This window comes from Podarcis raffonei, chromosome 3, assembly GCF_027172205.1.
Source record: "Podarcis raffonei isolate rPodRaf1 chromosome 3, rPodRaf1.pri, whole genome shotgun sequence".
In the NCBI taxonomy this organism is placed as follows: Eukaryota; Metazoa; Chordata; class Lepidosauria; order Squamata; family Lacertidae; genus Podarcis; species Podarcis raffonei.
In genome coordinates this window covers 61,131,722-61,203,810 of record NC_070604.1, presented here as the reverse complement: position 1 = coordinate 61,203,810, position 72,089 = coordinate 61,131,722, and the positions used below count along the sequence as shown (strand labels likewise).

Here is a 72,089-nt window from a genome sequence, read left to right as displayed (position 1 = left end):
AGAGAGAGAGAGAGAGTATTCCAAAAGAGACGTATTTTTAAGTCCTATAAATCAGGTCTGTGGTGGTGGGAAGAATCTAGGCTGGGAGCGGGAGAAAAGTCCCCCCCCCTTTTTTCCCCTTTTTTCCTCCCCTCTTCTTTTTTCCGATGGTGAAAAATACAGCGCCTTTTTTGTGCGCTGAAGTGCGCCAGCTTTTTCAGACAGGAGGAATGCGGAGTGTCAAGGGGTCAGGATCAATCCGGTGTGAGTTGATGAGGCAGGAAGGTGGAGAAGAATGTCAGGAATGTCGCTGTTTGTGTAGGACTCCATTCAGCCGATTGGCGCGTCCCGGGCGCCGGGAGTGTATAAAAAGCGCCGGGCCGCCTGCTTGAGACTCAGACCGAACCACCTTCCTCTCCTCCCAAGACGGAGAACAAGACAGGCCAGCGGACTCCGCACCAAAGGAAGGCGCTTTCCCACGAAGGCTGCACCCAGCGAAGCCAGATCGGACAGCAGCGACCCTCTCTCGCCCCAAGGCAGGGAGATTTAGCGAGCCCTCGCCCGGACCAGGAGCCCCTCCGCTTCCGCGCAGCTTTTGCCGTCGTCTCTCTCGCCCTGAACATGCTGGCAAGGATGGGACTCCTTCGCAGCTTCGCCTTGGCGCTCGTCGTCGCCCTCTGGAGCCGGGTAAGTCTCCCTGCACTCGGCGTCGACGGGGGCCAAGCTTGGCTTGGCGGGATCAGGGGCGCTGGGTGGCTGGCTGGCTGCGGAGCCGAGACCTCTTCTTGGCTCCCCGTCTCTCCGCCTGCTCCGTCCGATCCTGACCCCTCTGCCCCCCCTCCGTGTCCCCCCAGGACGTGGCCGGCCAAGACTGCAGCGGGCAGTGCCAGTGCGACTCCGCGCCCCCCGAGTGCCCGCCCGGCGTCAGCCTGGTGCAAGACGGCTGCGGGTGCTGCCGGGTGTGCGCCAAGCAGCTGGGCGAGCTGTGCACCGAGAGAGACCCCTGCGACCCTCACAAAGGGCTCTTCTGCGACTTCGGCTCCCCGGCCAACCGGAAGATCGGCGTCTGCACCGGTGAGTACCCGGAGTTTTGCCTCTAGGGGGAAGCGGCGAGCAGGGTTGAAGCAGAGAAGGTCCAGAGAGGAATCCCTTCTAGTGCCTGGAAAAGTGACCCCATTCCAGTTTTTTGTTTCCTAAGATACTTTCTCTTCCTTCAGTCAGCCTTAAAACAAAAAGCACCCTTTGTGTATGGAAGAGATTGGTGCAAGTGATTGGTCGGGGGGGGGGGCATTCTGTCTCCTCTAGCAAGCAAGAGAAAGCTTCCCCTGTTGAATTTCTGCCTGTCGCGCAGCTGTTAAAGGCATCAGAGCCCCAGTGTGCACAAAGGTGGCAGATCCAAGGACAGGAGTCGATCCTTGCATGCCCCAAATGTGGTTAGCTCAGTCGCTTTCTTTATGTGTAGGCAGAGCTGCTGAAATCTAGGCTCCTTGGTCACTCTAGGATTGTTGTTTTTAATGAATGGCTCCTCTTTTCTGTTTGCAGCAAGGGACGGCGCCCCCTGTGTCTTTGGAGGCATGGTTTACAGGAGCGGAGAGTCTTTCCAGAGCAGCTGCAAATACCGATGCACTTGCCTGGACGGGGCTGTGGGCTGTGTGCCTCTCTGCAGCATGGGTGTTCGCCTGCCCAGCCCCGACTGCCCTTACCCACGAACCGTGAAGCTGCCAGGCAAATGCTGCGAGGAATGGGTGTGTGATGAGCCCAAAGACAAAGAACAGACTGCAGTTGGACCTGCTCTCGCTGGTAGGTTTGCTCTCTCAATGCCCCTCTTCATGTTGATAGCCTACACAGGGCACTTTCTGGAGTTTGGTTGCCTTAACCATGCTGTGATCTCCATCAATGGATTCTGTGCCTTCTGAATGAGCTCTTAGTGCTAGAATCTAACCCTTTCTGCTATTCTTTTTCCAGCTTATAGACTGGAAGACACTTACGGACCTGACCCATCCATGATGCGTGCCAACTGCCTGGTCCAGACCACTGAATGGAGTGCCTGCTCCAAGACTTGTGGAATGGGCATCTCCACCAGAGTCACCAATGACAATGCCCACTGCAGACTGGAGAAGCAAAGCAGGCTTTGCATGGTGAGGCCATGTGAAGCAGACCTGGAGGAGAGCATCAAGGTAAATAGGAGTCCACTTTGCTAGAGCACTTCTACATAGTGACTGTTAAGATCCACTTGGTGGCTATGAACAAGGGATTGTATCCACCAGTGGTTTGGCCTTAATGGAACATGCTTTCACTCAAATTCTCTTCCCCCACCCAATTACAGCAGTTCTCTGCATTGTGTCCCATTCTGTTTCAACCAGCTTCTAAGAAAGAGGAGGCAGGGGGATTAAGTGGGCTAGAGAGCTTAGTGAATATCAGGTGCCCTGCCTTCTCTCTAAGGCAAAGCCATCATTGGATACAACACTAGGGGGAATGCATTGTACAGGGCTGTTGTTGTTCCTTGAGTTGACCTTAATAAATGTGAGTGAAACTTTCAAGAGAACTAGGCATGAACAATCTGAAATATGTGGATGGAAATGCCACTGAAGTAAGCAAGACTCCATTTATACCTACTAGGCATAATCCAGCCAGATTTAAGATCCTTAGGTATCATTGACTTCATTGTGTGTTTACTTAGCTCTACCAGTGGGACAAACAAAGTGCTTACACTGGTTGGATTGTACCAAGTGAGATGTATGCAGGCTAAATTTGCTGCATTTAGGCCTCACTTAAATCAGTGGGGCAAGTAAGCCACAACTCATGGCTTCATCTCAACTGAGTCTGGTTCCACCATAATACATTTAAGATTGGACAGTTATAAAATAAATAACTCATAGAGATAAACTAAGATATTTGATAATGTGTATGGGAGCCTTGTGTAGCTGATATGTAAACATATGAATTCTCTCTTCCTCTCTCAACAGAAGGGAAAGAAGTGCATTCGTACTCCCAAGTTCTCCAAGCCTATCAAGTTTGAGCTGTCTGGCTGCACCAGCGTGAAGACCTACCGGGCCAAGTTCTGTGGCGTCTGCACCGATGGTCGATGCTGCACCCCTCACAGAACAGCCACCCTCCCTGTGGAATTCAAGTGTCCCGATGGGGAGGTCATGAAGAAGAGGATGATGTTTATCAAGACCTGTGCGTGTCACTACAACTGCCCTGGAGACAACGACATCTTTGAGTCGGTCTACTCCAGGAAGATGTATGGAGACATGGCATAAAGCCCAAAAAGAGACTTTGAAAAACTTGACGGTCAACTTGAACTTAATAATTTGCATCTCATTTTGTAAAACGTGATTCGATAGCACAAGGTATTTAAATGTCTGCTTTTCGGGGGGAAACAAAAAGCAGAATGTTCTATGTGATTTCAGACAAAACTGTCTATTGACCCCAAACATTGGTTTGAAGGAAAAATAGTAATAATAAGAAGGACAGTGAGGAACGACAATGAAGTTGTGCCTCAGAACAGAGTATATGGGGGTGGTGTATAGGGATTACTTAAGGGGACATGTGCCATCTCATGCAGCCTTTTCATGGTGTGTTAGCATGTCTTCCACCAAATAGTGCAATCAGAAAGGACGCTTAGCAAGGCTACTGTCACAGGTTTCCGTGATGGTAGGTGCTGGACTGGAAATTCTCACCCAGCAAGGTGCTAAGTAATTGTGTTCTGTTAGAACAGCAATAATTTTGCTTTGAAGTTCTGATTCAAATGGTTTGTTCAGAATGAATCGGAATTAGACTGGACAGCTTGTGGCAATGAATTTGCCTGCCACAAGCTAGATTTTTTTTAATTAATATTGTAATATTACGATCTTGTAAATACTGGTGTGTGTGTGTGTGTGTGTGTGTGTACATATATATATATATATTGTACAGTTATCTAAGTTAATTTAAAGTTTTATTCCCTTTTGTGTTAATGCTTTGATACATCAGTGTTAGCCTCATCTTTTTTTTTTACAATTCAAGGCTTTATCATTCAAATACAATCCAATGCATTCATTTAACACATGAAATAGATTCTCTTTGGGAAGTTCAGTTAGTGAGGTCGGGTGTTGCAGTGAAACGAAGTGATGCTTCGCTGAACAAGATGCACCAGCAGAGCCCTTGCGAAGCTCATCATCAAATCAAGGACAAGGAGAGGGAAATCGGATTCTCTCTGCCTTAATGAACGTACATGGACTGTAGGGAAAAGAGTGGCTTATTTGTTAGCTGACCAATCTTTCCACCTGGGAACAGTTTTGTTACCTGTTGAGAAGTGTGACCAAAAGTTACATGTCTGCACCTTTCTAGTTGGAAAAAAAATAAAGTATTTTATTTTTTATATAAATCGACTTGTGCTTCTCATGATTTTGTTGGGTCGGGCAGTTGCTGGACATGGCAGCAGCTCAGTAATATTTACACTCTGGACCAGCAGTGCTCCATGAAAAGCAGGGGCAGTAGTCCTTTCCTCACCTCTTCTCACCTGCATTGTTTCATCTTACCATGGGATGGGGTAGGTGGCAGGGAGATTGCCTCTGCCACAGCATTGGCATCCATGCAAAAATCTGCTGTTCCTGCCAGTGTGTTTGCACTGCAACGACCTACCCACCACTTCCCACCTCCCTCCCAGTAAAGCACGGTAACGCTGGTAGCGGGAAGTCAGGTAAATGCCCCCAGTCCTCCACACTAACTGCTCTGGGCTGGGCTTACACATGTCCCTCTACTTTTTTGGATGGTTATGTGAATGACTTTCCAGTGTGGCAAGCCAGCTGTGCTTCATTTGAGGGCCCTTCTTTTTCTGCTGAGTGGGGTCCTGGACTTCTGCCCTAAAGTCCTGCCCTGATAGCACTGTGGCCTACACTCCAATGGGAGGTATTCCTTGATGTATCTAACCTGTTGGCGGGGTGCAATTAGTTCTGCACACTGGAATGAATGGAAGGCTTAAGCAGGAGAACGAGCTGGGAGACTAATTGCCCATAGACAAGCTGGCAAGAACAATATTGTGTATAGCCTTGTTACTGGACATAGATCATAGAATTGTAGAGTTGGAAGGGATTCCCAGCAATGCAGGAATCTCAGCTAAAGCATCCAGATGTCAGCTGGCCAATACTGCTGAACATGTAACATCTAAACAGGTTTTCAGTCCTCAAAAACTAACATATGGACATTTTGTCAGCCCTGCTTTTAGAAAGAAAAACACACACACTATCCTGAAACTTCCGTGTGGTGCTAAGTCACTAGTCGCATGATACCAAATTGCTTTCTATGTTATTTTTGTCTTAATAATTCAGTCTGTGAAGGAGCATAAAAAAATACATGCAAGACTTGAATTTCATTCAGTGGCAAAACTTAGATTTAAGCCAATATGTAACCCTACGCAAGTTTACTTAGAGGCAGAATCCTGCAGTGGTTCAATGGGACTTAGCCCCAAGCATGCATGCACAGGATTGCAGCCTCAAATTTGCAATCTGCTTCTCATTGACACTAGCCAATCCAGTTTACACTCTAGGTTTCCCTGCAGCAAGTTTCCTAAGGTTTGAGCCAGCAAAGTCTCATAAATCTCATCAAAGTCAGTTCTCTGGAGTCAGTTTCTTCCAACCAGCCCTCCTACCTCCCATTCATTTTGATCAATTGGAAGACCTTCTTTCTTGCCTGAAAATAAATGAAGGGGTTGCACTCTGCCTCACTGCCAATCCAACTGTATTATGTACAACTCCCTTAAGGAGTGGAATGTTTTTGGCCAGCTCTGCATGATCATTGGAATGGTGGGAACTCCTTGCTATAGCGGACATGCTCCAAGGAGCAAATATAGGGAAGAACAGTATCCCACTAAAATTATTGAAGTAGTGCTTTAGTAGTCCAGAGATAGTACCTTTCCACTGCAGAGTGGATGGAGATTAGGACGAGAATGATCCCATAAGTCAATGAACACTGTCTGTAAATTGCTAATTATTCAGTCCTTCAACTGATTGTGGAAGGCTGGTTTTTACATTGCTGTGGCTGGAGTAAATATCTGCATAGGAAATGCCCCTAGTTTTAAAGGAAGGAAGTCTCTTAACAGTCCCATCTAAAAATAATAGCAACACTGTCATCACCTGCAGGACACACATTGCCCTATAATTATTCCAGTCTGCACCGCAGGTGTTTTGAGATATCTGTGGCTTGCAGAGATTAGATAAAATCTAAGGATTAAATTAGATCTCATGAAAAGACCCATACAACAGTTCATTGTGAAGCTTGTTGTTACCACCTTGTCTATCTTCATTTCCTTTGTTTATGGGGCGACATGGCTTGACCCTACTGATGTCTTTACTGTTTCTGTAGGAAAGAGAGGAAAAAATAATTCTCTACTTCTCCAGTCTTGTGTGTTGCTGCCCTGAAAATTCAAAAGCAAAAAGGCAAAAATCAAGTTGGAATTAGCCCAATGCTTACTCACACAAAAGAACTTCCACATGTCCCAAATTCACCAAGGATCCTTCCAGCACAATTTGTTGCTGCCTATGACATGTTCCCACTTTCTTTTCAGATGGCAAAGAATTAGATGTGATGCATATTTCTTTGTGTACATCTCCAGAACATCTCCCTCTCACATCTGTCTCCTCTATTGCCTCTTTGACTCATGTCTGCCATGTGCTCATAAAACAGGAGGGCTTGGCCCTGTATTGAGACAATCTAGAGATTATGAAACATAGTTTTATGAATAACTTACTGAAATAAACTTTTAACCACACAGATTCATAGCAATTTGTGTTTTTTAAAAAAAGATATTTATTGAAGTTTTACAAAAAACAGAGAATTACAGAATAAAAAGAAGACAGGAAAAGAAAAAGAAGAAAAATACAAAAATACATAGAAAAAAAGATACAAAATACATTAAAAAAATAATAAAATAATAAAATATCAATTTTTTCATATCTTAAATTTCCTTTGCTTATTTCCCTGACCTCCTCACACCTCCCTTTTTTGTATTCCCGTTCACATGGTTAGTTCAGCAAATCCTTACCCTCTTTCATTTATCTTAACTCTGTATCTCAACACATTATAACTATATGTTTTCATCCGTTATCAATCCATTTTTACATATTCTTATTATCCTTGTTGCTAAGGCCACTTAATTTCAATCCAGCATCATTTTAACATTCATTAATTTTACAATGTTTCTGCAAATAGTCTTTAACATACCATAGCTCATTTGGTAGAGCCATCACAGTTCTATTATCGAGGAAATATTTGTCCTACCAGAAACTAAAAACAAAACAAAACTCCGAACCCATGAGTTTTATTTATTTCTCCCTTCCACCTCCAAATTTTCATCCAAGCATTCAGGGCTACATCCAGGAGGTTATTCCATGTACCGTATTTTTCGCCCCATAGGATGCACCGGCCCATAAGGCGCATCTAGTTTTTTGGGGGGGGAAATAAAAGGGGGAAAATTATTTTTCCCCCCAGGTGCGGGGCTGGGGCAGGGGAAGCCCGAGCTTCCCCCGACCCCAGCCCCCAGAACAGGCAGCTCTCCGCAAGCCGTGGGAGCCCAGCGCCGGGCTCCCATGGCTTGCGGAGAGCTGTGCGAAGCTTGAAGCCTGGGCGCGCTGAGCTCAGTGTGCCCAGGCTTGGCATGCAGGCAACTCTCCGCAAGCTGTGGGAGCCCAGCACCAGGCTCCCACGGCTTGCGGAGAGCTGCACAAAGCCTGGAGAGCGAGAGGAGTCGGTGCGCACCAACCCCTCTTGCTCTCCAGGCTTCAGCAAAAGCCTGCATTCGCCCCATAGGACGCACACACATTTCCCCTTCATTTTTGGAGGGGGAAAAGTGCGTCCTATAGGGCGAAAAATATGGTAAATAGGGTATGCTAGAGCCTTTCGCATAGAAATTGATTTAGACTTTGTAAGAAATGTAGTGTCAGCCTGGCCCCAAATTCACAGCAGGTGCTGTGGACCCACCTGTTTGAGGACAATCCCATAAAGAAAATATAGTGATATTTCTTAGGAAGAAGAAGAAGAAGAAGAAGAAGAAGAAGAAGAGGAAGAAGAAGAAGAAGAAGACGACTTCTGTGAGAGAACATGACAGGTGGAAAAGTCACCTAGTGATACCATATCTGAGGCAGGGAATGTGAATTCAATTCATCTCCTCTTCATGTCCATACTACTATATCCAATGCATCACTTTGGCTCTCTGTCTCTATCTAGGGATGGTGACTGTAGAATCATTCAACTGTGGTGCAAAGGGTTGGCCAAGACGGAGACATTATTGGGGTTCATATATGTTTTTTGTTTGTTAGCTTGTTTGTTTGTTTGTTTGTTTGTTTTCACTACTGTCTCTGACTGGGCAGTGATGGGCCTCACTGCTTTCTTTGCAGGGGCAGAAGTTGCAGGAGAGAGAGAAGGAATGAAGCCTTTCTATTTAACTCCACACCACCTGCTGGCGTTGACAATTTCTCATCCAAACTCAGACATTAATCTACTGTGATTGTTTGGCAGTTAATCTGCTGTGATTCATGAAGTGATGTTACTTTCCTGGCTGGATGTGTGAGTTACACAAGGGGAGGTGTTGGCTATTCCACGAAACCCAGCTAGAATAATCTTTGTCTATAAATGTGTCACGCTTGACAGTGCCAGGAGCAATCATGTTGATTTCTCCAAGTTTTTACTTCAGTATCCATTGTGATGCAGATGTGATCAATAGAGAGAAGCATTTTTGTAAGGACTCAAGTACTTGAGAGCCTGGGTAGTACCAGTAGCAGCTGGAGTGGTGGTGTGAAGCCCCCCTCCCATCAGCATCAGTACTGAAGTTTGCACAAATCAGGGTCAGCTAGGCAGGGCAATAGCAAAGTTGTGGCTGTGCAAGAAGCACTGGATTGGTTTTGCCCATGTATCCATGCAACCCTTCTTAGAAGAGCTTGCAGCCTGGATGAATTATATAGAAATGATCACTTTACACCTGGAGTTCAAAGGCTTTATTCATGAAGGAGCAGATTATCTTGAAAGAAACTATTTATGGGATGAGTAGAGATGAAAGAGAGAAATAGCAGACATCTTGGGCGAATGTTAACAATGCATTATAAAAATGTGACACCAGAGGGCGCTGCATTGAACGCCATATAACGTTTTTTAAAAAATAGCCTTTAATAGCATTTTTACAGATCAGTGTAAATTCAGCCCTTGTATCAGCATATCAGGAGAGAGAAAACAAAATGGTTCAGCTTTGAGGGGCGGAGTTAACTTAAACAGAGAGACTACAAACAAGGGCTGGCTACATTGCTAGACAAACAGTGCCTTTGTGTGCTTTAAAGAAACATTAACTAGATGCTCAAGAGAATTAAATGTATTTGTTTTTCTCCAACAACCCTGACCTCAACCCCAGCCTGCCCAATCCACGTAAGCTGCAGTGATGCTTTGTCAGGAGGGTGATTTCATGGCTCAGACCCACAATGCCAGTTGCTGTGTGGTGCTGTGGTTAGTGTGTTGGAGACAAAGTGGGGAGACGTAGGTTCAAAAATCCCCAGTCAATCAGAAACTTCCTATGTGAAATGGGACCAGTCACTATCTCTAAGCCTAAGCTACCTCACAAGGTTGAAATAAGGATAGAATGGGGGGTGCAATAGGGAGGTACGTCACCTTGGAGGTAGGGCATAAATGTATCAAATAATTAGTGTTGTCCAGCTCTTATGCTTCCATATTTGCTGCTGTCAATGCTAGTGATATTATAATAGTCCAAAGGCATGAATTAAGGAATGAACCACAATCCATAGCCACTTAGAAATAAATAAGTCTCTTGAATAGAATCCATTTGTCTGACTCATGAAGAAGCTGGAGCCACTTCAGAAAATTTGCTTCTTCCTTTTTAGTGCTTTTTCTAGAAAGAGCAAACCCCAGTTAGGTAATTTGCATTCTTTCTTAATACTGTAAGTCCTTTCCCAAACACACAGTGCTATAAAAAAAGCACTTTTGCTATCAATATAATGAAAGGCATAAAACCAACAAGGTGAACAACATCACCCTAGCCCTGAACCCACAACAAAATGCTGCCTTTTGAATCTTATACATTTAGGGCATGATCGTTGCCCTAATTAGAAAATGGGCTGGGTGTGGCATTAACTCAATAGATTATCCTATGTTTTATGTTCTTAACATATGGAAACAGTTACCAATAAGTCCATCCAGCCAACTGGGAAGAAAAAGCAATGTAAGACTGTACCCAAAAAACAAGAGGAACCTGAGAACAGAAAGAGCTCAGTTAATATTTTCTTAACTTCATTTTCCCATCTCCCACCCACCCCCCTTTAAAAACAAAAAACAAAAACCCTTCTGGATTTCCCCTACATGTCCATAAATGGAAGTTACCAAAATGCCACATTTTCAGACTGACTTGAAACAGGAAATGCCAAAGATGTCTTAAGATAACCTGTTCTGTAACCACAATAAGGCTGCAACCCTAACCTCAGTTGCCTGGAAGTAAGTCCCACTGAATTCAATAGGACTGACTTCTGATTAGATGTGGTTCAACTTGCACTGTACAGTGGTACCTTGGGTTAAGAACTTAATTCGTTCTGGTGGTCCGTTTTTAACCTGAAACTGTTCTTAACCTGAAGCACCACTTTAGCTACTGGGGCCTCCCACTGCCGCCACGCCCCTGCTGCACTATTTCTGTTCTCATCCTGATGCAAAGTTCTTAACCTGAGGTACTATTTCTGGGTTAGCGGAGTCTGTAACCTGAAGCGTCTGTAACCTGAAGCATCTGTAACCCGAGGTACCATTGTAATGACTTGTTCCAAAGCACACTTACAAGGGAGTCAGTACTGAATATAGTGAGTCTCACTTTTGAATAACATGATTAGGACTGCACTGTTTTGTTTTTTGTTTTTTAATTGCACTGTATTTAGATACGTTCAAAGGTTTTGCAAATTGAGGTGATACTCATGCAAAAGTAGAACATAAATATAAATATTAAACAATACATTTAAATTTGTCAAAAACAGGGATACTATTGGAGCATTTGTTGGTGGATATCCCTAGCCTGATGGGGAGTTACACATTTCTGATTTCCTGACCTCTTCCAGCAGCAGGCTTCTCCCCACATGTGAGGGATATGCTTGGGGAGAAACAAAATGTTTTGCCACCTGAGGCCACCAAGCTACCAATCTTCCTCTTGCCTGTTCACTTCTGATTCCTCCACAACCCGCCTCATCTGGGGCTATCTTGCCCCTGTACTGCTCTGAGTATCATAGAGTCTTTGCTCAGACTGAGGCACTGTGGGTAAGGTGACCTTGGAAAGTGCTCAGGTCACCAACACTTTGGCATTGACAATTCTCCAGGGCCACCTCGCCCACATTGCCTCTATTTCACCCACATTGCCCTCCCTCAGACTGAGGTGCAGGTGAGTGGCCTAGGCAGACCTTTAGGAGCATCAGCAACGGACAAGCGGTGGCAGCACTCCTATAGTCCACTAGGCTGGGAGTGGTGGCTGACAAGGCCCTTGACTACCACCTTAGCAACTATAATTGTCAGGCCAGCAAAAACAGCATTGGGAGGTGGTTGGCTCAGATGTGGGCAAGGACTGTAGTCCTGAGGCAGGAGCAGATGAGCCGGGGAGGCACTGATCTGCCAGCCCATAAAATCCACCGCCTGAGGCAAATGACTTGCTAACGGGTAGAACAATCCAGGATATGCTAATATCTCCCCCTCCCATGGGCACAGTGAACATGCAGTGAGGTCTGTGACAGATCCAAGTTATCCAGGTCAAGATTTCAGAATACCACTGCCACACATTTAGTATACATCAGAGGGTGGGTAAAGAAAGAGAAATTCCCATGAGAAATATGCATTCACCGTGAAACTTCACACCATTCGAGAAGTAGGCCAGAAGTGAATAAAGATAGATTGTGTAGATGTCCTCTGCTTCATCGATCATAAAGCTGACATCTATAATTTTAGCATATGTAATGCCAATGCAGGCATGTTGACATCTGCAGCCAACGGTTCTTACCCCATAAATTTATGTCTATTATTAGATCTGTTTCTCCAAGTTGTATCAGTTTCCTTTTATTTTATTTTCTTGGACCAATATTGCAGCAACTGCTCATACCAACTATGGTAAATCTATTTATACTCTGGGGAAGGGCACCGTTCTTAACTGAAGCATAAATAGTGACACATAAGCTTCTGGTGAAGGAAGGCCCATCAACACAGAGAAGGAGGCTTCCACCGTGAATCTTCCTTCTGCCCTGCATGCCTCTTCTCAAATGTCCCCAAGGCTTTTTCCCAGCCGGAACTTGCCAGAACTCAGTTCTGTAGCCTATCAGGTGGGCACCATTGGCATTCTAAGAGAACTTCCCACTGGTGGGGCTAGCGCTGCATCCACAGCCCAGAGGTACATGGTGGAAACAAAATGTGCAGGATGGCTTGGCCCAGATTGGGCCCAACACTAGGATATGATGGCAGTGAAACCAGCTCTGCCCCACCCTGCCATTTTGGGACCTTCTGATAGCTTTGTTTGGCAGCTAGGGGAGGCTGGAGGGACATTGCTATCTAATCCAGCACAGTGAGGGGTATAAGCATTGGATTGTTTTGCCCATATCGAGCAAAAAAGGTTGACATGTTGTTCCCAAACTGAGATTGTGTTCACATCATGAAACTGGTAATTATTTATTGGGGCGGAGGCCTCATGCCAATCCATTTGTTCTAATGCTTCAACCTGCGATAGCTGTTGGCAAAGCTGACCACACCAGCCATTTATTTGACAGGAGATCCTCACTCACAATAGCATGTATGTGCCGACAGAGAAATGTGCAAAGATCTCTGAATTGGATTCATAAGAAAACAAACAAACATGTGCTCTACTTTTAACGTGTTTTAATATTGTTGCTTCTAATGTCAGGTTATATTCCAATGTATTTCATCTCTTTTATTTGTGAGCAGTTTTGAATACACCAGAAATAGTGAAGTAAAATTCATTTTGTGTGGCCGATGGATATTACATGTTTTACGTGCACAGAACTTTACAGAGTAATAAGGCGACTGCTCCTGTCCCTGAAGAGCTTACAAGCTGCAAGACAATAGAGAGAAGATTAAACAAGGGGAGAAAATTGCTTAGATCCAGGGTTTCTTCTATTAATGGAAGGGGTTTTTATCCAGCAGAGACTCCCAGTAGTGAAAGGGAGGGAGGTAAGTACCACCTATTTTCCTTTCCCTGTAACCTCAAACAGAAAATAATGGGTTAAAAAGAATAACAGCCTCTATTCAGAGCCACTGAACCCCAGTGCCTACATCAGGGACCGGACTAACCTGTGGCCCTGCAGATATTGCTGCACTACAGCTCCCGTTATTGTGGACCATTGGCCATGCTGCTTCATGGTTAATGAGAGTTGGGGACCAATATTTGGAAGGACACAGGTTCCCCACTCCTTGGCTGGAGTATAGGACTTGAAAGTGAGAAACCCAGACTCATGAAGCACTCAGGCTGATTTTCCAGCATTGCTGAATTGCTGCTCTAATTTCCTTTGGAGGCAGTATGGCATATTAATGAAACCTTTTAGAATAAAGCCAGGAGCTCTGAGTCTGTAAGAACTGAGCATGTTCACTGGTGACAGAATGTTGACTGGCTTTTGGAGGGGACAGTAGAAAATGGGGAGACGGAGGATGGAATGATAAAAGACATGCTGGCACTCTGAAAAGGAGCACTCCACACAGCAACATTCAAACTCCCACTGAGAAAGAATATTTTGGAATGATTGCCTGAGAAGTCCCAGGAAAGAGTAAGAGGGTCCATGATCCAGTTTACATACTGCCCTCAACTGTACCATTCTTAATGCCAAAACTCCCTGCATATGCATATTTATTCTTGTTGGTGCTGCTCGTCATAGAAAATGTTGAATAGCTGGTCATATTGCCCTCCTGTGGTAGAGCCACAGAACAGCCTCAGGCCGGGAGAACATTTGAAGTGGGGAAAAGGAAGCTGTTCACTCTGCATAAGCTTCTGTCTCGAACTGAGGGAAGAGAACAACTCCAGATAGATGTAAGCAACCATTAAAGACCAAAGTGTGGGAGGCAGTGGAAGACAGGAGTGCCTGGCGTGCTCTGTCCATGGGGTCATGAAGAGTCGGACACAACTAAACAACAACGAGGGCCTGTGAGAAAATGGGAAGAGAATCATGCTCTTTGTGTGGCCAGAACGTGCTGGGGGACATGTGGAGGGAGCCCAATAGTGCAGATTTTCCAATGTACTTGCATATGCAGCACATGGACTGATTAGGACGCACCAAAGGCCCTCAATCTGGAAGCATTCAAAGTATTTAGTGCCCCATATAATTTGGCCCACCAATGGGGAAATAGGTAAAAGTGTGTTTTTTTTGGTCAAGTACAGGTTGCTGCTGTTGGGCTTTTTAAAAAAGTGCTCCATTTACAAAGACTCATGCTTTTCAGGGGAGCAGAGAAATGTAGCTGTCAGGGGCTCAGGAGCAGAAGCACAGGGGAAAGAGGAAATGGAGAGCGAAGGGGAAGAATCCGAGGGCAGCGTAGGGGAGTATGACAGTGAGCCGAGAGATTCCATGAGCTTCTCCAGCGAATCAGAAGATTCCCAGAAGGGGGCGCCGATGGTCAGGGCAAGGGGGGCCCCAGGGGGGACGCACCAGAAACAAGGGGCCAGCGGGGACTCCCAAAGCAGCAGCGGGAGATCAGGACCAGCTTCTCCACCAGAGCGTAGTGGGGGGGAAGAGTCACATGTGTCAGGACCAGCGTCTCCTCCAGCGGGGAGAGAAGATGAGTCAGGGCTGACCACGCCTCCATCGGAGAGTGGGGGAACGGAGGGGAGGTCAGTTCTAGCTAGCCTCCCCGAAGGAGGGAGCAGTGACAGCAGCAGTGCAAAGGTCAGGAGGAAGGTAGCCGGCTGGGCGCGCGCGCCAAGTTCAAATGTACAGGCGCGCGGGACAGCAGGAAACCCCGATTGGGAACCAGGTCCTAAAGCCCGCCAGAGGGAGGGGGAAGACTCAGGGGACTCAGCGTCAGAAGAGTCTAGGAAGGGCGAGACCCCGACAGACAGGCGGAACCAGAGGAGGAGAGAGCAAAGGAAGAGGTGGAGCAAGGCTAGAGTCTTAAACTGGTGTCTGGGGGGAGGAGATTCAGACGGAGCTTCAGCGGTCTAGAGTTTGAGACGTAGACCTGCACGCTGCGGCTGTGAAAGTGAAACTGAACTTCAATAAAGACTTTTGTACTTAACAACGAAACGGCGTTGGTCCTTTGTGAGCTGGGACCTCGGGCAGCTCTGACAGTAGCTAATTAAAGATGTAAATAAATGTACATCTTGTGTGTATTTTCCACAATTTGGGTGGATTAAATATGTGACAGATACTTATGTAGCAGCTAAAATGAAAGGGCCTGTCAGTTTCCATCCTCTTTCTCATTTCCCCCTTAAGTTCAGCTCTCATGAAAATTACGCAGCATCTTCAAGAGATTTTTCTCCCAATAAACACATTTTTATATGCAGTTTTGATTAACACACACATTTTTGCATGCAATTTTCCCTGATATCATGAGTTTCTGTATGTTATTTTCACCAACATCTTCATTTTTAGGCATACTTTCCCCTAACATATGCATTTTTGTAAACAGTGGTTGAGGAACTGCAATGTGAAATTCAGATAAGTGTGAAGGATGACTGTACTTCTGTTCTCTTTTGAAAAGTGCAAATTTGATAAATTTACTGAACTGAATTTCTCCTTCATCCCTAGTGGCAGCCTTTACTGCCACTGCACAACAATTGGTTGTGGCTTTTAAATTCACACCTAAACATCACTGATAATACTGAAACTTAGCCCGACCTTTGCCTGTGCCCTGATTATAGAGAACAGTTCTAACAATGTAATGCTTCCCAACCCATCCATTTGTCTCAGTCTGCTAACTAGAACAACAAAGAATCTTGCCGAATCTTAAAAGATGAACACATTTAATTATGGCACAAGCTTTTGTGAACTAGAGTCCACTTCACCAGATGCACAGCATGTTCCTCAGTTGGTTGATATATACAAATGGGTATATAGAAGATGAAAAATTAAAAGGCGCCGTCTGTTACATGGCAATGAAGTGCAAAAAGCATAGTTGGTGGCAGTTCAGTTAGACACTAATTAAATTTAAGCTGCTCAGCAAAGGAAAAAACGTTCCTTTGTTTACGCAATTTTATTTCAAAGCAAGCATTTGCAGAATGACTTGAATAGAAGCTAGCCTACAAAGGAGACAAAATGCTGGTGACAGGAGACAATCCCAGATGCATTGCTCATGACTAGAGCTGAAAAGCTCCGAATTGGAGGTGAACTATGTGGACTTGCATTTGGCACTTACAGCAGGATTCTGGAGCTCCTGAGTGGAGCCAATCCCAGTGCAGCTCAAAGTTGAGAGAAACACTTGGGGCCTCCAGGTTACTCCTTTGCTGCCTTGGCGTTGTCCATCCCACAACTGACATCATATGGTGCCAAGTGTGGGGCAGGTGGGCTTGGGAACAATGTCTTCAAGGGCCAACTGAGGACTTCTGCCAGGAGTTTCCCCATGCCTGAATTAGAGCTTAAGTGTATGCAAAAGAAGCACAGCTACCATTTACAACAACCATGTATGTTGGTGGCAGCATAATTCTATTAGCTTTCAAAGCAACTACTCTCTTCCGAACTTAAAAATGGTATGCTTAATGCTGGTGGTCAACAAAAGCGGTTCAAAGACTCTCTCAAGGCAAGTCTAAAAGAATGTAGCACAAACACCGACAACTGGGAAACACTGGCCTGCAAGTGCTCCAATTGGAGAACAGCCTTTACCAAAGGTGTCATGGACTTTGAAGAAGCTTGAACTCAGGACAAAAGGAAGAAATGTGTTAAGAGGAAGGCACATTTGGCAAGCCCCCACCGTGATCAACTCCCACCCAGAAACCTATGTCTCTACTATGGAAGGACGTGTGGATCCAGAATTGGCCTCCACTGTCACTTACGGACTAACTTTTAAAACTGTCTTTATGGAAGACAAATCTTACTTGGCTATGAGTGATCGCAGAGAAAAAGAAGGAGGAGGAGGAGAATTATATTAGCATTACTGGTTAAATTAATGGTAAACCACTTAGGGAGTTTATTTACAATTAGGTGACATACAAATTTTGTTAAATAAATATTTGTATTTATTTGTAAAATAAATGCTGGCTGGGGGAGAGGGAAATTGTAGACCAAAACATCTGGAAGACACTAGGTTGGCAAATGCTGTATATCTTATCTGCCAACTAAAGCAGACAAGCAGAGATGTTTTTCTTTTTAAAGACACTTTATAGAATAAAATGTGGGCTTCATTTTGCAGTGTTATGTCACTTTGATTAGCAAAATTAATATTTTAATGTGGCAAACAGTCACCATAAAAACAAACGAAGCCCACATTTTATTCTATAAAGTCTTGGAAAAAATAATGCTTCAGAACTTGTTTGTGTTTTGTTGTGTTCAAACGCTCATGAAATGTTATGTCCAGATCACCTGGTGGCGCTGTTTCACCAGGCGTGCATATTTCTGCGTGGTGGATAATACTTAGCACTGAGTGTGACTGGGATCACCTTTACAGAAGGCAACTTAAGTACATCGGAAGCTGGATCAGGCCCATCTAGTCCAGCATTCTCTTGTAACAGTGAAAGTCCTGAGTGAATATGCTGAAATCTTTAACATGTGAATGTAAAAGTGCTGGAGAAGATAAGGAGCTGTTAGAGTTAGGTGCGATCAAGGAATCTCTAAGCATGTGATCCTCTTGAGTGGTTTCCATTCCGAAGCAAGGTGGGCCTATTAGATTTTGTACAGACTTCAGAAGCATTAATAAGATCACCACGCCTGATGCCTATCCCATACCCAAAGCGGATTCTATGTTGGAGTTGTTGGGATCAGCCAGCATCAGGGTTTTTGGCAAATGGAATTGGAATAATCTTCTAGGTGTAAAACAGCATTTAACACTGAATGGTATATATGGATTTACTTTTCTTCTGTTTGAGTTACATGATTCTCCGGCATCTCAAAGGGGAAAGGGAATCTTTATGACAAATGATAACCTCTCCCTATTTTTTAAAAGCAGTACCAGCAAATCTAACCAGCAAATATGTGTTGCTCAAAAGGACAGGACTAGTATCTTAAAATCAGTATTTTTTCAATTTCCAGAAAAGGGAGTGGGCAGTACAAATATGCTAGTGATTTTTTCTTTTCTTTTCAGCAACTATTACAGGCCTATTACAAAGCTTTCAGAAGCCTCTTCTTTCTATAAGTATTTGACTTACAGTACATTCTGCAAAACAACACCGGAACATGGCTGTATCTTTATTTAGTATTTATATTATTTCTTCTTTTTTAAAAAATATACATGCCAGTTGTTTCACTTTTAGTTAATCCACTATTAACACAAATAATCCACTATAAACAAAAATAAAGTAATTCCAGTACACTTAAATGGAGTTGAAAAGAGCTGTTGACGTTGCATGTGCGTCCATTTACATATGGCTGGCAGAATGACTTTAATAATATACAAAAAATTTCCACCTCATTCATGTGGATAACAGGCTGGGAGAAGCTGTTCTCTTTTGCTATAGTTGGTCCATAAAATGTCCCTGAGATACAAATGTGGCAGAGAGTCTTTCCAGCTCCCATTTTGCTCAAGCATCTTCAAAAAAAGGTATCTTCCAGCACGATTAAAACATTTACTTTGTGCAATATAGTTTCTTTCTTTCTCTCTCTTTCTGTATAGAAACTCACATTAGGCCTTGTCCAAGCTTGGCAAATAAGTTTTTAACTGTAATATGTCGGGTACAGGCTGTTTTCTGTCATGGTAGAAACTCAGTCCCGTAAGAAGTTCCACATCTCTGACTCGGGTTGCATGGAACTTAATTCTCTCTTCCACCCAGGAGGACTCAGGCTTGCCATTCTGTTGGAGCAGAGAGAAAAGGTTGTGTAAAAGATTGCTACAGAGTGTGTCTGTCTTATTTAGGGGGGGCGGGAATTGGGATTACTCACTGTGCAGCTTTCACTGTTGTCTTCTTTGTGAGGTATAACATAAGATGCAACGTCAAGAGACCCTTCGCATTGCCAAGGAGTCTGGGAAATATTTTTACAACTTGTCAAGATAATAAAGTAGTGAGTTGGAATGAGGACTTCTGGATTACTTGTGAGCCTGGAATAAAAATTTAAAAAATCAGTATCTTAGACTTTGTCCTTGTAAGCTTTTAAAGTTTTGTCACACCACAATAGAATGGACAGCGGAATCGACAAAACATTTAAGCCCAAACTATACCATTAAAATGGTTTGATCCTGCTAAATGCAACCCACCAGAAAGTTCTGCTGTGACAAAACATTTTTGAAATGAATCATAGAGGAGAATTTGCTGATGAATCAAGTCCCTTGATGGCAGGCATGAAATGTGTTACTATGGAAGTAGGTTTCCTTTTTTAAAAGCTTTACTTCCTCATTTTAAATAAAACCTACTGAAGCTTTCCCGTTAATGATGCTGTTAATGAGTTACTTCGAGCAGAATTCATTATAATTCAAAAGAACTCTTTGGAACCATGAGTCTAGTTAACTGGAAAGCTAGAATTGTTTTCCTAAGGAAAGCTTTGAAAGAAAGTAAAATTACAATAGCAACTCAGATGAAGGAAGGAATTGAATTTGTTGAAACAATAGTAGGTATCTGTGTAGCAGGTTCACAGGCTGTATTTGGACTGAATGCTAAATCTTCGTTCAGCACTACATGAATGACTGGGCTCCTCTCCTTCTCTGTTCCTCTCCCACAAAGCTGAGCTGCAGTCCAGAAGTAGCTGCTTCCATTTCCCCTTAACTGTGGTTGCTAATTAATCAGAACCAGGGATCCTATGGTTAGTGTAGGCTTACTTTGAAACAAACTTCAGTCAGCATTAAATCATGTTCCCTGATTCAGACAAAACAAAACAGAACACAGTTAAGGGAAAGTGGAAATGAAATCTTCCAAAAAAATTGTGGAGACAGAGGAGGGGGAGTGTTCAAGCTTAGGAGGGGGCTAGGCTAACTTTGCCCACTATATTAAAGTGGACATGTGTTTTGTATTATTAATAATATAAAGTAATATAAATTATTATTTATAAATGCACATACAGTCATACCTCGGGTTAAATGTGCTTCAGGTTGAGTGTTTTCAGGTTACGCTCTGCGGTGACCCGGAAGTAACAGAGCACGGTACTTCTGGGTTTTGCCGCTCGCTCATGCGCAGACGCTCAAAATGACGTCACGCGCATGCGCGGAAGTGGCAAAATGTGACCCACAGATGTGCAGTTGCGTCTTACGTTCTACTCAGGATGCGAACGGGGCTCCGGAATGGATCTATATTTAAATACTATTTTAAAACACATTTCTTTCAAAATTTCTATGGCCTCCCAAATTTGTATTTAAACATATTCTGATACGGTTTCTGAGTCAAGAATTGTATGAAGTATGAATATTGGTGGATCAAGTAAGTTCTGATCCTCACATTAGTTTGGGAACAAAATAAAAAAATTCCTTCCAGTAGCACCTTAGAGACCAACTAAGTTTTTAATTGGTATGAGCTTTTGTGTGCACACTTCTTCAGATACACTGAAACAGAAGTCACCAGACCCTTATATACAGTGAGAGGGTGGGGAGGGGTATTACTCAGAAGGGTGGTGGGAATGGGTGATTGGCTGATAGATGTGGTAAACCTATTGACTGTAGTTTGGGAGTTGTGGATTGGTTCAGTTCGTATATCAGTGTATGTTAATAAGGAGTTCCTTTCACTCTTCCCCTCCCCCTTTTTATAACTGATGAACTACTTGAAATATAGATTGTTCGCTAACTTTCCACAGAAATAAAATCACAGGTGACTGCAGAAATGGAACACAATGAACTTCTAGGTGAACTCATGTGAAAGTGAAACAGACTTATTGGCCCATCAGTATTGCTGAGAATACAAAAATGGGAGATAGATAAATAGATAGATGATAGATAGATAACAAAATGCACTTTATCTGATGTTTCATCCCAGAAATTAACCATAGTAAGAACTTTTCTATGGTAGCTAGTGCCATAAAATTGTAATACGGTTTTAAAAATAGCTACAACTGACATATGTTTACCTTTTCACTTCCTCGGGTGTATCATACAAGCCATTGTAGTCGTAATCAAACACAGGGCCAGTAATGACATGGACACCATTTCTGGCTGCAGCATAGGCTGGCAGTAGGACTGCATTAAAGTAGTTCCATATCACTGAAAACGCAATGGGAGCAGTTGAACAAGGAAATACAAGCGCCTTTCCTATCAATCACACATGCAGGATAAGAAGGCATCTTTTTGGCATTTCCCTTACTAAGATCATAGGCTGCCTTTATTTTTCTTATTTGTCAAACTAGTTTTGTATGGCATGAACATATCACCATCCCCTGATGGCTGGCAAATATGACATCTTTGGGATGTTGGAAGCCTCATAATACATAACCTCTGTGACCTGGGGAATTTCCCTTGATTTGTATATTTTTAGGCAAACTGGGGCGGCGGCACAGGGAGGTGCAAGCAGCTGCCCTCCAGGCCCCTCACCTGCCTCTGTTAGTCAGCCCTGCTGCCTCCTCATACCATTCTTCAACTGAGGGAGTACACACTTGCCTCCAAACATCTTTACTTATTAGTGGGTTTCAGGGGTTTGGGTGGCAGGTGGTGGTTTTAAAAATAAAAAGAGAAGACACAATTAACCCTTACCATGGAAAGCATGGTACATTGGTACAATATTGCTTGATAAGAATGCTTCGACTTTACTGTATCTTTCATCCTTTATCAGATCTGAAAATTAAAAATGTATAAACAACTATTAATTACAAAATTTGAATGAAATGTCTCAAAAAAAGGCTTATGCCCCATTCCCCCCCTTTTTGCCCACTTCTGGGTCGCAGCGATGTGCGCATGCACTGTTGCATGTCAATTCAATGCACATAAATCAGTCGGTGCCTTATATCTTATATATAAAAGCAGAAACTGCAACTCTTGCTTTGCACGCTAATAAATTGCTCTGCTTAGAAATGAGAAAGAAAACAGAATTACTTGGTGGGAAAAGAAATCCATAGTTTAGCTGGCGGTGACTTTTGTAAAATGAACACATCTGGCTGCGGTTCGAAGGAATGCGACTGTCGACATTGAAGCAGCTTGGGGTGGCTTCTGAAGATGCAGTCCAATTGTCCTATTTAACAAAATGGGGCATTAGTTGCTGTGTATGCATACCGCACATTACATAAATTGCCAGATATAGATTCACAATTGTCTCCCTTACTCTGACTGCCATCTATGAAATGGTTTAGCCTGTGAAGCTGTTTTTTTGGCCAATAATTATTCCAGTCTCAGTTTGGCTGGCTGAACATATGACTTGTGAAGAACTCTCTAATAGTATGGGGAACCGCTGTGCTGTCTAAGAACCATTTGGTTTAGCTCTTAGTATCAGTATTCGCCTTAGTATTGTTTAGGCTCACTAGTCTTGCATCTCCTGATAACTTCTTTTCCCCCTTTTAAATATAAACTGTGTCCTTAATTACTAATGTACTTACATGCTTGTTAACCATATAGGCACTCCACAAAGGCATCTTGATCTTGTAGCTAAAGCCATTTACATAATGGTAGCTGTGAAGAAGACAATAGACCTGCTTCTTTTGGAGCACTCTGGGCCTCCCAAATGGCAAACTGTATTTTTCAATCTTCTTTACTAGAGTAGGAGGAAGAAAAACACAATTCAGCTTGCTTCTCCTGGAAAGATTTTCTGCTTAATTTATACTTTTCTCTAAGTAGTTACAATGCTTACTTTCTGAAGTATTGAAAGTTATCTGTTGTTGAATCTGTGGCAAGAGAAAGCAAAAGGTGAGGTCGTCATTTTGTGTACCATCATACCAAGCAAAACATTTCACAAAAAATGTCCTGTTTTTTATGTTCCAACTTTGTTCCTCTCAATCACAGGGGCCCTATGAGGGGATATAGTGACAAAGCTTTCTCCCACTTCAGTGACAGAGAACCTATGGGCCCTCCAGCTGCTGTTGAACTCCAGCTCCTATCAGACCCAGCTAAAGTAGTCAATGGTTGAGGGCTAAATTTACCACTGGCCTACCCTGCAAGGGTCACATGCCAGCAATGGGTGTGACCACCCAACGTTATCACAGACACATAGCCCTCCCTCCTTCCCCCTCAGGTGATCTGTGCAGATCAGCTGTGGAGCAGGGTTAGGTCTCTAACCCACTCATCAAAGGACCAATCTGATGACCAAGACAGGAACAATTGAATTCACATCATCATCTGGGGGCTGGGCTGGGTGGAGAGATTTCCCTTTGAAGGAGGAGGCTCATGGTCTGAGAATTCTCCTTGTTTCCAGCATTGTTGTTAGGTGTGGTCTCAGTAGAAAGCTGTTTTTCCAGCTCTGTCTGGTTTGCCAGCTATGGCCATTCCTGAAAAGGGACAGTCTAGCCTCTATGACTCATGCACTGACAACCTTGGGATTGGATTACTGTAATAAGCTGTATGTGGGGCTTGCTTTGAAGATGGTTCAGAAGCTATAGCTAGTGCAAAATGTGGCAGATAGTCATCTGACTGGTTCAGGTCCTTGGAATCCTATTGCACTGATCTTGTGAGAGTTGCAATGGTTTCCAATTTGCTTGCTATCAAGCAAAATTCAATGCACTAGTAATGACTTATAAAGTTCTAAAACAACATGCTAAGATCAACAGCTGAGGTTCTCCTAGCTGTTCCTCATCCCAGTGACATCTGTTATGCAGCATTGAGGGACAGACCTCTCACTCTCACTGCCATCATGGTATGTCCTTTCCCTTGAACTATGACTAGCACCAACACTGATAAGCTTCCAATGTCAACCGAAAACCACCTATTCCATCCAGCCTTTACAGGGGTGACCATCTGGCCAGATATTGATTATTCTTGTTATTGCTGCCCTTGTTGTGATTTTATCTGCTCCTTTTATTTTTGGGTTATTATTGTATTAGTTGATAACCCTCCCTGGTATCACATTGTTATGAAGACTGGGTTAGAAATATAAATATTTAAAGGTTTGGGGTTGTTGTTTTTAAAAAAAATACTTATTACAAACCATAAAAATCCCTCATTGACATCACTGAATGCCAAGTGATGTTGACACAGCTTAAGCAGGATTCCATGGTTTTTTGCTACATATATTTTTTTGGTCTCATGAATACTTACTGAAAAATCACATGGGCAGCCACGGTTATCTGCAGAGGTTCTCTGTTGTGTAGAAGGGCATGTCGAAGGAAGGCTTTCTTCCTTGGGATGTCTTGGCATATAACTGGCCTTCTTTAAAAGGTGGTTGAGGCTTCCATGGGTTCCATTGTTGGGAGCCGGTATCAAGCCGAGTAGATCTACAGTTGTTCAGAAAACAATGGCAAAGATGTTCAAAGGTGCACTTCTGTACTGTACTTCTGTACTGCAGTCCATTTGCAACTATGATCATGAAAATGCCATGTCTTTAGAATTTCTGACATTTTATAATTCTATCGATGCTGGTGGTCAACTGAAAGGCCCACTGGAAGCAGATCATAAGCATAAAAATATAAGACAGTAAGATAAAGTAATCACACGCCACAGGTGGGTCTCCTGGGAGACAGAATTCCAGAGCCTGGGTACTACCACTGAGAAGGACCTTGGACGTTATTGAGATGTGAAGTTGTGCTTCTCTAAAGATATCAGTGAGTAGGCAGACTCATATGGGAACAAGCAAATCTTTAAATACAGTATATTATAGTCTGCTCACTACCCAAGAAACACTGCCTGTCATATGTATAGAAGACAGCTTGGGATCTTCCGCCTTCTATAAGGCACACTTGCACACTGGCCAACCCCAACCCTGATTCAAGCCTACAGGAATAGTCTACAACTGCAAGAATTTCTCTCTCATTTCCTTCACAGGGCAATAGCTTCACTGTTGACAGAGGTTCTAGAGGTGAAGCAAAAGCTTGGGCCCTTTGCAGGCTGTGATGCTGCTGCTAATACACGATAGGCTAAAATTCATTCCCTAATAAAGACCAGTCTAATGCAGCCCCAAACTGACAGGGATTTCACAAGTGTGAATAGTATTTACAAATAGTTTTCTCCCAAAGAGAAGTCTGTGCACAGGGACAACCATTTCAATAAATTCACACTGAGAAAATGATAGCGCTATTGATGCTAAGGGGAAACAAGCTATTAATCTGGATAATCAGGTTATCAAGGGCCATGCAAGAGAGCTTTAATATACAGCTCCCATGAATCTGTATGTTGAGACTGCATTTCATCACTTGCAAAGTTTCAAAATGTAAGACAACAAAACATGTCTTTATGGTGAAGCTGAAGGCTTATTTGGCTTCTTGTCTATGTCCAAAGACCCATGAATCTTGGCACGTCCCTCAAATATCCACATACACACACAAACCTCATATCTAGTTAAACACTTATTTAAGTGTGGGGCAGTTTGCAATGGGTAGAGAGAGCTCCAAGAAAGGGGAAATAGTAAGATATGGGAATCCTGAGAAGATGATACACATATAGAAAGAGAGTGAATAGGAAGCGGACAAGAAGGGGCTAAAAAAAATGTAGGGTTGTTGTTGTTAGATTGAAAATTGACGTGGACAGGAGACAGCAGAGTCCAGCAGTTTCCCACTATAAGAAATGTATCCATAATCTGCATGTAAAAATCCAGTCCAATCAAAAACTATTTTTCCAAAAGCTTTGTGAGGTGGGGGGAGGGAGAAGCCACTTTACCATACCACACATTAAATTGTAGATCTCAATGTTTTCAAAGGGATCAACTTCATTTTGAATCTTGAATCCAGGTCCAAACCCAATAAACAGAGCCTAGAATAAAACAGAAATTATGTTTCATATGTATGAAATGAACATCTCCCTTTCTCTCTCTCTCTCAGTGTGTAACACACACTCATTTGGAACATCCATTTAGGATGTAGTCCTATTCTCATTTATCTGAGAATAGGCATGATTAATTCTATTTCTACTACTTCTATAAGTTTGCACTGTTAGTCTTTAACTAATAATTGCTAAATTGATCTGAATACAAATGCAGTCTAAGCTCATTTTAAATGAATCTCCGTTAAAGTTATTTCAGGGGAAATCAGAACAACCTTTCAACAGGCTCCTCTACTTTAGACTGTGTGTATGAGGAATATATAGTTGGTTCACATATATTTTTCAGAACTGTCTCCAGCAGAAGTAAACAGTGAATAATTATGCCCCTGTGTCTATGTAGCCCTTAAATTTATCTAAACATGTAAGACTGAGATAGCCCTTTTTAACGGCATACAGGAAACCCAGCTTTAAAAACAAAACAAAAGTTTGATCTAACATTATCTGTCAGGAGGCTTACATTGTTGCAAATGTTCCAGTTGAGGTTCTTTTTTACTTTCTTTGAACAAATACAATATGTATTTCGTTGCAAATGTTATTGAAGTCATGATATAAATGTTATAATCTACCTTTATTCAGACTACAGCTGCATCCCTCAAGACAAACAAAAGCAAATAACAGACTGCTATATTCAAGGCGAATGAGTTTCTTATCTCTTGTGGTATTTTTTTTTAACAGCTGTTATTTGTGCAGCCACTGCTGTTTGCTATAAAGAACATTAGCATGCCATACTTCTCGGTAACAACAGATGTTCCTACAGTAAAGATCTTAAACTACTACTTGTCCCCTGCAAAGACCATTCTTTTGAATTCTCACGAAAGTTGCACATTTAATAAAACCGAGAGCTAGCTGTAAGACTGCTCCAGTCACCAGAAAAATCTAGCAGACAAAAGCTGATACAAGGATGATACCTGTGCCATGTATTTGGACTACATACTCTGCAGATGTACAGAAGAATAAATGTTGAGTTACCCAGTCTCATCCCACCCCATCACACTCAGAACAAGACAGAATCTGCAATTTAAAGTAAGATAAATGCCATATCTCTGGCATTTCATAAACGTATGGGTTCTTGATCCAAATATCAAAAGTGGGATAATTTAAAATGCTGGCTGTCAAGATATAAAATTCTTCACCTACAACCTGAATTTGGAACGGTCCCATGAAAGCAATACAGTGGGGGCTCTTTTAAAGATATATAGATTAGCTCACAGGTGCCTCCCAGCCCCATAATACAGGTAAATGAAATAAGCCTAAGTAGGCAGGACACAAGTCTAGATGGCAAGGAGGGTCAATGGCCAGGCATGAGTGAGAAACATAGAGGGAGCATGATAGAGATCCCAGCATCAAAGACTACCCCAGGAACATTAAAAGCCTTGGAAGCGCACAGAGGGGAGAGATCCTATTTACCTGCATATTTGCAAATGCATTGTCTGACCCATGGAATCCACCAGTGCAATACTTGAGCTCAGAGGGCATCCTACAAAACACAGACATGAATAGATAACTGGCAATACCTGCCAACCAGCATTACAGAAAAAGCTTGACTAGCGCAACCACTGACCCTCAAACCTTCCTTTTTCAGTTTGTTCCTCTTCCTACTATTCAAAGCACCATTTGCTGAGACTATGTAATGCTAATTCCATTGGCATAGCCAAGGGCGGCGGGGGGAGGAGGCTGCCCTCCCATCAAGTAAATAAAGAAAAACACTTAACTGAGGTTTTGCCACCGCCCCGCCCCCCTAAATCCTAGCTACGCCCATGGATGCTTCTCAAATCTTTTCATTAGCTTCTTTTCCCTTTCCATATCCAGGACTAACTCCTTGTCCTGCTCCTTAAAATTCTTCTAACTCAAAATCCAACAAACTAGCAGAAGGGAAAACTCGAGAAAGGTTACAAATATATAATTTGATCCCACTTAGAAGCAACAAAACTCAGAAACATACGATTTGTGTTATGGTGCTGGAATGAAACAATGCTTCCATGCACAAGTAGAGTTCATGGGCCCTGTAAAAAAATTAAATTTTCATAGCCAGGAATGAAAGAGTGGCCACTTACCGAGCAAGCTGCCATTGCTTGTCCATATAAAAATGCACTGGCTCAATCCGGTCATTCTTGGCATAATGAAATCGCTTGGGGAGCAGTTGCTTCAGGTATGCCTTGAAAGGTTGATTTGGAACCAAGCACTGAAAATGTTGAAAGTAAAAATACATATTTAACCCCGTTACACTTGCAAATTTTAAGTGTTCCCAAATGGAAACGCTTGAATAACTCAAGCGGTAAACCTATTCAAATGCTTCTATAGAAAACTTTCAGGTCCCCTTCTCTCTCTCTCTCACCCCATCATGGGAGCCACTTCCATGTGATCTGGTGTCATACCCACAAGGGTAAGCCCGATAAAGAACGTAGCTATAATTTTACAACTGGGCAGAGAGTAATGACTATACTTACTGTAAGGTTTCTTACAATGCCTTCGTAATCAACTGGAAGAGTTAGATGAAATAATTAGTTACCTAAAGGTCAAAAGAAAAATGAAAATAAAGGATGTCCTAATAAGTCATGGTGATTTAAAAACTGCATAATACTTCATATTCCTTAGCAAGCATTCATGACTCTCTCTTTTTTGCCATAGCCTTATCCACACCAAAAACAACTCTTTACCATACAGCATAACACAAGGGTGTCAAAAACCAATGTGGACAGTCCCATGCTGGCATCAGGCAGACTTGGCTGGAAAGCTCTCCAATTGTTCATTTAACACACAACTTACTTGAGTAATGTGAGATTTCTCTGAGTGCTCAGTACATTAGTTAAACATAGAGAAGTGTCTAAATAAATAAAAACAAGCAGCAACTGTCATCTTTCTGGAACCTACTTGAGTTTTGTGTTCTTTGAAAAATCATGCCCTTGGTATGAAACAGTTCAATTGCTTTAAAATGTGCCAGCTCTGTATTTTTCCCCAAAAGAAATCAATTGCATTTATTCACTTCTGCGAAAGAAAGTTAAGAGACTGTGGACTAAAAATGCATCATGGAATTGTAGATTTCGAAAAGGCCACAAGTGCCATCTACTCCAACTCCCTGCAATGCAGGAATCTTTTGCTCAATGTGGGGCTCAAACACATGATCCTGAGATTAAGAGTCACGTGCTCTACATGTGGCATCTTGTGCTCTACATGTGGCAGTATGATTACATGTGGCATCTTATTGTATTGTATTATATTGATAGGATACTGGGGTTGTGCCTCAAGATAGTCAGTGGTTGCATTTGTATATAACCCTGGCCATCAGCTGCATGAAGAAGATGCCTGCAAAAACTAGAGTTCTTTTTTTACCTCCCCATATCCAACCAGCTTAAGTGTTCCAAAACACTTAAGTTATGCCTTTCAAGTGATTAAATCACTGACGAGTTGTCACAGAGAAGAGCTCCAGTGCAATGATGCATTGTTCTATAATTTTTGCTGCAATCTTTACCTCATTGACCTGGGAATAAGCCCCACTGAATTCAGTAGGACTTACTTCTGTGTATATATATATGTTTAGGATTGCACTCTAGATGTTTATAAGTTGTTTCAGATGCAGGTAATGAACACAATAATTCATTTATTCATTCAGTTTCCATTTTAACCTGCTCTTTGGTCAAACAAAGGTCAACCATTCCCAGGACTGAAGCAGGAGAGAAGCTTGACATGGTTATTTTGTTATGGACCTCTTGTAGTACAGGCTCGTTCCAATATTTATTTTGCTGTACTTTGAAAGTTGCAACACACACAAATAAGTAGTATAAATTAGTCTAGTAGTTACATACAAGAGTAATACTCATCTGGAACTTTTTGGGGTCTCAAGCGAGCTGCAGGTCCAGGTACTACAAACAAGTCTTGAACACTATCCAAGTATGTATTTAGGTATGCTGATTTGCTGCAGCTTGCTGCCTCCATTCCTTCAAAGAAAGAAAGACTATTTGTAAGAATAGCTCACTGAGACAATATAGCTCACCAAGCAAAATTACTAGAAAGACATGAACAACAAATGAATAATAATAATAATAATAATAATAATAATAATAATAATAATAATAAATTTTATTTATATCCTGCCCTCCCCAGCCGAAGCCGGGCTCAGGGCGGCTAACAACAATAAAACAATACAAAAGTACAACACAAACAACACTCTAAAATCATTCATTATAAAATTAATTAAATTCAAGCCACTGGCCACCATTGGGCCAGAGCTCCGCGAAGATTGCCGAGGGAGGGAGTCAGGCTGTGCCCTGGCCAAAGGCCTGGCGGAACAGCTCTGTCTTGCAGGCCCTGCGGAAAGATGTCAAGTCCCGCAGGGCCCTAGTCTCTTGTGACAGAGTGTTCCACCAGGTCGGAGCCACAGCCGAAAAAGCCCTGGCTCTAGTTGAGGCCAGCCTAACTTCTCTGTGGTCTGGGACCTTCAAGATGTTTTTATTTGAAGACCGTAAGTTTCTCTGTGGGGCATACCAGGAGAGGCGGTCCCGTAGGTACAAGGGTCCTAGGCCATATAGGGCTTTAAAGGTTAAAACCAGCACCTTAAACCTGATCCTGTACTCCACCGGGAGCCAGGGCAGTTGATATAGCACCGGATGAATGTGATCTCGCAGCGGAGACCCCGTAAGGAGTCTCGCTGCAGCATTCTGCACCCGCTGGAGTTTCTGGGTCGGTCTTAAGGGCAGCCCCTTGTACATGTCTACTCAAAAGCAAGCCTCATCAATGGAACTTACCCCCATATAAGTGTGTATAGGATCGCAACCTTAGTAGTATAAATAGACTTTTACATTTCAATAACAGAGCAATCCAAACTACAGGAAATGGTGTAACTTCTGTCGGGTTGTTAGGTCTAATGAAAGAGCTGGAGGAGGTTTGGGATCAGGATCATGCTGCTATTTCTCCCTCCTGCTCCAGCCACTCCCCAGGATCATCCCCTTTTTTTGGCAGTGTGGGGGTTGGTGGGTTATGCTCACTTAACTTATGCTGTTCATCTGAGCCAGGGTGGAGAATTTATACTGGCATAGCCACAACTCAGTTGGGACAACCCAAGAGCTGCTGGATCCAATCTCCCCACCCCAGCAGGTTGTTTTGATTGTACCATAAGTGTTGTAAATTGTTGCCTATGTTTTTGTTTCTCCACCTCAATCCTAAACATGGAAGTAAGTCACTGTGACTTAAACTGGATTTACTTCCATTTATTCTGGACCCTTCTGAGGTACTGATATGAGATATTACAAATAATGAAGAGTATGAACCAAATCAAGTTAGAGAAAATATGCATTCGTTCACACATAAAATTTATAGGCTGCATTGTAACCACAGTTCTCTGGGTAGCTCAACACAAAATTACAGTAAAACAAAATATAACCAATAAAACACCAGAATATTGAAAAATATCCTTATTATTTGTTTGTTTGTTTTTAAAAGAAGTGTTCAAACAAGACCTGCTTAATTTAAATAAGTTTACCATGATCAGAAAGCAGAATAATGTTAATGCAATTATGGAGGTTCATCTGCTTAAGTCCATCCATCAGTAGTCCAACTATGCTGTCTACTCTCTGTAATGCAAGAATGACCTGCAGAAAAGAAACAAAAAAGGAGAGGCAAAACCAATGATAACTTAACATGTAAATAAATGTTAACGGTGATTAATATTTTCAATATTTCAACAAGTTACTCACATAGAAAAAACTTTTATCTCTAGGCCTGCAGCCTGACATACATACACACAAACAAATGGAAATCTAGACTGGTATTTTGGAAAGCATCACAAATATAGTTAGAAGAAAGATGTGTCTTATTTTTTATATTTCATGACTTAAATTAAGAGGTTGTCAGTTACATGTAATACACCATGGCCAGGTTAATGCATAATGCTAAGCCAAACCATGGTTTACAGCACAATTCTAACCATGTCTTCTCAGAAGTACGTTCGTTGAATTCAATGGGGCTTATTCCCAGGTAAGAGGGGTGCAGATTGCAGGCTTAGTCTGGGGTAGCACAGCAGCAGCAGGACCAGAGAAATTCACACTATGCCATGGTTTAGCTGAGCATTAGGTGTGAACTTGGAAGTGCTGTTATTAAAATGCTGCTTATGTACATGTAAGCTTCCAACAAATCTCTTTTTTAAAAAAATCACATCCCTGAGCAATTACAGAACTTAACATTAAAACCAAAAGTAAAATAATATGAAGTTACTTACTTCACTGCTAACTGGTCCATATCTGTGGCCTGAGGAATCTGGTTCTTCTAAATACAGAGTGTAAAGGTGTGGTCTATATCAAACAGCACCAACATTTTAATATTTTACATATAAATTCAGAGAGAAGCGTGGAAATATTTCGATTCAATATTATTTATGAGAAATAAGTGTGCACCAAGAACAAGAAAGGGTCTTGCAACACCATTACAGAATAGCTGAATATCCTAGCTTACATATATTAGAGAACAGGTGTGCCACACCAGCTAAGAGAACAGAATGAGTTATGAATCAAGAAATCTCCAGTTTGAATCTCACCTCTGCCATAAACTCATTAGGTGGCCTTAGGCAAGCCATTCTCCCTCATCCTTAGTCATGCCTCCCCAGATGAGAGATATGAAGAATAACAAGGACTGAGAATGCACTCCTAATCCTGCTACTGTCTGGCAGGTTTAATGGAGCAGTGGGGGCCACAGCACATTCACAATCACATCCTTGCTAAGCATGGAAGGTGAAAAGGGGAAGAGAAATTGCTCCAGCAGTTGGGAGATGGTACATTGATCAGCCCTGGATCAGGGGCAATGCCATCACACAATGGCAACAGGGCTGGCTTGGAATCAAAACAAATCCTCAGCTGGCTCAAACCCTCCCTAGAGTTCTCTGCTGGTTGCCATTGCCAGGAAACTCACTAGAAGCACTTCCTGCTGATCTTGTATTTGGCAGGCAGAAAGGGGAACTCTGCTCACAGGTGGCACACAGGGCTGGGCAGAGGGACATGTAATCCAACCCCAGCCCAGTGCAAATGGGGGTTAGATTACTCTGCCACTTAAGCGGGTTAAGATTGTAACTAGATAATGCATGAAAAGTACTTGAAAACCCTTCAAAATGCATGAGAAGTACTTTGGAACCCTTGAAAGTGCTACACAAATGATGATAAATAATAATAATGTGGTATATGCGCTGGCATGAAAGCTTTTTTCTCCACGAAAGCCTGTGCTGCAATAAATATATAGGACTTCATGGTGCCACAAGACCTTTCATCGCTTTTTCTGCAACAGCTTAAAATAACTGTGGCTCTGGAAACTGTTTGTTGCTCACTGAAGCAAAAACAACAAAACCTGTGGTTCAATGCAGCCCAACCCCATAAGCAATGAGTGGGCTGAACTCCCAAGCAGATGTGCATATGGTGGCAGCCTAAGACCACAATCCATGCAAAGTCAAGCACACATGAATCCTGCTGATTTCAATGGGAAAGTGAAATGTGTACTCAAGTATCTGCCACTGAAAATTAAAGGGGATTAAGTGCTGATCATGCTGTAACAAATGTACTTTGCTGCAAGACCCTATTTTTTCACATGTACCTTCTTCAGATGCTGCATCAGTACAGTCTTACTATGGAAGCTCATGCCACAAGTAATGTGTTACACTTTAATGTACCGCCACACTGTATATTGCTACCACAGCTACACATCTGGAGTTAGAAACTGAATACATATCTTACAGGGAGATGGAAACAGGCGTAACTTGGTGGTCTTGCTAAAATGCACAGCATTATGCAGTGATAGATGTCCCCAAGATCCCACAAGCAGAATTCTGCCCAAAGGATGCTTCTGCTGGTAGATGAAGGAGTGGATTCCATCATTTGTCCTTCTACTGTGCTTCCCCTTGGCCTTGGAAATCCACTCCAGAGGACCAGGGGAACCCTCCAGAACAGTGGGGGAGGTGGCAAGAAGGATGGTGGAGAAAAAAGGGAAGCAGCAAAAATTTCTTCCTTCCCACTTCTGCCAGCAGGAGTCTCCACAGGGTCAAATATTGTTCTGTTTGTGGAAGAGCCCAGTCTGGATCCAAGGCAAATAGCATTCAAGTTAATCATTGTCCTGGTTTGCTAACAGTCCTAAGCACAAGTATAGCTTTGAAATGTCATGCTCACCTTTCCTCTTCTGGTAACTGTAGCCATTTAAGAAAAGTCATTACTCTTTCTCCATATGTCACTGACCTAAATAACAAAACAAAACAAAACAAAACAAAAAGACTTCAGCTCCAAAACATGGTGACCAGGTATTACCCATTAAATATGTACAGGTGGATTCTGTTGTCCTCAGACCATTTTTTAATGTTTGTGTATCTGCACTGAAGTACCTGCTTTATTTATTAGTATTTAAAGGTAAAGGTAAAGGTACCCCTGACTGTTAGGTCCAGTCGCAGACGACTTTGGGGTAGTGGCGCTCTTCTCGCTCTATAGGCCAAGGGAGCAGACGTTTGTCCGCAGACAGCTTCCAGGTCATGTGGCCAGCATGACTAAGCCACTTCTGGTAAAACCAGAGCAGTGCACGGAAACGCCATTTACCTTCCCGCCGGAGCGGTACCTATTTATCTACTTGCACTTTGATGTGCTTTCGAACTGCTAGGTTGGCAGGAGCTGGGAGTGAACAACGGGAGCTCAAACCGCCGACCTTCTAATCAGCAAGCCCTAGGCTCTGTGGTTTAGACCACAGTGCCACCTGCGTCCCGCTGTATTTGCTTTGTATTAATTCATTTGGTCTGGGATTCATTGGTGGGGATGATGAAGAGAGGAGGTGAAGATGGCTGAGTTGCAGTTCTAAAGAAAAAGATGGGTAGAGGCCAAGTGAAAGGCTATTTCTGTGGAAGATAGACATGGATGAGACATAAATCAAGGACGGATTGGATGAGCCTGCCTTGTTAAAGCAAAAGAAAAACAAATGACTATTTGATGAATTGAGGAATATGTTCTTCCTATTGTGATATTGGTAGAAGAAATAAGATGTGCTGTTTCAAAACTTTTTTAAAATTCTGGGGTTTTTGTATTTGTTGTTCGTCAACTTAGAGACTCACCCATTGTATACTTTATAGATATCTGGAAAACTTCCATTAACGGCGACATCTGAACCAGGCCAAAAGAACGTGGCAGATTTTAGTCCTTGATACATAGCTGTCAACCAGATCTGTATGAAAGGATAGACAATTGCTATTCATTAAGTCTTTCTAATGATGAATTTCGTGAACTTTATTTCAAAGCTATTTATAGTAACATGGAGAGATACGTTTTACCAGGTCAGGTCAGTGACCCATGTGGCTCAGTGTTGTCTACTTTTACTTGCAGTGAGTTCAGATGTTCAAAGGTCTCCTGCTCCCTCAAAGCCCTCTGCACTGTTTCTCCCTTGCCGTCCTGTATACTTAAAACTGCCTCCTGGAATGCCTGTGTGATGCCGCCTCTCTTACTTCCTCTAAATCATTCCCCAAAGACCAACCTTTTCTATGAATGTTTTTTTTTTTTAAATAATTTTTATTACAGATTTTTATAACAGCACAAACATATAACAAATACATAACCAAACAAAAAAAAACAAAAACAAAAACAGAACAAAAAACATGTACCATTTCGTATCTTAGTTTCTTATACCTTACTTCCCCGACTTCCTCATGCCTCCCTTTTCTGTATTCCAAGTTCTTATCAATTACTCAGCAAATCTTCCCTTATTTTAATTAAAATTTGAACTAATTCCTTATTCTCCTTGTCTTAACCATTACTAATAGTAACCATTTACTTTCCAATCCAACATCATTCTAACTTTCATTAATTTTATAATATTTCTTTAAATAGTCCTTGAACTTTTTCCATTCTTCTTGCGCTGCTTCTCTTCCCTGGTTTCGGATTCTGCTCGTCATTTCTGCCAAGCCCATGTAGTCTATCACCTTCATCTGCCATTCTTCCAGTGTGGGTAAATCTTGCGTCTTCCAGTACTTCGCAATGAGTATTCTAGCTGCTGTTGTGGCGTACATAAAGAAAGTTGTATCTATCTTTGACACCCCCTGGCCGACAATACCCAAGAGAAAGGCCTCTGGTTTCTTGGTAAAAGTATATTTAAATACCTTTTTCAGTTCATTATAGATCATTTCCCAGAATGCCTTAATCTTCGGGCACGTCCACCAGAGGTGAAAAAATGTACCTTCCTTTTCCTTACATTTCCAACATTTGTTGTCAGGCAAATGGTAAATCTTTGCAAGCTTGACTGGGGTTATGTACCACCTATAGATCATTTTCATAATATTCTCTCTTAAGGCATTACATGCCGTAAACTTCATCCCGGTGGTCCACAACTTTTCCCAATCAGCAAACAAAATATTATGACCAATGTCCTGAGCCCATTTAATCATAGCTGATTTAACCGTTTCATCTTGTGTATTCCATTTCAGCAGAAGATTATACATTTTTGACAAATTCTTAGTACTGGGTTCTAACAATTCAGTCTCCAATTTTGATTTTTCCACCTGGAAGCCAATTTTACTGTCCAATTTAAACACTTCATTTATTTGATGATAGTGCAACCAATCTCTCACCTTGTCTTTTAGTTTCTCAAAACTCTGCAGTCTCAGTTTATCCCCTTCCTTTTCCAAAATTTCCCAATATCTTGGCCACTTCGGCTCCATATTTAACTTTTTAACTGCCTTAGCTTCCATTGGCGACAACCACCTTGGGGTTTTGTTTTCCAGCAAATCTTTATATCTGACCCAGACATTTAATAGTGCTTTTCTGACAATATGGTTTTTAAAACTTTTATGTGCTTTAACCTTGTCATACCACAAATATGCATGCCACCCAAATATATTGTTAAAACCTTCCAAATCCAAAATGTCTGTGTTTTCAAGAAGCAGCCAATCTTTTAGCCAGCAGAAAGCTGCCGCTTCATAGTACAGTTTAAAGTCTGGCAGGGCAAACCCCCCTCTTTCCTTTGAATCCGTTAAAATCTTAAATTTAATTCTGGGCTTTTTGCCCTGCCAGACAAATTTAGATATGTCTTTCTGCCACTTCTTGAAACAGTCCATTTTATCCATTATTTGTAACGCTTGAAACAAAAACAACATTCTTGGCAATACATTCATTTTTATAACTGCAATTCGACCTAACAAGGAAAGCTTCAAATTTGACCAAGTCTCTAAATCTTTTTTCACTTCTGTCCAAGTTTTTTCATAATTATCTTTAAATAAGTTCACATTCTTAGCTGTCATATTTATACCCAAATATTTCACTTTTTTAACCACAGTCAACCCTGTCTCATTCTGAAACCTTTCTTTTTCAACCTGTGTTAAGTTTTTCTCCAATACCTTTGTCTTTAACTTATTCAATTTGAATCCTGCCAGTTGACCAAACTCTTGGATTATTTCCAAAACTCTTTTCGTACTAGCTTCTGGCTCTTGCAATGTAAGTACTAGGTCATCTGCAAATGCTCTCAGTTTGTATTGTTTAGCTCCGACCTGAATCCCTTTAACCAACTGGTCCCTCCTAATCATATTAAGCAAAACCTCCAGGACCGATATAAAAAGTAATGGGGAGATAGGGCACCCCTGTCGTGTCCCTTTTTCAATCTTGAACTCTTCTGTAACTACATTATTTACAATTAATTTTGCTTTCTGTTCAGAATATATTGCACCTATACCATTCTCAAACCCTTGGCCTACCCCCATCCCCCGGAGGTTCTTCAACATAAAACTCCAAGAAATGTTGTCAAAGGCTTTCTCGGCGTCCACAAATATCAAAACAGCCTTAGTGTTTATATTCACTTCCAACTTTTCCAAAATGTCAATTATATTCCTTACATTATCCGACAAATGCCTTTTCGGGAGAAAGCCTGCTTGGTCCCCATGAATCTCCTCCATCAAAACTCTTTTCAGTCTCTTTGCTAAAATGTCAGCAAAGATTTTATAATCCACATTCAATAACGAGATGGGTCGGTAGTTTTTAAGTTGGGTCTTTTCAGTCTCTGTCTTTGGTATAAGCGTAATATAAGCCTCTCTCCACGTGTCGGGTGCCCTTTTCCCCTCCATAATCTCGTTACAGACTTCCTTCAAAGGTTGTATAAGCCCTTCCTTCAAAACTTTGTAATATTTGGAAGTCAGTCCATCCGGTCCTGCCTTTTCTATGAATGTTGGCTCAACTCTCTAGTTTCTATGCTCTTCTCTAATGGAGCCACACATTTCCTGCTTAAAACACAGCTAAGTTGTTCTTTCTCTCAAATCAGATCAATTGATGTGTGGGTGTCGGGGAACTATATAAAAAAAGTCTGTTATAATAAACAACAGGATAGAGATGGGGTGGTATTCAAATAAGTTAGACTCAGAGTAGACACACTGAAATTAATGGACCGAATGGATTGCAGCTAACCTCCTTTCTACACCACTTGCCAAAGCAGCAGTGGGAATGGACTGACCGCAGAATAAACAGGACTGTGTACACAGCCTCTAACTAAGCTTAAGCATGTGAAACTGAAACAGCTGCACCAATGAGGAATCAATAAACTTCTAGTCTTTACCTTCAAACCCTCCATGGCCTTGGTCTCTTATACCTTTACTGACATATCCTCTCCTTTTGATGGTCAGTTATCCAGTTCCATCACCTGTTCCCTGAAATGATTCTGCCCTTACTGCTTTGCTGTCTGTCTGGAACTGCTTCACAAGGCACCTTTATGCAAACACCTTGCTTAATTTCCTTCAAACCCACCTTCAACCACAGTTCCAAAGATTAATTGTAATTAATACAAACATGTGTAATTGAAATAACTGGATAGTTCAATCCTGACTTCAGTTCCCTCCCCCCATCTCTTTTGTCTGTTTCTCTTGCACTGAATTTCAGACTGTAAGCTCTTTGGAGACAGGGACCTGTCCTCTTGTGCTCTGAAAAGTGCAATGCACACTGATGACGCTATATAAATATAGCAATAGTATAAATACATATTCAGTTAGAATAGGTTCCTTTTTTTAAAAAAAAGATAAATAAAAGCAAAAGATACTTACATTTTCAATTCTTTCATGGGTTGTTAGCATATATTATATAATATATTGGCATATATCTTTTGGCAGGAAGGGCAGGATATGAAATAAGTAAAATATAATATAATTAGCACTTACTGGCTGTCCTTGGTACCACTGTGGATTAAACTTCTCTACATTTCTGAGAGTGAAGATAGCATTTCTCTTTGGGTCGTACATTTTATTATCCACTAGACCATGGGATTCTGGGTATAAGCCCTGAAAAAATAAGATTAATTCATTGCATATGTATCAACATTGCTTCTGCTTCCAACCATCTGAGGACAAGGGACTGTATTTGAGCAATAACACTTGCAGGTCCAACCAACTTGACATATTGCTTATCTTTACCAATCTCTCCCTATAATGTACAGCCCCACCAGAGTTTGGGGTGCTTGTAGGGCATACTCTCCATTCACATAGGACATCAGGTTAGTAGGACACACCTCTTAATGAGTGTGGGAAGATTAACAAAGAGGCAGTGTTAATTTGAAAGGCAAGAGAGACAGAACAAGAAAGAGGGTAAAGAGAGGTTGGGATGGGAATGGTATTTCAATTAGCATCATGGACTCAAGGGGTGGGGAGAAGATATGTAAAGGGATGGACTGCTTTCATATTTTTAAGTCACTGAGTTTTTGGCAAACAAAAGGTTAAAATATACTTTTAAAAAACTAGCCAAAAGATATCACATTACACACATGTAAAATGTTAGAAACATAAGTGTTCTGCTTCACCAGATTTTGTCTAAGGGCTCCTCCAGCAAACCTCTTTATTGAGGTTCATCCCGATTTGCTTGCATGAAGCTTAGTTGGTGGTTAGCTTTGTCCAGTCCTGATTGAGCATTTGAGCTGTTTTGTTTATGGGCAGTTATATGGAAATGAATATTCATCCTGCATTCCTCCTAATTTGGTTGGCAGGGGGTTTACACACCTTCCTGTTAATCGTTTATGCACCCCATCACTTTCCAAACCACAAAATCTGTGGTTGTTTTTAAGTGGATTCATTGCACTAGAATTACAGGGTACTTTAATCCACTTTAATTGTGCAAATATAAAGCTCTGGTATGTGACTGAATCTCTTCCACAAAGTACTGACAGTAACAAGGCACCCTAAATGGTTATGAGTCTCCAAAGGGTAGTCAAAATGGTGATTCCAAGATGTTGTTAAGACTCCAATTCCCTGCTACCCCTGCTCTCAACATACAGATGTTCAGGCTTGGGATTTATAGTCTTACTTAGGGGTAATTGCTAGTATCCAGGTGATAAAAAGATGATAACAAGGCTTACCGTAATTTGCTTTTTTCAGGACACTGATCTAATGTTTTACTTAAGAAATTGCATTGACTGAGGAATCTGAATTTGAGGAAAGCAGTCACCAAGCACTTCCTGAGACTGTGAGAATGGCTAGTTATTAGCAAAAGGATAACGAGATTCATTAATTACCCCTTTTAGTCTCTGTCAGCTATCATGCACAAAGCAACATGAAAGCTCTGCCTTAGGCAAGCAACTAATTTCTTCCTCCTCCGCCCCTGCCCACCTCTCTGAACTGGTCTGCCTCCGTGGTATTAGCATCTAGGCATTTCACAGGTACACATTTGCATTATGCATTTTCTGCAGTTATCCTTCTGTTTCCCACAAGAATCCTTACACTATTAACAAGCAATGGAACTTGAGAGCCAAAATTCTCTTAAAACATGCTGACTGCAATATTGTACAATTTTGCATAACTACAGCTCTCTTACTAATGATATGAACTGAAAATGAAATAGAATGAAATCCATTTTCTTCCTCCATAGGGTGTGTGTGTGTGTGTGTGTGTGTGTGTGTGTAGGAATCCCAAGATGCTCTTACCGTGACAATGCTGTAATGATTGGGAAATGTTTTTGATGGATACACTGGTCTCATGCCATGAGCGTATGTTCCACATTTTCCTTTTGTAGGAAGCAAAATAAAATTAGAATTGTCTAACAATGCCACATTGACAGATAATATATTTTTTCATACAAATACTTTACAAAGTGCTATAAGAATATGACAAAATTGTCAATTGCACCAAAGGTCATTTCCCCAGCTGCATTTATGGATTGGTAGCTGGCTGGAGCACAACTGGCTTGCAGTGACAGCGAGTGGCAACTATATTCACATAAACTGTCTGGGGGAGCCATGGGGAGTTCCTCCCAGACAACCACTACCGTATAGCAATTTGTTGCTGTATAGCAAATTGCTACCACATAGCAATATGCATGTGTCAACTGACTCTCATAAACATTAAGAGAGTAAACATAATATGAGTAAACATAAAAGAGAGTAAACATAACTTTTGACGCTAACAGTTTTCCACTTTAGAGTCCTGCCTCTTGTGGTTTTCAGTTTATGACCACCCTACATTGCTGGATCAATAAACTAAATCTTTAGAAATCTACAGAGACAGTCTTTGGTTTCTAGTGCTAACTTAAAAAGAAAACAAATAATCTCCAGAACTTATACTACCATAAACACATTCTAAAGATTGCTCTCCTCATCTCACTCTGAAATGGGTAATTGTGGTCAAACGAAAGGTACCTTGATAGGAGTCCTTATGGGCTTTTATTAGGCCCCATGACCTAGGCCCCAGGAAAAGAAGTCAACAGGAACAATTTAGGTGAGCAAAACTGCCTTCTGTTTACATACAGGACTTTCTGGACTAAAATCATAGGCTTTACCTATAACAGCTTTAAAACAGGCTTGTTTGGTTCACTTCAGTCCGGCAGAAGCCCCCGCTGGAGGTCAGGGATGGCAGTCGTTTCCCCCAATTCCTCTTCCCCTCTTGCTACCTCCTTTGTATTCTGGAGATTCCCAGCCACCCTTCTGGAGCAGATTTACAGTAGGTACAGGGGGCTAGAGGGAAAAGCAGGGGTTGTCTTGTCTCTCTCCCCCCCCCCAACTCTCCCAGCTTGAAATTCAAATAAATAAACCATGTGTTGGGCGTATGTTGTGTGAGTTGCTGCTTTTTAAAAAAAAAAATCAAGTCAACTGAAATTCTTGCTGGCTATATTCTATTTTTAACATTCTTCTGCCCTCATCCCCAATACTAACTCCTTAAGAGTCCAAGAGTCTTGTCTCGCCAAATTTTTCCATGTTTTGAACTGTGGTCACTTTCAAAATGATCGCAGTCCAGCCACAGTAACAGTTGTCTAATCATGCCTGCCCTTCATAGAATCCAGGCTTGGCTTCATCAAAGTCTCTCTTGTCTTTTGACTCATCAGCCGCTATAAAACTGCCACCCTCATTTGGGTCAAAATGAGTTTACGGGAAGTGTGAGAAGCTCATGAGAGCAGACAACATGTTCAAGGGGAAAGTACTGTTTAGATTTATTATTACATTCTTAATAGATCAACATGCTGTGGCTCAGACAGAGAAGCTACTCACGTAATTTGTTAATAACAGGAAGAAGTCTACCCCATGTGTGCAAATACTCAGCTCTGAATCCATCCAAGGAAAACAACAACAGTGGAGGTTTTGAAAACCTGAGCAATTAGAAATGAGACAGTTAAAGGCAAGAATGTATTAGCTGCTCACTCTTTCTCCAAGTACTCTTTACACCCCTTTGAGTGCTCTCCCCCATGTGCTCATAAATAAGAGAGCAGGACCACACCCAATGACCCCACACATGCCATCATGTCCCTGCTGTCTACAGATTTAAGGGAAAGTCTGAAGAGGGAAGCCACTCTATATGCTTATGCTTCCCTGTGACCCAGGATCCTTTGAAAGGCCAGCAGACGCGCAAAGGTGAGGCCAGGAGCCAGCAGCCCTCAGTCACCTGCTCCACAATTTGTTTGACACCTGAATAGGGTTAACAGGCACCAATCTCACCAATTCTAATTTTTAAGAGCCACACATTTAGATAAATTCAAGCTATACCTCCAAACCCTTTTTCATTGTGTGAAAAGACTGAACATCTAAACCACGGGTAGGCAAACTAAGGCCCGGGGGCCGGATCCAGCCCAATCGCCTTCTAAATCCAGCCCACGGATGGTCCAGGAATCAGCCTGCTTTTACATGAGTAGAACGTGTCCTTTTATTTAAAATGCATTTCTGGGTTATTTGTGGGGCCTGCCTGGTGTTTTTACATGACAAAAAATGTGTGCTTTTATTTAAAATGCATCTGTGGGTTATTTGTGGGGCATAGGAATTCATTTTTGTTTTGTTTTTCAAAATATAGTCCAGCCCCCCACAAGGTCTGAGGGGCAGTGGACCGGCCCCCTGCTGAAAAAGTTTGCTGACCCCTGATCTAGATGAAAGAGCACTGAATACATAGCAAGGAGCATAATGACATATGCTACAAAAAATGTTGCCATGAGCCTAGCCAAAGGCAACTCTAGTTCAATAAATATGCTGGAAAGTTCATTTATCTCCTTGGTAACTACAATGAGTCCTTTCCATTTATTTGCTTCATAAAGTTAGTTTCCACATTTTAGAAAGAATGGTACCCACAAGGCACAGAAGTCAAATAAATATAGAACAATAACATATTGTTAATTATAATTTAATAAATATATCCAAATATCATATAATACACTGGAAATGATATGTAAAAGCATATAATTTAAACTAGGGTTATCATTAGAAGTAATAAATATTGCAAGTACTAACTAGTAAAAAAAATACATTCATACAGAAATCAGTCCCTGTAAAACCTTAATATTACAATACAATCACATTTATGGAGGGACAGTGAGGAGTGGTGATGGGGAATGGCATTCCTAAAGGGTTGTCATTAAAGAGAATGGTAATCACTTGATGTTTATATAAGAGATGCTGTAATGAGCTCAGACTGGAGCCTGAAAGATTTAGGAAAAATGTCTGGGAAACCTGCGGAACTGGTTGGGAACTGGTTAAGCTAATTAATTAAAAGAATCTCGATCACTGGGGATCTGTAAGAACAGGGTGCAAAAATAAGAGATTGCATTAGTTTTGATGGACTTGACACATTTAGCTAAAATAGTTGGGTGATCTTTTAAGTTTACCTAGGTATTCACTATATACCAAAGTACCCTCTATTGGAGAGGAGCGTTTAATAAGATAGAGATGCTTCAGGCAGGTTTTCTGCTGCTAGCAGTGGATTTGGCTTGATGATCCACCTCTCTAAGTCAAATGTAGTGATGAAATGTACCAACGTTTTCTGAAGAAAGTGTGAAAGGAGTTCTGTACTTTTCTTATGAGCGGATGTATCATTTGAGCTTCACCAAATCTGTTCTAAACCTGTCATCTCAAAAAAAATGGGCACAAAACACAAACAAAGGCTGAGAGAATATCCTTGGGATTGGGGTTAAGTACCCAGAATTCTCATATTTCTATAAGAATGTTGTGCATTTACTTTTCAGCAGGCAGCTGATTGTCTTCTGCTTAGTTTTTAGCCATCATTCCTTTTCTCTTTTGCAAGTTGGATAGCACCTCCACACACACGCTCTTTGTTCCATACTAGAGTTTATTTTATAGTCAATGAAACATTTAAATAGGAGCAGATTTTATCATGGTAAGGCTGCTTTCTGAAGCACATTTGGTGGGAAGTAAGATTCTACTTGGCTACTAGCCATGATGGCTATGGTGTCAGAAGTGGAGTGTCTTGAATACTAGCTGCTGGGAATCACAAATGGGAGGGGAGTACTGGGCTTCTGTCCTGCTTATGAACAACCCAGAGACACCTGATTGGCCATTGGGAGAAAAGGAGGCTGGACAAGATGGTCCTTTGGTCTGATCAGCAAGGTTGTTTTAATGTTCCACTGAAATTAGTAGGACTTCTGAGAAAAATGGCGAAGCTTGAAGTGTTAGTTTACTATATATATGAAATCTTTTAAAGTTATATTCCTCAGGCACCGTAAGAGCTTCAAATCAATGCTTAGTGCCAATTTTTTAACTGAATGAAATGTCTAGCCAATTTAAAATAACAGGTTGGGAAGTAACTTGTTTCTTTTTGCAAATTGTCTTCTGGTTTGGCATTGGCAAGAAAAACCTCAAGTTAAATATAGTACGCTACTCATCCAAACTGTTTCCCTTTGGTCATATGTCAATCAGTTTGCCTCATATAAGTGACTGTTATGTCCAAGAAGATTGATAGCTTTGCCTTGTTTACAATGTTCACAAACATTGAGAATGCATCCAGACAAAACACCAGGATTCTCCATTCCAGAAAAAGAGGCAAAGCAAAACTCCAATCAGGTCTTATCAAATTGCACTACCTTGCTCTACAAGATGATAATGATTTTTCCAACACTGAGTGGACTTGTGTTAGCTGCTGTCACTGAGAACATACATGCACCTGCCACCAAACTTGTAAATAGGAGATACACTCCAGGAAATACATTTGATGGCTGAAAAACACTAGCCTTGGCAACTTTGAAAATTAGCAACTGTGAGGGTATGTGATTACTTTTAAATGGTCTTAGATATTCTAAATATTTTTAGATATTTTAAAAATTGTTTTGAAATGTTTCAGTTGGTCTTTAAATTGTTTTAAATATATTTTGTTTTGCTTTAAATTGTATTGTTTTGACTTTTTTATGTTTGCCACCCTGGGCTCATTTGGGATGAATGATTTGGCTATATCATTTAAACTGGCCCATATCATATGCCGAGAAGGGCAAAACACATCCAAATGTGATACTGTTTCCTTCTTGGCTGCTCTTTTGATTCTCAGTAGGTAAGATCCAGTCCAAGTTATATATATTCAGGCAACAATCCTATATGCACTTACTTGGAAATAAGTCCCCTTGAACAAAGTGAGACTTGCCCCACTAGAATTCCAACTGGAATCCATGGGATTAATGTGCTTAACTTTAGCTGGGTCTCTCCCACTAACATTTGTGTTGATGCTTGTGGGAGCAATGACTAATTTTAGTTGGAGCACCAAAAGTCTGAATACAACCAGTCTGGGCCAAGCCTTATGATGAACAGCTCAATCCTTATAATCTCATTAAAAACTTATGGAAAACTGGGAAAGGATCAGTCTGGAAGAATGGTTTAAAGCATAGGTGGCTGTTCATTAATGGCTGTTCAGATGTCCAACTCTCAACAGCCTCAGTGAACATGAATCTGGGCCAGGAAATGGGCAAGGAGCCAATGCCAAAGGTAATATATATGAAGAGAGAAACTTATGTCAGGAAGGATGGCAGGGATGAGAGAATGTGACACCTTCAGACGTTGCTGCACAACCACTACAGAAAGATTTACAGTGCCACAGCACCCTCTCTTTTTTAGAAAGATGCAAAAGTTATACAGATTCTTACCCTTCTGGGCACTGGGGTTCATTTAAGTCCTCACATTTTTCTTCAAGCCAGCTTGTCCTTCCTTATTTTCAAAAAGAAGGATATCAGTATATTATTCAATTGTTAGTAGCACTAGTAGCATTCTATTATGTGAAAGGGGAAAACTGACTTGATATGCAAGTATGGGAAGTTAAAAGCAATGCATTTCCTGACATTGAAACCCATCAACATGGTCATTTAATGCATTCTTTAAAAAAAGAGTAGGAGTACAACTTCTAGGAACTCATTCTAAGACATAGGTTGGGAGCCAAAGAAGTGTGGGGTTGGGGCTTCTGTTTCTTGAAGAAGCTGCCAGTTGCAGATGGTATGTTACCCTCCCCCCACTCACCTACCCTCTGGTCCATCACATTGCTGCTGCTTATCTGGAGGTTGACAGGAAGGGCCAAGCAACAGGGAGCTTGGCATGGCACAAATGAACCAGCAGGAATGTCAGATTGGTTCTGCAGGTGTGTTTGTACTGCACTGACCTCACCACTATCTTCTACTCTATCTCCTAGTAAGGAGCAGAGATGTGCTCTACTGGAGGTCAGGAGAAGTGGTGGTGTCCCATCTGCTACTGAAGCTGTCCCCATACACCATAAAAAGTGCCCCCCAAAGGAATTTAAAGCAATTTAAGATATATAATGGGATCCGCAGTTCTTTTTTTAAAAAAAAAAAGTTTTAAAACAAAAATAATAATCGTGTGGGAGTGTGCACCTAAACTACATCTTGTATCTCAACCCTAAATACTTATAATAGCAGCAATTAAGAAAATGTTATTTTGAATATTGACAGCATTTCTTTTTAACCCCCCTCCCCCGAGAAAATAAGCTGTAATCTTCAAAGTCCTTATTCCAGCAGAGCTGGCCTGATGGCTGCTGCTTCCCTTATTATTATTATTATTATTATTATTATTATTATTATTATTATTAGCTATAGGAGCAGTCTTGGGACTTATGCCCATTCCCATGCTGCACCTTCAAACTCTGCTGCTCAAGCTATTTTTCTCTTAGCCCAATGCAGCTACTGCTGGTGAGTCAGACCATGAAAAGTGGCTGAAACAATGAAACACATGACAGAAGGATAGGGATGATGGAAAGTTCATCTGCCGCCACCCATGCTCCCCATTTGAGGTGAAAATCAAATGCTTCATCAAAAGTCCCTGTTCTATATGTGAACGGTGGAGACCTGTGAGTGATAATATTATTTGGTTGGCCCCATTACATCTAGACTGGTCCGGGAGGGGGTGGAGTCAAGATTAAAAGGATTCCTCAGCTACACTTAACTGGTGGGATTGTGATTCTTGAGCAGCACCTCCAAACCCAAATAGCAAGCCCATTTTTGAAGGAGAGAAGACAAACCCAACAGAATGTGCCCTAATCCTTTGGGCAATTCCTAAGATTGCCAGAATGCTGTTGTGGAGTCTGTGGCAGCCCTAGATCAGGAAGAACCAGAATAGACTCCAGGTGGAGCCTGCCTGAATCTCCTGAATATTGGGCATAATCTGCCACACTTATTGTTTTTCAAGCACAGGCTACCTGACATATGAGTTGTTGTTGTTTTCCCCCATAAAGTGTCTATGTGCTTGACAACTGCAAGTATGGCAACAGTAGCTCTTTGGATCTCAGCCAAGGATAGGTTTCCTTAGATTTTTCAAATCAAAGCAGCTATCAATACCTTGACCAAGTAGAGCAAATAACCCAGTCCAATACTTCCCTTTCACAGCTTTTAACCAGTCAGCGATAAAAGAAACATAATATTTTACCTTCACACACTGAGTAATAATTGACACAGCAGTTGTTATTTTTCACACAGTCTTCTGAACAGGAGCAGAGGTACTCTGGCCGGTTCTTCTCCCCACACCGAAATTTGGTACAGTTCCATATATGAGCTGCAAATGCATGGAACCCACCCCACTTTTAGTTAATTATGGCTGAACTGGGTATTGTGTAGAAGGATATCTGAATGCAATTATACGGGTACAAAACAAAGAAGCAGTCGTTTCTTTGCTGGCACTTTCGTAGATGTTGCCTTTATAAAAGCTAGTCATTTTAATATCTTCTCCATATGTCTAACTCCAGGTTTGGGGGTTGTTGGCAAGGTGCCCCCTATGGAAACCTCCATGTCTATGACCCCCTCCCCTAATCCCTAGCAGCCTCAACTAGCAGATGGGGGCCTGGGTAAAAAGTAGTAGAAGTCACCACCTTGGCTACCATTGGTGGGTAACCAATGCCAAAAGAAGAGTGCCACCTTCTATGCTATTCTGACTCCTGCAGCCTGTTTAATTTGTTTTCATTTGACTTCCAGCCCTCCACTGACTATCAGGAAAGATAGAAAACAATATGCGGCTGAGGAACCCAGAGTAGTACAAGGCAACCATGTTTTTCTTCCATTGCCAGCACAGGCAGCTCACAGTAGCACAGGCAGCAGCTCCTCCCCACTCATCATCTTCTCCACTCCTTGCCCAGAAGATGCTTCCTCTTTGCCTATCCACCTTGCAGCTTAGAAGAGCCACTGCCTGCATTCCTCTGGGGAAGATGGGGATGGCAGAACTATCAGCAGGAAGCAACGTGCAGTATAACAACTCATGTTACTCTGAGTGGGCAGGCAGCTACAGTGGAAGCAGTCAACAGAAAAGCACCACTCTTTGCACTACTCTGGGCTCCCCGGAGCCTTACTTCTTTTACTTGTTCCCAGCACTCAATGGAGCACCAAGAAGGAGAAAAACAAAGAGCCCCAGAATGGTGCAGCTGACTCCTGCAGAGGAGTGCCAGGGGCTGCTATTTTAGTTCTCCACAATGCCCCTGACATTGCATCACTGTAATTCCTGGATTAGCAGAGTGCTGCTTCAAAAGAAAAAGAAACGAATAAAGAGGAGCTCTGAAACAGGAAAATCATTGTGGCTTTGGCGTTTCCTATGCCAGGCCTAATATCCATACAATACTAAATTCTTGAAACATGACAGAAAAAAAAGTGTTAAACTGCCTTTATGGTTTAGCTCCCTTTCAAGTCAGGATACAACTTCCTATTCATGCTGAGAACAAAACCACTACACCTTGCTGATCTGGCATCAGTCTGAATTATCAGTAAAAAACAAACAAACAAAACATTAAATTTGTATTAGTTTTCATGCATCCCCACTGACTTTCACAGAACTGCTAGGTGAAACTTAGCAAAGTAGTCATGACCCATAGGATTTCATGGTGGGAAGAAGGCATGACATTAATAGGATACAGTAGTACCTCGGTTACAAACTTAATCTGTTCCGGAAGTTTGTTCTTAAACTGAAACCGTCCTCAAACCGAGGCACACTTTCCCTAATGAGGCCTCCCGCTGCCGGTGCCCTTCCATGTTCACATTCCGTTCTTAGACTGAGGTAAAGTTTGCAAACTGGGATACTACTTCCGATTTTGCGGAGTTCATAAACTGAATAGTTCTTAAACAGGGTTGTTCTTAAACCGAGGTACCACTCTATAGTGTTTTCTGTGAGTCAAGTATTAGGGCCGAGCTAGGCATTGAGTGGCAAATTTCTGGAAACATCAGATGAGCTGGCAGTGGGGAGGCATGTTTTGAAGGGAGAAAGCAGAAGCCAGATGCTTGCCTGAAACCTGTTCAGCCATTTCAAAAATGCCCCAGCCATTTCAAAAACATATATGGGAACCACATGTGGTGCGAAATAGCTCAGAGGAGAGGACTTAAGGGGGAAAGTAATAGGTAGGAGAGAGAACTCAGCACACCTTTCTTCCCCATCTACCACTCCTACCTTCCAGTTCATTCCCTCTACCACTAATCTTTAGATATTCTGCAGGGACCCGCAATACAGGCACATCTGACCTAGTCCTTGTATGCATTAATTGAGTTGTTTTGCCTGCAGAAGACTCTGTCATTTTCTAAAATGTCTAAGCACTTTCATGGAACAGCATCAATAACCGCTGCAGTCTTAGAAGCAGCATTTTGTTTAGGAAAAATGCAGAGTGTTTTAATCAGACTATGGTGGTTTGAAATGGCAATGGGACAGCTGTAACAGGACAGCAGCTGGTTCATGTCTCTCAGCTCACCCACATGCTAAGCTGCTTCAAGAACAGGAACAAATTTTATACAAAAAAGTGATGCTTACCCGGTTCTATACAGGCTTCTTGGAAATCTAAACAGCAGTTTCCAAGTTTAACACACTCTTTGTCGCAGCGGCAACTTCCAAATGTTCTCTCATAGCAACGGCCTTTGCAGGTTTTGACTGAAATGTTTCATATTTACTTGATGTTAGCAATTGAACATTGATACTACATTAATTAACATTTCATCATGGGCCCAGGAGTAAATTTGCATGAAAAAATAGATCCCCTTCACTAATTCTTAGTCTAACAAAAAGTACTGTGGGAATTGTGCATGGATGGTGAGCACTCTGCGAAGAAATATATGAGGGGCAGACATGAGCCAACAGGCTTCCACTGCAACCAATAGAGATTGTGCAGCAATACTGCTATTTTGATTAGCCCCATTAGTTTTTCTTCCTCATCAGAAAACTTAGCTCAATGGATCTGTGCAGAAGCAACAGAATATGCCATTTCCACCAGCGATAATGATAAAAGTAATCCATTTCATGCTAACCTCAGCCCTACCCACAACTGAAAGCAGAACTCAAATGATGTCCCTGGGCTCTGCACTGGCCTAGAAGTAGGAAAATTGTTAAATCTGCTGACTAAAACGTCTCCTTCATGTGACATACATAAATATTTCTACCCATGCAATTCCTCAAATGGCTCATTTAGCATACAATACAAGTTTGGTATGTTTGCCTTTTCTGCAGTACGTTAAGTGTACCATTGGCAAAACAATGTGGAAGCCTTTGCATGAAACATAACCAACATGAGAGCCACAGATATAAACACAATGGATTAGTCACTGTACATGGGCTTTGTGGAAAGGGACTTTATAGGATGGCAGTCTGACTTTCACTTGCCTTTGAGTGGAATTTAATGTCATGCAATTATGATTGTTCCATAAATGCAAGCATTTCTGCTTGCCCGATGGAACAGGCTCTCCTCCTCTACCTCTGTGTGGTCCTGGGGGTTCTTCCAACCCCCCGAGCCAATTTGGGGGCACAGAGCAAGGGGGGGAAGCCTCATTGCTCTAGCAGGATTCATTGTACTCATCCCCACAAGTGCACCTATCTGATTGAATCCCTCATTTAATTAACTAAGATTTCCTTAACTGGGTGACAGGCCTAATAAAAACTTTATCATTTGCATTCATAATTTGTATTATGACAAGACTGTTACAGAAATTTTATGACAAATGGAAAGATTCATAAATGGGAAAATGGGCAAAACCAATAGTGGATGCTGTGTACCTAATGAATGCAAGGTGAACCTTTTATATCTAAAGAAACTCAGCTACTTATATTAGCATTCTTCATTACTTACCATCTCTTGTACAGCTAGGTTTCAGCCCAAATATACATCCTAGGATTGTTGTTAGCACAATGACACATAATACCTAGAACAGAAGAGATAATAGCAGTCAATATATATATACTTATTACACCAATTCACATTGCTTATCTTCACTTATGCAAACAGAAGTAGTGCTTTTAATTACTTTTACTTGAAATGAAGCTGGCCCTGGTGACTCCAACACAATCGTTCCAAGAGCTGATTTAATTAACAACAAATGAATGATTGATGAAGATTTTCAGAGTGAACTCAAATTGCAGCTGACAGAAGTTGCACAATTCTGCCCAGTCTATGCGATCACAGCTCTGACATGTTGTCATCATGTGTACAACACATGTTTACTGTACATTATGCAGAACAACACACAGGGCACACATTAAATATGTTCTTTGGAAGTTCTTAATCAACCAAGAGGGTAAACATCAATCAGTCAACATCCCCCAAAATTATACTACACTGTGAAGTTAAAGCAGCATTAGGGCAGTGATACAAGAAACCAACCTATTCTATATGTTCAGCTAGAACTGCATGTTGCATGTCTCATGGAACATGACAGTCAGGCATTTAATTTGTCCCACCATAGCATCTAGGACAACTTAGTTATGTTGTTATATGCTCTTCCCCACATCTAATGCATAAATGGCTGGAATTGGGAATGGGTGTGGAAGCAAAGCAGGTACCATAATCGTAAGTACCACAGGCCCAGGGATGTAAGAAGACAGCGATTCCCATTCGATCCTTTCCCCCGTGCCCATGGCACTGGGCCAGGCAGGGGCCACGCTGCTGGCCCACTGAGCTGTGCACCCAGATGCACCCTCATTCTGACTTGTCTTCATCACAATCAGTGTTGTTTCTGTTCTGCTGCACTTCAATTTCTACCAAACAGTCTGTTATTCATCTCACTGTTCATTCATTTTCTTGAAAGCAAAAGCAGTTTAAATGCAGAAAAAGTCATCGATTAAGTTTCATTTGCAGGCTAGGGGTGATGGGTGGGGACCAGTGCTGGATTGGTTTCTGTTCCTGACATAGGGCAAAATAGGTGAACAATGTAAATTTCTGCTTCTGTTTTCATCAGAATTATCTGGCATACCTAAGCCACAATGTAGCAACCACAGAACAATTACAGCTGCCTTCTCTTCACAAACACTAAGGTTGTGGACACCAAGAGGAGCTTGCATGCACACAACTTCTCCAGCTGTGCTGAAGTTTTAATGTTGTCACTTCACACAAATAGAAGAGGGTTATTATGCTCTTTTTCTCTCCTGGGTGCCATCTGGTATCTGTTGTGGTGCAGGCAAAGGATGAAAGTTAAGTCACAGTTTGGGGGTTTTCCCAGCATCATAGAAAAGTTCTAATTACATCAGAATAGGAAAACTGCACATTTCTGAGCATGGTCCAACAGAGCTGCTCCAGTGAAAGTTCCACTTAAATGCAGGGAAATGTCACAAGAGCAGAACATTGATGGATGGTGCCAAATGTGGTAAATGTTCTAAGAGAAATAATAATGTATTTGTTTTTATTATAAATAGAGGCTTCTTTCTAAAGGGATAAGAGCATAGAATGGTTTTAAGATTGTCTTTCTGAAAAACAAGAAGGCAAAATTGGTACATTTAGAATTCAGCTACTGGTAGCAAGAGTAAAAACCTCAAACCTCAGACGGTTTACTAAAAACCGGACAATGCCTAAATACCACCATGCCACCTCTCTAAATGCCACAGCTGAATAGTTTCACATTACAAGTGGATATAACTCATCTAAATGAGTAGTCCTCATAATATCATCATGGTTGGTAGAGAGAGGATGAATCCCTTCCTGTGGTGAGGAAGTCTTACAGAAATGATAATGTTACTTCTGAGCTGCACTGATTCATGTCATTTTGGGTTCTCATGCAAGCCACACACAGGCAAGTTCGCAGCACCACAAACCTCAGAACATTACAAAAATATTCATGTGTTTACAACAAGTGCATAGTACCTAGAACTTGGAAATGTTGAGCCATATGATTAGCAAGAACATCCCAGTGATTTCGACAGAACAAATCAAACTGGAAGATGAACATTTATGAAAATGATCCATAACCATTCATTTTATTGGATACACAGTACAATTAATTTTTAGTAAATAAACAGTATGAGTATCTGATGTGATACAGTAGTCCTATTAGGGGTTACAATTGTAAGTTATCAATAATGTTTCCCATAACAATATACCAACAACCACTTTCAGTAGGGTGGCACTTTTGCATTGACCCAGCACTCACCACAAGCAAAATTAGGTTGTGGATGCCAACTTTCAAAGAATAAGATGAAGCTCAATCACGTTTCACTTTGCTTCCATGCATCTGCAAAGAACAACATGGTCCTAGTCCAAACACTACTTGAAGATGCTATAGAGAAGGAATGGCCACAAACTATGCACACTTCTTAGTCTTTGATGAATTTCCTTCCCTTCTAATTATATTTTGTCCAATTTAACAAATATCCTATCCCTCATTTGTCACAGTTTTACTACCCTCTCTCTAAACCTGGGAAAAAGTTAAGCAGCCTCGCTCAGCTATTCTTCAAACAGCTGAGCTCCATTCAAATGCACTAATCCAAATTGCTTTGGAGTTAGAAAGAAAAGTTGAAGAAAGATACCAAATCTTACTTTGAACATGTGTAAAAACGTTTGACTGCAGCTGGTGGAAAATGCAAAGCAATGATTTGGGGGGGAGAGCAATTAATTGGTTTTCAAAAAGTGTAATTTGACCTTTCCATTAATTGCAGCTTCCGATTTCATTCTTGAGCAGGAGAGTCACAATGATATATGGAACTTTGGAAGAAAAATTTAGAGTTGGCTTTGGGGTTACGGAGAAAAGAAGAAAATGTTCTGGTTTATTCTGAGAGGTATTTTTGTGCTTGTTTATATTGGAACAAACAATTGTATTCAAGCCATGAGCTTTTGTCTCCTTACTGCTTCCTCTGTGTGGGAGGAAAACAGAAAGCATCACCTTGCAAACATTATAGGCAATGGCAGCAGGTGGTCAGATAAGTGGGGAAACATTTTCTCATGCTAGACAATGAACACTAGGGCATAATAGTTTGGAAGATCTTCCAGATGAAAACCAATTAGACTATGAAAGCAACATGATTTTGGTCCTGATTTGCCCATGTTTGCTGTTCTGCAAATAAGCATTGTTAGAAGAAATTATGCAGTCCCAATGGTTTGAGGGTCCAAGTGTGTGTCAAGGGAGGCAAAACATTTGTGGTGGTAGTCATTACATCTTTTGTAATGTTAGTAAGGTGGTCCTAACATCTTTAAAAAACACACACCTCAGAACAGAATAAAAAAAGTAGCACTTCCAGTAGCACTTTAGAGACCAACTAAGTTTGTTATTGATATGAGCTTTCGTGTGCATGCACACTTTGGGTGGGGAGGGGGATTACTCAGAAGGGTGGTGGGAATGGGTGATTGGCTGATAGGTGTGGTAAACCTGTTGACAACTGTTAACGGCTGCAATTGGTCTTACAGGAAAAAGCAAGGGGTGACCAATACCATTCTAAACCTTCCTTCCATTTTACCTGCATTAAGATTACTCATGCCTTAAAACAGCAAACTTTTGCTCCTGTTTTTTCTGCAAGTTCAGCTCTTACTTGAATTCCCAGTAGTGATGTATGGAAGTGAGAGCTGGACCATAAAGAAGGCTGATCGCCGAAGAACTGATGCTTTTGAATTATGGTGCTGGAGGAGATTCTTGAGGGTCCCATGGACTGCATGAAGATAAAACCTATCCATTCTTAAGGAAATCAGCTCTGAGTGCTCACTGGAAGGACAGATCCTGAAGCTGAGGCTCCAATACTTTGGCCACATCATGAGAAGAGAAGACTCCCTGGAAAAGACCCTGATGCTGGGAAAGATTGAGGGCGACAGAGGACGAGAAGGTTCGACAGTGTTCTTGAAGCTACCAACATGAGTTTGACCAAACTGCGGGAGGCAGTGGAAGACAGGAGTGCCTGGCGTGCTCTGGTGCATGGGGTCACAAAGAGTCAGACACGATTAAACGACTAAACAACAAGATTTAAAAGAAGCCAACCCAGTTGAATATCATTATTTCTTAAACATATTTTGTTTAGTACCTCTGAAATTGTTGACAATTTCACACAAATTATGCAACCCTTCAGGATATTTCATGCAAAGCAGCCATTATCACCATAACACTAACATTGTTTCATGTAATCTTTCACCTTGGAGAAATGCATAGTTACAAAAGAAGGTCTGTATACTTTGCAAAGATCCAGAAATAATGATTTTGTTAATCAAATGCTCCGGAGTGCATGGAGTGTATTGAATAACTTAAGCCTTTGGTACTTGCATGGTGTGCTGTGTTAGGGTAAATTGAAAATGCAGGAATAACCAACACTTCCTTAGACACATATGCAGGAGGTGCCCTCTACCTTGTGTGTTTCCTTCCTGTGTGGAGTGAACTATCCAAGAGCACAGCCTTATACTTTGCCACCGGTCAGCCATGCCAATTGCCAGCAAATCAGTGTGCAAAAGTGCAATGTAAGTTATAGGGATCTTATATACTAAACCAGAGCTGGCCCTGTCCTGCCCCAAGACAAACATATGACTGCAGAAGCGTGGCATGTGGAATGCATGTGTTATATATATACATAGGATTCAGTGGTAGTAACTGCATGATAAAGAACACTTCGCATGGCTGAGACCAAACCCAGATTAGCTTGGATTTTCCAAAGGGCTAGTCTTGCCATGCTTTGAATCATGATGTACTTATTTGGCAGCCACATATGGATGTCATGGTCAATCACCCCTCAGAACTTGGAAACAGTCATCCCACCACCACACCTATCCTTCTGGTTGCCTGTTTATTTATTGTGTGGTTGCAGAACATACATTGCTTGAAGTCAGCCAGTGGCAGTGCTTAGTCAGTTTCTCCTATATGAAACCATTGTGTTTGCAAATGCCTTTCAGCTTGCTTTGACCTTTAGCAGCTCAGGGTTTACTTTTAACAGAGGTAAATTTATTATTATTCCTAAACTTCACAAAGCAATATGCCGAAGGGCTAGCCTTATTAGCAGATAAAGTGGATGTTCTCCAAAACTATTGGTATGTGCGGTGTGATTTCTACTGAAAAGAACAAGATAATTTTGAATGAATCATTGCCAGTCATTGTGAATAAGCATTCAAGTGTATATTAGGAAATTATGGCTCATTTTCATGCAGGAGCAGGCACTTAACTAATAGCTGACATATCTAAGTACAGAAAGTGCAAAGGGATTGTTTATATGGCCAAGTTCAACAGGAGAGAAACACGAAAGGTAAGACAAATTCACTCTTATTTAAGATAACTCGTCTAGATTATTTTCCTTGAATTGTTCTAGCACAATATTGAATCTATCATAACTTTCCTCTGAAAAAGATTAGTGTACCTGACTAAATAAAAGCAAACATGGTTAGGTTGTTGTTCCTACTGCTTCAGTGCTTCCCCTTTCACCACTCTGAATTTACAACAAAACAATATGACAGGCAGCACTTCTTACATACAAAACTCGTGAGTTGTTGTTTTGCTGTCAAATTCTAAAATAGAAATACACAATACGGAAGATGCCTTATAGCAAATCAGGCCATTGGTCCATCTTGCTTAGTATTATCTACACTGGCTGGGAGCAGCTGTTCAGGATTTCAGGCAGGCATCTCTGCTAATCCTGCCTGGAGATACCAGTGATGGAACCTAGGACCTCTTCTACATGCAAAGCCAATGTCAAGTCCAGCAAAAGCTAGAGGACCACAAGTTCCCCATCTCTGTTCAGGAGGCTTATCAGATTATTAGTGAGTTGAAATCAAGAAACAGAGGACCAAGCTGTTGGAATGGTTAAGTGGGGTTCCTCATGGGCTTCTTCTCTCATGGCAACAGGGCAATACTCTGCATGCTCACTCAAAAGTAAGTCCCACCATGTTCGGTGAGGCTTATTCCTAAGTAAATGTGAATAGCACTGCAGCCATGGAGATACAGGCAAGCAGGGACAAAAGCCTGCAAATGTAGGTGCACGGTCCAGAAGAGCCAACAAGTTCATTAGGAAGTTGAGGTATAAAGTTACAGCTGTACATTGCCAAAAACTGTACATATTTATTCACTGGCAAAGAACCACCTGCTCTTTGATGTGTATGCCAAAGCACATATGATTTAAGGGCATATGACTCAGGGTTGCCTCTTTCTGTTAAAAAGACGACGATTATGCATTCTGCCAGGAATGGTGTAGTTTTCCAAGGAATCACACTACTAAATGGCCCATGCTATATAATACTGGACTTGTAAATTGTGATTAATTGCTCATGTTCATATCAAACAGCATTCACTTAGAAGTTTTATTTCGAAAACACAGACAGACAGTGCTCTCCCTGCCCCCCGCCCCCACTGAACTAGATCTGTTAGCTCTTAGCTATCCTGCCCTTTTTGTGTTAGACTAACTTTGGTATGAAATTAGTACAGCAAAATGATTTTAATCCTGGCTCACATACTTGTATAGATGCAAACAGCACCATTCCTTCATTTGGGTAGAAGTGATTGCCATCAAAAGTTCAAAGCACACAACCAGACAGGGGTCAATTTGGAGGGGGAAAGAGTTATTAATACAAAAATCAGCAAACTTGGATAAGTATCAGCAATTCCAGTCCTGGGAGTCCTGGGAGAATCTATAGAATTTGAGACTTGATAGGCAGGCGTCAAACCATCAGGAAGGAGGCTGGAGGAGATACCAATTACATGGTTTCTGCTGATTCAGGCATGCTTATTCGTGACTTTCCTGGCTTGTAAAGGAGATAAGGGAGTTCACACACTCCCTTACACTTTTTGAATCCCTGTGCACCAGATCAAACCTGAAAGATAGACGATTGGCCTCAATGCTTTACAGCACATTGATATATCTATAGAAAACTCTGATGGCCTTCTCAAGGCTTAGGAGCCGCTAATGGAAACCTGGATAAATAACATCAGGACTCCCTTGCAGGAGGGTTATAAGGGGCATGCCAAAAATGGGATAGGTTTGGTATCTGCACCTCTTCTGCAGAAATAAGCGTCAGTGCTCTGTGTATCCCCCAGACTCTTAATCTTCTATGTGGAGAGGTCATGTGGGGGCCCATACTGGATGTGGAGTAAAGCACAAGGCACAAGGTCCCTTTGACAAGGTGACTCTTTACAAGCACAAGAACAAACAGTGTTCATTAATACCCTGGTGCATACTTTCTTTCCTTCCATACTACACTCTGCCTTGTAAAAGCTTGTAACTGGAACAACTTTGTGTGGTAACATTGGTTGTTTAAAGAAAATAATAAAAGTGGGGGGAAGAAATCAGAGAATGCTTTGGGCTTCTTCCAGCCCAATGTTCTATGCTCCCATGAGCATCATATGTTGAAATATTGTATATCAGCCTGCCTTGGGCCTGAGAGCTTGTTTCTTCTCATTGTTCCACCATAGGTTGTAGCCTGCTGTGCACTAAAACAAAATAGGGCCTTTCCCTCATTTGTGGAATTCCCTCTCATTGGACATGCATGTGGCACTGCTACAGTTTGGAGGCGCTACCAGATTATTTGCTTTTGAGCACTTGCCCTGATATGTTTGCAGGGAGATTAGAGAATGTTTACTAAGCATTCGTGTCTGTTGTTGCAAGATTAGACGGCATAGCATCATAGCAAGTGTATTTTCTCATCACTTTGCTTATCACAAAAAGTACGACCTTTTGAGGAAGCTGGTTTCTTGCACAAGACCTCCAAATCAACTGTAATTGTGCAAACTGAGTTTGTTAGTATGTGATGGAATCCCATCCAAAAACAACAAGTCTGGAAGCACCCTGGCTTTTAGTAACACACTTCTTTGCCCAGTCCTTTGGGGGAACTTGATGTAACAATGTCAGCTACAACTGATGTCATCTGCTGTCTGCTGTTATTTATTGTTGTTTGATATTTTAATTAGTTCTGTGATATTGTATTTTATAATTAACATTTAAATTACTGCAAACCACTCTGGGATCATAATTAAGAGTGGCTTAGAAACTGATGAAATAAGTTGTTGTTGTTGTTGTTGTTGTTGTTGTTTCAGGTATTTATATACCACTTAATATTGAAAAATTATAAGCAGTGAAATTAATGAAACAAGTCAATCAAATAATGTATAATTAAATAAATATTCAAAATATAATGGCTCCTAATCCTCCATTCTAGTCATACTCTGTTCACAGATGCAGTTCATTGATGACTAATCACTATGCAATGTCTCCATGTGGGAATATTCAAATCTTCAACGGTTCAAGACATCTACTTTTAAGCATGAAATGTTATATCAGAAGCAGTCCTGAAACAACCTTTGGTATCCCAAATACCCAGGAGTAGCTTCCAAAACAAAGAACATTTCATATCAATGCACCAAACACACTACATTCCACTGTCCTACAGACACATTCATCATACTCCATTCTCTCTCTCTCTCTGCTCCTCAGCTTCCCGTCTACATTGTGTATTCTCGCCATACTGTATTCTTGTTGGAAAAGCCATTATGCAACAGTGCTTAACAACTTGATATTTTTAACAAGATTATTTAAAATGCAATCTTAACCCCCACTGCCCTGGAGTAAGCCCTGCTGAATTCAATAGGACTTGCTTCTGAGTAGACATGCTTAGGAACACACTGTTATTGCTTCAAAGATACAACGTTGCTCCATGCATTCTCCTCCTAGAAAAGGCACATATAGTCATGTTGGTTCATAGAAAAATCCAGAGTAGAGCAATACATTTCTTAGGACCAACCAAATGTCACAAAATAGTAAGGAAGCTTTTCACTTCTTCAGAACTCTTCACCAGGCTGGACATTAAACAAAACGTTGGAGAGAAAGAGAAAAATGGCATGATGTTAAAACAAAAAAGTTTGTAGTTTTAATAGTCTAAAAGATAGAGGAGACTGAATGGAGAGTAAACTGGAGCAGACTATACAGTAAGTTGCTTTGAGTTTAATACTTTGGAGAAAAGGAACTGATAAAATAAGAATAAGAGTAATATTGTGGACTTTATGAGATAGAAAAACCAGTCATGGCAGATCTTCCATTACATTGAAAATATAAAATCTAGTCATTACTCAGATCTATTTTTTTTCATGTTATCCATTCCTATCATTCTTTCTTCTCTACTATTCTGTAGAACAGCAACATATTCAAGATACTATATGACTAACTTTACAAAGGTCATAGTCCATACCTCAAAGGTTTTATGGCCTACTGTGCACAACCCAATTAATCGGTTTAGAACCTGACAGCAGGTGATCCTTCATATTTTAGTCATATAGCCAAGCATCTTAATTGCTCATTATGTTACAGAACAGATTGGGAACGTTTGACCTAGAGAGGAAAAGGCAATCCTTTTTAAATTGATATGTACTTCTATTTAAAAAAAATTTTAAAGGCTTGAGGAACAATTCTCCTCACACCTGCTGTACACATGATACAATGAAACAAGTGGAGAGTAAACCAATTCTAAAAGTTTATTTGCCTGGTTCAGCAATTATATTGGCCCTTGTGGGTAACTATGGGTGTTTCAAAATACTGTAGGCACCAGTTTTATTGAAACATGATGCAAGCCACTGCTATTTTTCTAGAAACTGGGGTGCCGGAACTCACCATGAACTTCTCCCTTGTTCTCTTATACTTATACTAATACCTACTACTACTACTTTATTATTTATACCCCGCCCATCTGGCTGGGTTTCCTCAGTCACTCTGGGTGGCTCCCAGCAGATTAGTAAAAACACAATAAAATATCAAAAATTAAAAACTTCCCTAAACGGGGCTGCCTTCAGGTGTCTTCTAAAAGTCAGATAGTTGTTTATTTCCTTGACATCTGAGAGAGGGTGTTCCCCAGGGAGGACGCCTCTACCAAGAAGGCCCTCTGCCTGGTTCCCTGTAACTTTGCTTCTCCCAATGGCAAAACCGCCCAACTGAGAAGTGTCAGAACTGAGTTCTGGTGAGTTCCAGCTGAGAAAAAGCCCCTATGCAAGCTATTTGAGTTGCAACAAACATTTCTTCAGCCAATTCTCAGCTAGATACCTAGCAGGATTCCATTCCAAACAACCTTCTTAAGAGCCAGATAGATAAATTCCAAAAGATTAGACATATCTAATCACACGCACAGCACACACACAAACCCATGCAGTTCTGCCTGCACTCCATCACTTAAGCTTACTAAACAATGAGACAAAACCAGGGCTAGGACTTTTCAAACAAACATCAAAGATATCTCTGTTACAAGTCAAAGGGACTGTGATCCACTAAAGAGATTTAAGATTCCACACTCAAATCCTGAGATGGTGAAGGCTATGGTATCTCCAGGCTTTAACTACTACCCACTGAGCTGGGTCCAGAAGTGTGACTCACTCTTAAGAGCAGAACACTGCTGCATCAGATGTTCTCCTCTGGGACAGCCCTGACCCCAGCTAAGTATCTCAGAAAAGGAGTAAATGTGTAGAGGGATATATTAGCACACTTTCCTCCAGAATTCGATGTAAAGCGAAGTTCTCAAAAGGCGATTCTGTTTTATCAATTTTTCCATCAAAATATGATGAAGAAAAATGCTCAGTTCACCACCGGCATCACACTATGTAATTGACAGATTAAGAAAGATGGGTCAGCAATGGGAGTGGACATAAGGCATAATCATGCAGGGTAGCAGCACAACTGCATCTTAATATGACACTCACTGTCTTTGTTTGCTTGTTTATATTATTTTCCCACTTCATCCCAAGAACAGGTTATAATATACTCTTAACTCAGTTCCTCTTCAAACCATTCCTTTGAAATAAATTATGCTGCAGTTTACACATGCAGAAGGCCACTCCTGTGTAATGTGCAGTAATTAATCTGGAATAACTCTCACTACTTCACTGTGATAGTCAGTAATGCAGATTGCCATCCTCATTATCCCAGATGAGCTTGCATTAGAAAGGTGGGGCAATCCAACTTGCAACTACTACTCTAAAGTCAAGTGCCAAGGAAAGTTTAAAGAGTGCAAATACCATACTAGACTCTTGAATATTAATTCACAGACACGAATCGTTGGCAATGTCAGCTATTAAGTCCAGTGTATGGCGAACCACCATTTCACCACACACCAAAGTTTTTCAATGCCCTAATAGGAGTGTGTTTAAATCAGCTGGCTCCCTATTAGTGAATACTTTCAAAAAGGAAGATGCTGTGGTTAAAGCATATCTGACATGCTCCTAACATCTCTACTGTCTGATACAACACATGCAGGTGTGGAATGTGAGTAACCAATGTCGAGGAAATTTAATTCTGCACATGCTCAGGGGCACTTGGTTCTTATTCACTTGTCGTTTCACATGTTACGGCACTGAATCATTGCAGTGAAAATTGTAGGTGGCCAATTTCAAACCTTCTCTCTCACACACACATACGGTAGTATTTTCCCCTGTATTGGGAGGAGATGGCTTGCCATAAAGGTCAGGCAGCATGTTTGCTGTTCCTCCTAAATTAAAGGCATCCCACTCGGTGAAGCTGTGCTGCTGCCTAGGTGCTTTAGCAAAGCCTGCGTCACTTTAGGATGCCAGCCACATCGTTTGGGTCCCTTAGCCAGATTCACAGAGTGGCCCAAGCAAATATTTGCTTCTCCCTCTGCAAAAAGGCGAAGGTCACCAACCATCACTTTGGAAAGCTTGCCTTCGCCCAGCGAGCTCGTGACTGCGTGGAAGAGAAGCGTCCCCTTGGAGCCTCACGACAGCCCTGCGAGGTAGGGTACTTTGCCGGCCGGGGGTCGGGTTTTGCGCCCGCTCCGTCCCGGGGTCTCTCGAGGCGCCTGGCTCCGGAGCGGGGAGAGGGGCGGCGAGTCTCCTTACCAGGGAGAGGACTTTGTAGGGGTTGGGCTCCTTGACTTTCGTCCTGAGCGCCGCCGCTTTCTCCGGCTCGTCCGCCACCTCCATAGCCGCCAGCATGGGCACCGCGGCGGAGTTCTTCTTTTCGGGCCCGTCGCTGCCGAAGCCCTTCTCCAGCGGCGGAGGAGCCACCTTGGCTTGGCTGTTCCTCAGGCCGGCGTTCTCCATTCTCTCGCCCGGCGCCTCCTGCGCCCTCGGCTAATAAAAGGGCCGTGGCTCCGCCCCCTGCCTGGCTTTGGCGGGCTTCCCTCAGGCCGCGAGGTGGGCGAGGGAAGAACTCGGCGCTCCGGGTTCCTCGGGTTCCTGCCTCGCCTCCCCCCGCCCCCACCCTCTGGCCGCGCGCGCTCTCTGGGGAGCCCGGTGGCTTTTTCTTCTTCCCCCATTCGTGTTCGCAGGAACCTTCCTCTGACGCGCACCCTTCCCGGGAGATGAAGAGGAGCCTGTGCTGCTGGTCCCCCTGAAGGAGCTTTCTAGAGGATGGGCATCACCATCACCACAAAGGCTTTATTATATATCTGTCAGGAAGCTGAGAAGATGGCAATGTGTGGCTCCAGAAGCAGGCGGCGCAGGAAGGTGACCGGGGTTGTTTACACGGGAGAGTGTGAAGGGGCAGCGTTTTCCTCTGCGGAGAGGAAGGGAAAGTGGGTGGCTGGGCGAAGGGAAGACTTCCAGCCTTCCTATTTGCACAGGTTCTTCCAGAAATCACACTCACCTCTCCAGGCGAAAATGGAACAGAAAACGGATAAAAGATGGAAAGACATCATCCAAAGATGGAACTGACTTTTTTGTCCCTCGTGGACCACTTGGGAATTGGCTGGTGAACATTTAATGGTTTTTCTGCCTGTTGTAGCAAGTGCCATGTGCTGTGCTAGGTGTTATATGATTATTATTTTTCTCCCCACTGTCTTATGTTATTGTATTACAGTTTGCATTTCACATAATTCAAATGGTAGTTCAATAACATTCAATACAATAAATAATATACAATAAAAGAAGCAATAAAGATTCAAATAAAATCAAGATGAATATTTAATGCAAGATATGCCATGGGCCACCAGAATGAGGCTTGCAGACTACTGGTGGTCCGTGGATCACATTTTGGGAACCACAGTTTGGGAACCGTGGGAAATAGTTGTTCATTACATACCATCTCTAAAAAATAAAACCCGAGGGCTATCTGATGTTCATCTTTGTCTCCCACATTCAATAAGAAACAATCTTGCAAATGTAAACTTACCTTCCTTGAAATTTCTGCTACAATTTGATGCATGGTTACTTGGAAGTGATGCCCACTGAACTAAGACATTACTGCAGAGGAAACATGCTGTGTACATAAGAGCTGGCTGCTCCTTTTGTAAATGCACATGGAACACACACCTGTAATATATATATGTACAGAGAGAGAGAGAGAGAGAGAGAGAGTTTTGTTTCCTTTTTTCTTTCTTTGCATACACTCAATAAAACTGCCAATATAATGACATCATTATACAAGTCTATGGTGAGACCACACTTAAGAACACTGTGCACAGTTCTGTTTGCCTCACCTCAGAAAGGACATTGCAGAGTTGGAAAAGGTTCAACCAAAATGCTCAAGGGGCTGGAGCAGCTCCCCTATGAGGAAAGGTTTGCAACATTTGACACTTTGTAATTGAGCTAAAAGGGACATGGGTGGTGCTGGGGTCTAAACCACTGAGCCTCTTGGTCTTGCCAATCGAAAGGTCGGCAGTTCGAATCCCCGCGACGGAGTGAGCTCCCATTGTTCGGTCCCAGCTCCTGCCAACCTAGCAGTTCGAAAGCACACAGTGCAAGTAGATAAATAGGTACCTCTCCGGTGGGAAGGTAAACGGCGCTTCCGTGCGCTGCTCTGGTTTAGCCAGAAGCGGCTTAGTCATGCTGGCCACATGACCCGGAAAGCTGTCTGTGGACAAACGCTGGCTCCCTCAGCCTGTAAAACGATATGAGCGCCGCAACCTCAGAGTCATTCACGACTGGACTTAACTGTCAGGGGTCCTTTACCTTTACCTAATTGAGTTAAAAGGCAAGTAGGGGAGGGGACATGACAGAAGAGCTGAATGTTAGAAGATTCAGGAGGAGCAATCTTCATATACAGATGATGGAATTTGCTCCCACAAGGTGAGAGCTTGCTTTAAAAGATTAGACAAATTCAGGAAAGATAAGGTTATCAATGACTACTAGCCATGGTGACTATGTTCTGGCTCCACTATCCAGAGGCAGAATGCCTCTGCATACTAGTTGCTTGGAATCACAAGTGAATAGATCACTGTTGCCCTGAGGTCCTGCTCTGGGCCTTCCTATAGGCCGCTATGAGAACAGGTTGCCAGGCTTGATGTCAAATCCAGCAGAGCTCTACTTTTTTTAACAGAGCAGGTTTTCTGGCCCTTGTTTATTTGTTTATTTACATTGCCTTGAACATTTGCAAACAATGTGTGGGGAAATGCAGTGGGGAGATGGCTGTGAAGCTGCTTATAGCCATGGTGCCATTAATTAAAGGGTGGAGAAGGTAAAAGAAGCTAGAGGAAGAACAGAGGGTTTCAGCTGAGGTCTACCAACACTCTGCCAACCCTTAGTCACTAGACCTTTTATCTGATGCCATTTATTTATTTATTTATTTATTAATTTTTGCTTGCTTGGAGCATTTGTTCCCACCCCCCAAAAAAATCCTACAGAAGCCCATGGAAAAGTCTTTACATACTTCTCAGGACTGAACAAAATACAGTGGTACCTTGGGTTACATAGGCTTCAGGTTACATACGCTTCAGGTTACAGACTCCACTAACCCAGAAATACAGCTTCAGATTAAGAACTTTGCTTCAGGATGAGAAAAAATTGTGCTCTGGTGGTGCAGCAGCAGCAGGAGGCCCCATTAGCTAAAGTGGTGCTTCAGGTTAAGAACAGTTTCAGGTTAAGTACAGACCTCCAGAACGAATTAAGTACTTAACCCGAGGTACCACTGTAGTCAAAGTCACCACATAACAATAGCAAAGCCCTGTGCAGATGAGCAACAACATTTGGTCAAAGACTTCACATATACCACTTAAAACAATTTTGAGTCTCTCTACCACTGTTGTGCATGTATGAAAGTTTAAAACTGCAGTTTCGAAATACTTTTTCTCAGGTTTGTAAACTTATTGACAGCCATTTGGGAAGTGGATTTGCAACTGTATCCCAACCTTCTTGGTTTGTTCTGTCACCTTTGCACTGACACTTGTTGCCTTCTGAAATGCATTTTTAGTCCTCCATTCATAATTTTTCCCCATCCGGATAATGGAACTAACATCCATCTTACTTAAAGCTTAAAGGGAAAGAGGCAACATAAGCCGTATTTACATTTCTCTCAAAAAAAAGAAACAAAAAAACCCCACACCCATATGTAATTTTCAACATTTTCTAGGTACTGGACATTTCACAAGCCCTTTTAAACTTTTGAACTGTATCTTCTTTCTTTTTATGATGTTGTTCTATTTGACTGGCTGTGCTAAAATTATATTAGCTATGTTCAGAAATGAACACTGCTGGGCAAGGATGAAAACCACAGTAGCTGGTACAAAGGCCAAGCAATACATATGCAAATTCCATTTATGAAATTTCTATGAACCTTTTCTAGGAAGTTAAAGAGCACTTTGTATGACAGAAAACATTACCAGAAATTATCTGTTTGGTTTAACATTATAAAACGATATGTTTAACATTCTAAAAATGTATATTTTTATGTTTGTCTGTCTAAAAAGATATAATTAACAAAAATGTTTTTATCTGATGGCTTTTGCTGTTCAGCTGACTCTCCAGAACATTAACTCTGATCTTATGTCAATGGGACTGGACTGCAATACTATGTATACTTACCTGGGAGTAATCCCCATTAAACACAATTGGATTTTCTTCTGAAAATACATGCCTAAGATTGCACTGTAAATATGGTTGACATTCTTGTGTGTCAGCCTAAATAGCTTTTGGATCATGCTTGCTAAACAGCACATCAAAAATGATTAACACCAATGGGCTTTCAGTGAGATAACTGGTCAGTAATTTGTAGACCAACCCCATGTTGCCTAAGGTTTCTCAGGTCACCAGAGTGACATGATTGGAGTGGTGCTGTAGTAGCTTCCATATTGCAAATGTGGTATACCTGATGGAGCTTTTGTAAAATTATACCACAAAGGGCTGTGTGTGTGTTTTTGTGTGTGTGTTTAAATCTAAATCCCCAATTGTTGGAGTTTTTTGTTATCAATAAACTAACCATCTTAGTTTCGTCTATATTATTTACTGTACTTATGGGTGATGGCCAATGTTAGTCATTCCCAGAGCAGCCTCATTGAAATCGTTGGATTTACGTGGCTTAAATCCATTTATTTCAATGAGCCTACTCTGAGTGTGACTTCAGTGGAGATCACCCTATGTGTTTACTTACTTGAATAATGTGTATACCATCCTTCAGCCTATTTGGATTTCACAGTGGTGTACAGCAAATTGATCATACTGATCATATGAAATTGATCATAAAACAGCTGCAATGCTTGAACCATGTTAAAACACCAGCAATTTAAAGTGTCCGGGTAAATAAGAAAGTTTTTGCCTGGTGCCAGAGATTGCACCATCAGCAGCAGTCAAACATCTTTAGGGAGGGCAATAGGAAATGTGTATATGGTAATTCACAAAAGGCAATAATAGTAGTCTATCTATGACAGTGATGAGGTCTCTGCTGAAGCTCCATCTCAGGGTGTTGGATTACATCAGCTCTCATTGCGTTTCTTTCTCTGCGTTTTCCTAAGGTAAACATTGTCATAACTATTTTTAATTCTAGCATAACTTCCTGAAAATGAGTCCTGTTAAGAAAATGAGCTCAGCAACTTTTATTCAAGCCATTTATAGTTTTGCACTACATTAGACTTCCCAATAAGCCTTGGTGTCATGGACAACTAATGCAGTATGTGAATAAATATTAAAAATATTTCTGTTAACTTGTTCAGATTCCTACAAAAACCTTTTCATAGTAGTAAATGGGTCCATTGAGCTTCTCAGAGGCATCATATGAGATATCAGTAGGAGGAAGGAGGCAAGGATGGTAAACAGCTTTCCAGCAAGGGTAACAGCCCTTGCAGTGCAATCTTACGTACTCATAAATAAGTCCCATTAAGTTCAGTACCAGTTGCAAATAAATACATTTCAGTGGGTTGCACTCTCCTCCAGACTCTAGGGGAAGACTCTTGTGTAAGATGTCTGCTACTGTCCTATAATGAGCTCATTTCCAAGGATTGTGAGACCTTCCTTTTTGTTAGTCTTTGCTCTTCAGGTTTTCCTCACATTTGTCACCAGACGGCAGAGGAACCAATTTAGTCTGAATGTCAGCAAGGTGATATTTTGGTGGCAACCCTCTCAAACCTCACTTGATATAAACAATGGTATCTATTTTCATCTGGAAGATGTTGGAAGGTATGATTAAATGGTTTGTGAATTGCAGTTTCAAGACTTCCGAGGCCATAGGGTGATATTTACTACTGAGGTGGGAAAAAGCAAAAATCTTTTAGAAGAGAGCTAAAGCCAGAAGTTTCACAAATTCAATGTCCAGTTTACTCTTCAGAAGTGAGAAAATAACATCTGGAATCACTGGGGTTTTGTGGGTTACAGGCTTTTTCTTTTTCTTGAAGAGTTGTGAAACGGTACGAGGGGACATATTGATGTTTCTGTGGTGTTGGTAGGACATCTTGTTCTGATCATCTTGTTCTGGTTTGGTTGGGGAGGATATGAGTGGCATGTTCAGTATTCATTAAGAGTCACCGTGCTAGTGAGTGCGTGTTCTACTGCTTCTGAGTTCTGCATAACCAATGCCAGTTGTAGAAGATCCGCTTCATTTATGACACAGCTTGTTACCAGACGACTTGTTTATTGAACTTCAGGATTTGTTTGCACAAAGTATTCAGGAACTTATATGATTCCAAGCAGTCATTTTGATTTTTTGGTAGGTATATTATATTACAGTGTATCAAGCAATTGTTATCCCCCCACTTTCCCAGCTGTTTCCCCAACATTTTCCTTACTGGAAAAATTCTGATTCTTTTTGGAGGTGGGCTTGTTGCAAGTGAATTCCACCCACAAATAGTGATATTCTGGAAGTGGCAGCAGTAGATTTAGGGGCGAAGCTAACATTAACTGAATATTTTCTGTGAACAGAATCAGTTTCAAGCACACCGTGTGAGCCTAGGAAAGCCTTTTGATGAGTAAGTCATACTAGGAATTCTAAATAATTTGAAGGTCATACCACAATTGAAATGTCATGCAATTTTTTTTCCAGATGTCTCTGCCTCAATTTGGCTTTGGTACAACCATAAATAAATCATCTCTGTATAGCAGAGGGCTTCCAGACAAATGTTTATTATGGGATCAAAGCTGTTAATGCATGCATGTTTTTCACAACTTTCACATGATGTCGTTGAAATCAAATGTGAGTCCCTATTTTCCCTTCATTTAATCTGGATTGACCCTTTCTCTTGAAAATTCCATTTAAAGACCGTCGCCAGTTTTCAGATACCAGAATGATTTGTTTGCAGCTATTTACAAATTTGCAAATTAATCCTCCATCTGAAAGTACTTGTAAACTAGTGAAATAACTTTTGACACAGTGACTTTCATTGCTCCAATTGAGTCTCATTGCACAAATAATCTGTTAACGCCTCTGAATTCTAAAGTTGTAACACAGGACTTAGGGAGCATTTCATTAATGGCTTCTTGTGATTCCAGGAAAGTCATCTCACCCTGGGAAAAGCTTTATGCATTGCCTACAGATAGATGCTGGTGTCCATGAAATGCTGGAAAGCAATGGGCATGCAAGCATTACATTTAAACTTTTGCTCAGTCCAGGAAAAAAGATGTGAGTCCAATCCTCTGCAATTTATTCAGAAGAAAGTGCCCCTGAGTTCAATAGGATTTGCTTACAACTAGCAGCCAATTGTATCATGAGCACAAAGAAAACCCATCTGCCAACTGAAGTTTAGGGGAGGATCACACTTCCATAGCACCAGCTAACATTCCTCATGCAGTTGCGGCAGTTCCTTATAACCCAGAGGAAGAGCAAAAGCAAAGGTCAAATGTGACAATGCGCTCCTGGGATTAGCAGACCACAGCCAAGCAACAGGAACAGTCCCATAAATTCAGGCTTCTCTTTACAATTTTACTAGACAGATCAATGGTAGATCATAGACGGATCAAAGACTAGACAGATCATACACTGACATTTCAGAGTCCTATTTTCAGTCAATGCTCATGTAGAACACTCGCTGTCTGCTCATTTAGAGCAGAGATGGATTTCATAAATATTCCCTCTGGATTGCCTGTGATTAGTTCCATATAATAGAGGGGACAAATCAATGTAAGCTTCCTTTTGAGGAATGACTAGCAGGCAACATTGCAGCTCTCTCAGCCATGCGATGGGGAGGTGCTGACAGGGAAGGTGTGGCAGCCCCAGGGCATGCTGGGGAAAGAGCAGCAGGAGGTCTGACTCAAGACTGGCAGATGCATCTCAGCTCTCCATATCTGACCTGCCACTTCTCTGAAAGTGCCCTGTCCTAGCTTTTGCCACAATGACCTTACCTGTTGGACTGCAGCCTAGAGCAAAGGAGTGAAATGCTGATTAGGGGTTCCCCAATATTGTAAGGGTGGGGTGTTTGAGACCAGCAGGTGGGATGGTACCCTTTGAAGCAGTAAGTTGCCTGCCAATTGTTACCCTTACATGGGAATGTAGACTAGAAAATGATGGGGAACATTCACTGCCATTATGCATGAGTATCAAAGAGTATTATTATTAAATAAGGAGTCAATCAAATAATAAAGGAAAAGTCCAGTTTACATGTTAGGGAACCTCACCTGGGGCACAATTATTAGTGTCTCAAATCCACTGACTATCAGAATGCTGAAAATGATATTTAGATGCTGCCAACACTCACACCTGCATTTCCTGATTTTTAGACATTTCATAATCTGGGATTGTCAGTAGTAGCTTGTAAATTCTGACAGTCATCACATTTATGACATCCATTGCAACACAAGTGCTACAGCACACACCACTTCTATCAAAAGCCGTAGTGCCTGTTGCTAATTTTCTCTGCGTGGTTTTACAGAAAATAACTGGGGTATTGGATATAACAAGTTCTGAGATTTCTCCAGTGTCACTTCATTTAAAAAAGATATCAGAGACCAATGCCTGCCAACAGCCACAGCAGTCACTGTAGTACATAGTAAACAGAGGGGTTCCTGTTTATGCAAGCCACAGGGGGTCTCTGAAGATGAGGAAGTTAATTACATGAAAACATAGTGGGGGGCCTCTTTAAAAAACCAGTTTTTCTTGGCACTTTGGTAGGGTCACAAAATCAGACACTAGGAAGCAAACTCAGTATTTCGCAGCACAATTCAAAGTGTTGGTGCTGACCTTTAAAGCCCTTAACGGCCTCAGTCTCC

At 41.7% G+C, this 72,089-nt stretch overlaps 2 protein-coding genes across 2 annotated transcripts; one reads left to right on the top strand and one right to left on the bottom strand.

Annotated features, from left to right (window-relative positions):
• Window positions 1-336: 336 nt before the first annotated feature.
• CCN2 (cellular communication network factor 2) lies at window positions 337-4,348 on the top strand. Its single transcript, XM_053381932.1, has 5 exons — window positions 337-666; window positions 834-1,053; window positions 1,522-1,779; window positions 1,945-2,156; window positions 2,946-4,348. Exons 1-5 carry the CDS (start codon window positions 601-603, stop codon window positions 3,240-3,242), a joined length of 1,053 nt encoding a protein of 350 aa, XP_053237907.1. The 5' UTR covers window positions 337-600; the 3' UTR covers window positions 3,243-4,348.
• A 13,941-nt stretch (window positions 4,349-18,289) lies between these two features.
• On the bottom strand, window positions 18,290-64,184 carry ENPP1 (ectonucleotide pyrophosphatase/phosphodiesterase 1). The gene is made up of 25 exons (XM_053381929.1): window positions 63,585-64,184; window positions 51,665-51,737; window positions 50,359-50,475; window positions 48,007-48,132; window positions 46,224-46,284; window positions 42,367-42,464; window positions 40,810-40,889; window positions 39,059-39,178; window positions 34,988-35,097; window positions 34,065-34,130; window positions 32,138-32,210; window positions 31,403-31,511; window positions 29,730-29,861; window positions 28,374-28,405; window positions 27,981-28,108; window positions 27,334-27,403; window positions 25,770-25,857; window positions 24,211-24,386; window positions 22,811-22,844; window positions 22,560-22,714; window positions 22,063-22,198; window positions 21,724-21,804; window positions 21,105-21,237; window positions 18,999-19,155; window positions 18,290-18,909 (listed from the first exon to the last, which is right to left on the bottom strand). The coding sequence occupies exons 1-25, from the start codon at window positions 63,786-63,788 to the stop codon at window positions 18,742-18,744; spliced, it is 2,727 nt and encodes a 908-aa protein (XP_053237904.1). The 5' UTR covers window positions 63,789-64,184; the 3' UTR covers window positions 18,290-18,741.
• Between the last annotated feature and the right edge of the window lie 7,905 nt (window positions 64,185-72,089).

What these genes read in the sequence shown, in the direction of transcription:
- ENPP1 (XM_053381929.1), bottom strand. Translation starts at nt 63,788, where the DNA reads ATGGAGAACGCCGGCCTGAGGAACAGCCAAGCCAAGGTGGCTCCTCCG. An exon ending in TTATTACTCAGTGTGTGAAG is followed by an intron (nt 46,285 to 48,006) that starts GTAAAATATTAT and finishes TTTGAAAATAAG; the next exon opens with GAAGGACAAGCTGGCTTGAA. An exon ending in ATGCATTTGCAAATATGCAG is followed by an intron (nt 25,858 to 27,333) that starts GTAAATAGGATC and finishes GTTTTATTCTAG; the next exon opens with GCTCTGTTTATTGGGTTTGG.
- CCN2 (XM_053381932.1), top strand. Translation starts at nt 601, where the DNA reads ATGCTGGCAAGGATGGGACTCCTTCGCAGCTTCGCCTTGGCGCTCGTC. An exon ending in GAAGATCGGCGTCTGCACCG is followed by an intron (nt 1,054 to 1,521) that starts GTGAGTACCCGG and finishes TTCTGTTTGCAG; the next exon opens with CAAGGGACGGCGCCCCCTGT. An exon ending in AGTTGGACCTGCTCTCGCTG is followed by an intron (nt 1,780 to 1,944) that starts GTAGGTTTGCTC and finishes TTCTTTTTCCAG; the next exon opens with CTTATAGACTGGAAGACACT.